The 72,089-nt window shown below is 44.8% G+C and overlaps 2 protein-coding genes across 6 annotated transcripts in view; both read right to left on the reverse strand.

Moving 5' to 3' along the window:
• The window catches only part of LOC123764265 (uncharacterized), a 32,314-nt gene extending 23,888 nt beyond the window's left edge, over positions 1-8,426 (reverse strand). For 2 of the 5 annotated variants that reach the window (XM_045751824.2, XM_045751823.2), the window contains exons 1-2: positions 8,235-8,419; positions 2,387-4,617 (exon numbers count right to left, since the gene is read on the reverse strand). In XM_045751824.2, the coding sequence (XP_045607780.2) occupies positions 2,387-3,533 (1,147 nt within the window). In that variant the 5' untranslated portion in view covers positions 3,534-4,617; positions 8,235-8,419. Of the gene's footprint in view, positions 1-2,386; positions 4,618-8,234 lie in introns of all 5 variants that reach the window. The other 3 variants (XM_069315726.1, XM_069315723.1, XM_069315724.1) reach the window with 3 other exon arrangements.
• Positions 8,427-17,055: 8,629 nt separating this feature from the next.
• On the reverse strand, positions 17,056-49,637 carry Glys (glycogen [starch] synthase). Its single transcript, XM_045751822.2, has 12 exons — positions 49,440-49,637; positions 38,247-38,431; positions 37,233-37,424; positions 36,721-36,918; positions 34,473-34,735; positions 33,437-33,557; positions 32,518-32,684; positions 29,298-29,490; positions 27,151-27,325; positions 24,797-25,008; positions 23,124-23,333; positions 17,056-19,885 (listed from the first exon to the last, which is right to left on the reverse strand). Exons 1-12 carry the CDS (start codon positions 49,567-49,569, stop codon positions 19,829-19,831), a joined length of 2,103 nt encoding a protein of 700 aa, XP_045607778.1. The 5' UTR covers positions 49,570-49,637; the 3' UTR covers positions 17,056-19,828.
• Positions 49,638-72,089: the final 22,452 nt, after the last annotated feature.

Consider the following 72,089-nt stretch of genomic DNA (forward strand, 5'->3'; position numbering starts at 1 on the left):
CCCCCCCTGCCCTGTCAGGCACAGACGGGATGGCCCCCTTCCCTGTCCTGTCAGGCACAGACGGGATGGCCCCCCCTGCCCTGTTAGGCACAGACGGGATGGCCCCCCCTGCCCTGTCAGGCACAGACGGGATGGCCCCCCCCTGCCCTGTCAGGCACAGACGGGATGGCCCCCCCTGCCCTGTCAGGCACAGACGGGATGGCCCCCCTACCCTGTCAGGCACAGACGGGATGGCCCCCCCTACCCTGTCAGGCACAGACGGGATGGCCCCCCCTGCCCTGTCAGGCACAGACGGGATGGCCCCCCCTGCCCTGTCAGGCACAGACGGGATGGCCCCCCCCCCTGCCCTGTCAGGCACAGACGGGATGGCCCCCCCCCCTGCCCTGTCAGGCACAGACGGGATGGCCCCCCCCCCTGCCCTGTCAGGCACAGACGGGATGGCCCCCCCCCCTGTCCTGTCAGGCACAGACGGGATGGCCCCCCCCTGCCCTGTCAGGCACAGACGGGATGGCCCCCCCCCCCTGCCCTGTCAGGCACAGACGGGATGGCCCCCCCCTGTCCTGTCAGGCACAGACGGGATGGCCCCCCCTGCCCTGTCAGGCACAGACGGGATGGCCCCCCCCCTGCCCGGCACAGATGGGATGGCCCCCCCCCTGCCCTGTCAGGCACAGATGGGATGGCCCCCCCCTGCCCTGTCAGGCACAGACGGGATGCCCCCCCCCCCTGCCCAGTCAGGCACAGACGGGATGGCCCCCCCTGCCCTGTCAGGCACAGACGGGATGGCCCCCCCCCTGCAATGTCAGGTACAGATGGGATGCCCCCTCCCCCTGCCCTGTCAGGCACAGATGGGATGCCCCCTCCCCCTGCCCTGTCAGGCACAGATGGGATGCCCCCTCCCCCTGCCCTGTCAGGCACAGATGGGATGCCCCCTCCCCCTGCCCTGTCAGGCACAGATGGGATGCCCCCCCCCCCTGCCCTGTCAGGCACAGATGGGATGCCCCCCCCCCTGCCCTGTCAGGCACAGACGGGATGCCCCCTCCCCCTGCCCTGTCAGGCACAGATGGGATGCCCCCCCCCTGCCCTGTCAGGCACAGATGGGATGGCCCCCCCCCCTGCCCTGTCAGGCACAGATGGGATGCCCCCCCCCCCTGCCCTGTCAGGCACAGATGGGATGCCCCCCGCCCCTGTCAGGCACAGACAGGATCCCCCCCCACCCCCCTCAGGCACAGACAAGATGGGAGGCCACCCATGCCAGGCACAGATGGGAATGGGCAGGGGACCCCTGTCAGCCACATGCACAGACAGAAGGAGGAGAGGGGGGGGGCCTGTCAGCCACATGCACAGACAGAAGGAGGAGAGGGGGGGGGGCCTGTCAGCCACATGCAGAGACAGGAGGAGGAGAGGAGGGGGACCCTGTCAGCTACATGCAGACAGGAGGAGGAGAGGGGGGGCCCCTGTTAGCTACATGCAGACAGGAGGAGGAGAGGGGGAGCCTGTCAGCCACATGCAGAGACAGGAGGGGGGGCCCTGTCAGCCACATGCAGAGACAGGAGGAGGGGGGGGCCCTGTCAGCCACATGCAGAGACAGGAGGAGGGGGGGGCCCTGTCAGCCACATGCAGAGACAGGAGGAGGGGGGGGGGCCCTGTCAGCCACATGCAGAGACAGGAGGAGGGGGGGGGCCCTGTCAGCCACATGCAGAGACAGGAGGAGGGGGGGCCCTGTCAGCCACATGCAGAGACAGAAGGAGGAGGGGGTGCCTGTCAGCTACATGCAGAGACAGAAGGAGGAGGGGGGGCCCTGTCAGCTACATGCAGACAGAAGGAGGAGGGGGGGCCCTGTCAGCCTCATGCAGAAACAGGAGGAGGGGGTCCTGTCAGCCACATGCAGAGGACAGGAGGAGGAGGGGGGGGGGGCCTGTCAGCCACATGGAGAGAGAGGAGGGGGGGCCCCTGTCAGCTACATGCAGACAGAGGAGGGGGGGCCCCCTGTCAGCCACATGCAGAGACAAGAGAAGGGGGGGGGGGCCCTGTCAGCCACATGCAGAGACAGGAGGAGGAGGGGGGGCCCCTGTCAGCCACATGCAGAGACAGGAGGAGGAGGGGGGGCCCTGTCAATCACATGCAGAGACAGGAGGAGGAAGGGGGGGGGGCCCTGTCAATCACATGCAGAGACAGGAGGAGGAGGGGGGGGCCCTGTCAATCACATGCAGAGACAGGAGGAGGAGGGGGGGCACTGTCAATCACATGCAGAGACATGAGGGCCAGCCACATGCAGGGGAGTGCATGCTCGATTCCATTGTATGGGAGAAACAAATACCTTATTCCACATATTTCACAAAATGGATTCATAGTATTTAATATTCAAATAAATAACTTTTGGACTTACTTTGCCCTTGTGGTTCACAAGAACTATCAGAAGATCTGTGATTTGAGTTGGCTAGCGGCACTTCTTTCAAGTCTTTATCTTTATGGTCACCTTCATTCTCTAGGCCAGTAGTTATCTCTGGTGATGCTGAACTCTCTTGATCCTCGGAAATATTTTCAGACTTCAGTAATGTATCTTTGCTGCTTTTTCTTGAACTTTCTAGACAATCAAAGTTTAGCTCCTGCTCACAATGCTGTCCGACACGGCTGCCCACGTTTTCCGTTAGATTTGATAATCTCTCTCCCAGCTCAATTGAGGAATTTTCTTCTGAATGACTAGAAGCATTACTTGACCTCCTCGATTCATATTTATCCCATTTTTTCTTTTTTTTTCCACTAGCCTTCTTGGAAGGCATACTGACATTTGCTTCTGGCTGTGCATTTGTCTGTTTTGATGCAGAATTACAATGTTCCATACCATCTTCACCCACATCTAGACTTTCAGAGTCTTCAAATAGATCATCAAAGGTTTTTTGTGAAGGAAATGCATTTCTTTTCCATACATAAACAGTTTGAGGACCAACTATGTTATCCCAAACAGACAAAACAAAGCAAAATATAATGTTATTTTCAAATGGAAGGCATGAAATGTAGGGAAACACTTGACGAAGCGATTGCTTTTGCAAGAGCCTTTTGCCAATGGCTGTTGGAGATCCTTGAGATCCAGAGTCAAGAGATGGCTGTCCCCAAGATTCTGCACCACCTTCTAGCTCTTCAAAGCTATTTTGTGATGAACTACCCAAGCTTTCTCCACATTCTCTCATCTTGTTCAGTTTACGAGCAATGTTAGCACTCATATTTATGCTACATGCCGTCTCTAACTGTGATGCAATCGATCCTGTTTTAAACGACTTCCTATGTGCCTCTGGTGTCGATAGATTGCTACGTGATTTGTACTCTGTTCTTGAAGTCGGTGTGGATGACCTCGATCCAGGAGCAGAATGAATTAAATTATCACCAACTAAATCCAAATGTACATTAGGTGTGTCAGCAACATAAACCTTAAAACTATCCATGTCCTCCGTGTTCGAAACTGGCTGCTGCATTTCTAGCACATCAGTTGATCTGTTTACATCCGATGCCTTATTCACAGTATCAGAGTTTTCCATTATGGGCGTCTAATATAAATGAATCAAATATGATTTGAAGCAAAAATCAAACCTTAAGAGCCAATTTTTTTACCCCAAAAATATATAAATATTTCAAAATTTAATTAACTTCTGATGCATTATTTATAGTTTTGAATTTAAACAAATTCTCAATGCCTCTTATATCCAACTGTTCCTCAATTCAGAAACAAATCCACCACCAGTCCCTTTAATTTCTACATCATTAAGGAAACTACAGAAGGCAGTTATTTCCCATACAAGAGCCCAGTGAGCCAACAGATCCAAAGCAGTAATGAGCCAGGCATCAGGTGGAAGAAGATGAGGTGCAGACACATACACAATCCAAACATGACCTGCCACCACTGCCAGTGCTACCAGCACACCTGCCATAGAAACCACCATGCTAAGTACAGCCTCGTCTCGTATTTGCCAAACTGTATAGATGAGGCATTCATAAAATTTCACATTAAACCATACTGTGAACTTTATAATTTTAACAGGTTTAAAAATAATACATGAATATTACACGTTCAGAAATTTTCCACTTCATTAGCACGAGAACACATTCAGATACACTATATAATATTTGTATTATGAAGTAATCTTCAGGTGAACCAGCTGCCAACAATGCCACTGGCAGGATGAGGAAGCACAGTTCGGTAGAGGTGAGCAGCAGAGATTATGAAAAGCAGCATGAATGAGTACTGGAGGGTCATAAGTACGGTGATGGTGAGAAGATCATCAGGCAGAGATGTGGTAACCTCTACCGAGAGTAACCACCACAGTACACACACCACCAACCACGCATACCATCCAAGGCCCACCATATCATCATCTCACTCCAGAGATCATCAAAAAGTACAAGTTACTACATGGCACTCCACTGGTGAAAGGAAGAATCCTTCATCCTAATTGCTGCTATAAATTCTACAGATTTTTTGTACTATTCCTTGCTGTATTATATTAGTATTGAATCTGCATCACTCAAGTTATGTAAAAATGCTATTGAAAATCTTATCCGAGCATTAATCCACATCATTTCTTTAGCTTGTGACATGGAAAGCAATGGCCTCGCATTCAGTTCCTGAAACAAATGAAATAAAATGTTAATACTGTATTGTTAAACATTGTAAAGCCTAGTAACTAACAATTTGGTAAAATGGATACCGAGAGGTAAAGCCATCATATCACATTTGACAATATCAAGTACTGTACAATATTTCTCAAATTACCACAAATGGTATACAGTACTTAGAATTGGAAAGAATTCCTAGGTTAACACAGCATTTGGTTAGACAATAAGAACTACAGTACTTACAGTATTCTATTCGTACAATGAAACACTAACAAAGATAGAGAGAAAAGAAAGTGATGTGAGGGGAATTGTCAAGTTACAGACTTCCTAAAGTCCAAACCTGCCACTCCATCTCTTTTCCAGCCCAAAATTCAACACTATGAAATCCAGAATGCTTGGGATGTACAATTCGCAAATACTGTATAACAGTTCATAAAACAAGAATGAAGCACCAATGGAAACCTATTTTACTGTCAAAAATGCAGTGAACAATGATTAGAGCAGATTATCTGCGTTAATCTATCCTCTACCCACTTAAAAGTGTACATGTGAATGTCATGTTAAGTGGTATAAAGTGCTCACACACTTAAGACTACACAATATTCCAATACACTATGAACCAATGGGCCACCTATATAATTTTTAAGTTAAAATATATTTATGAATTTAAGATAATTTTACTACAAAAACCAAATTAAGAGTACAAAATTGTGGGGAAAGGGGATAAGGACACCATTACTACCACTATTAACTATACAAAATCTTTCTTGATTTTCTAACTACTGTACTTCAGAAACTTGGCAATCACATATGCGAGGTTTCCAAGGGAAGTCTGATGACAGATACCTATATAATGACAGAAAACTCTGGCTAAAGAATGTTCGAAGAAATGGAGATATTAATCAAATTCTTTTGCCTCTGTAATTGGCAAAAAAAAAAAAAAAAACATAAAACACTTAAATGTGGATAAATTCCAGGGGTAGCAAGAGATTAAATCAAAATCGGGTGTAAGAAAACTAGACAAAGTGCAAGATTCAGATAGTGGCACGGAAAATAGCCAATTTGGGAGGAAATGCAAAGTAACATCATTAGCATAATAAATGGCATTCGATATGTTTAACCATTAAGACAGCGGCTATGGAGAAATGGTCATACCCGCATAGGCACAATAAATTAAAATAATTTTTCCATTACATAATTATCAATTTGTATGCAGAATACAGTATAAGAAAAACAAAAGTAAATATTTATTGTTTCACTGGGTGGAGGCACAAAGTCTGTGTCTAGCACTTAATGCCTGGTGCTCCACCTTGCCGACGCTTCCAGATTTATTATCTAATATTTCACCAATTGTTTTATCTATTGTTTTACTTTACTTACATCCACAGAGACCTTTTATATCCACATTTGCATCATACTTTTAAAACCCAGACAATTTTTTAATTATATGATGACTGCATTCCTCTAGTAAGATTCATGATAACTGCATTTGTACCATGAAATGGTAGCATGATTTTGTTCATGGGTCAAGGTAAACTCCATTACTGTACATCCACACAGACCTATTACAGTATATCCATATTTACATCATACCTGTAAAACCCAGACAATTTTTTAAATCTTCATAGGATAAACCTCAATACCTTCCGAATCAATAATTGACGATAACTGCTGCCTATGGGACAAGATCACACAATAATAAACAGCTAGCAACATAAAACCTAGGACGAGTCATTAGTAATTGACCCACTTATGCAAGGCATGTTAAAATTAAATTACACAATTCTAAACCAATATTGCATAAAGGTAAACACCACAGGCAGTTTTAACAAGATAACACAATCTACATAAATGACACTACAAAAGTCTAAATTATTTATCAATACCTTAATTAACCAAAATATACAAGTGACTAGATGTATGACAGTATATACATCTACATTCTCAGTAGATGTTTGTACATCATACCAATTATATGCAGACGAGGAGTCACAATAACGTGGCTGAAATATGTTGATCAAACCACATACTAGAAAGTGAAGGGATGAGGACGTTTCGGTCCGTCCTGGACCATTCTCAAGTCGATTGTGGATCACAATCTACTTTAGAACAGTCCGGGACAGACCGAAACGTCGTCGGCCCTTCACTTTCTAGTGTGTAGTTTGGTCAACATACCAATTACACCTATAATTGTCATCCTTCACACTGTGCACAGTTGCTATAACATTTATGTGCAAGTCCAACATGTACACGGGTCAACACTAGCACAGCATATCTGCTGACCTCCATTAGCACCCACCAAGAACCATCAAGTGTCAAGATGAATAAAGCCAGAAGGGCTGTGATGACGGTTCGTCCGCAAATTGTGGATTTCTTCCGCAAATTGTGGATTTCTTCCGCAAATTGTGGATTTCTTCCGCAAATTGTGGATTTCTTCCGCAAATTGTGGATTTCTTCCGCAAATTGTGGATTTCTTCCGCAAATTGTGGATTTCTTCCGCAAATTGTGGATTTCTTCCGCAAATTGTGGATTTCTTCCGCAAATTGTGGATTTCTGTGTGCATCAAGTGTCAAGATGAAAACTTAATGTACAAGGGAACACTGTATATTACCATGCATTAGTAACATCTTGTAGCTTGTATACCATGTAATTATTTTCAACACCTACGACGGTCCATATGCTTCACGCACAATGTACTTCATAAATTACTGTAGTTAAAAATGTACACTACTTACTGGGTTTGAAAATGTGTATCTCTTAATAGCATAACATATTTGACAAGTTGTGGAATCTTTCTTTTTTCCAAGATATAAAATATCAAAACTTTTGTTACTTGCACATCATCGTACACTAACTCGAGGGTTCCACAAGCTGTGTTAAAACTTTAACATTCAGGTTAGTTAAAGGGTTCCCTCAATGCTCACACATGTGCTTGGTGTCATCAGGTAGAGAAAAAATGGGTCATTAAAAAGTTGCTGAAAAACAGTAATACACACACACACACTTGTAGGCACAGTTACTTGTAGGCACACACTTGTAGGCACTGTCCACTCTGCTGGGCGAGTGGACAGCACGCTGGACACGTGATCCTGTGGTCCCGGATTCGATCCCAGGTGCCGGCAAGAAACAACAAGCAGAGTTTCTTTCACCCTATGCCCCTGTTACCTAGCAGTAAATAGGTACCTGGGAGTTAGTCGGCTGTCACGGGCTGCTTCCTGGGGTGTGTGTGAGTGTGTGTAGTGTGAGAAAAAAAATTGTAGTAGAAACAGTTGATCGACGGTCGAGAGGCGGGCCGAAAGAGCACAGCTCAACCCCTGCAAGCACAACTAGGTGAATACAACTAGGTGAGTACACACATGCTTCAATATCTTTTCAAAATGTTGAAAGTTGTACAGATCCCATCAGGTTAGACTCGATTTAAAAAAAATACGAAACGCGTCATGTTTGTTAACCTAGTTTACGGAAAAAAAAAGACTTAACCTGAACACACTCCAGCTATACACTGTCCTGATTAATGATAACACTTATGCGCACATTATTTAGACGCAGAACATTATTATTATACCAGCTCTAAAACCACTTACAATCAGGAATCATAACCAAAACAATTTCACGTATTTCCTAACCGTTACAAAACAAGAAGTGAAGAGGTATAGAGGTGAGAGGACGGTACTTGCAGGTAACTGGGTCAGGTGGGATGAGTTGTGGCGGACGTGCGCCTCCTCTCAGCCGCCACGGGAGCACTGTAGTCCTCCAGGAACACTCTCCACCACCACAACCTCCTCCTCCTCACCTCTCACTTGTTTACCATACCTCCCCCCCCCCTACCCCGCCCCCCACGTCCTCCCAGACGGGACACTCCCGGCCTGCGACGCCTCGACGCCCACAACACCCGCCCTGCACGCCCGCACCACCAACAGATGGCGCTCACCAGCCCATCACCACTCGTGTTCATCTAACAATAAATGGGTACCATGGGTATAACTTGTAAACTGAAAACGGAATAGCTAGCCTGGGGTGGACCTCGATAAACTTATAATTCACAGTTAGTTAGTTATAGGTTTATCGGTTAGGTTAGGTCTAATTCGCAGCAATGGTATTAAGCCAATACAGAAAGCAAATTGGCAGAATTGATATAGATCTGAAGCTGTTAACATCAGTGGGATCACCACATTTGTGGACAGGGGTTACTCTCGCTTTTTTTTTATAATATTTGGAAAGGTTTGGAGTTCAAGTGACTTGTTGAAAAGCAATGCAATAGCAGGAGCTAAAAATCTGGAGGCTTTTTTGTTAATAAGAGTTGGTATCTCCTCAAATTGTTACTTGCAAATTGTTACTTACAGTGTACCTGTGAGTACTCGTAAGCAATCTACCTCATTTTTGCTCAATTTGTTTTTTTGTTCTTTTTTTTGTATTGCTTAGTCTTGCTTATATTTTTTGTTTTGTATTTCCATATCTTGTGTTTTGTATAGTCCATGTTTACATGTTTTTTCTTTAATCTCATTAATTGCCTAGGTTGCCTAGCCTAGCCATACTCCCTTACTCCATTGTACCCCTGTAAGCCCCTTTTGTGTTTGTTTTGTACAGTATTGTGTATATATTTTTTTTTCCCTATTTTATAGCTTTTTTCTACTTATTTCTGATTCTACAATCAGCTTCTTTTATGCAGTCAAGTATAGACCCAGAACTTAACCTCTTATCCACTATCTATGACAATAATCACTTTAATGATCTAAATTGCAGATATTTTGCAGCACATGATGTAAACAATGTATTAACTCATAATCACAATATCTCTGTAATCAATTTGAACGTTAGATCCCTAGGTAAACACTTCGATGATGTTAGTGCCTTGATTGAAACTATTGGCAACAAATTCTCTTTTATTATACTTACTGAAACATGGTTGAAAGAGGATACTACTCAACTCTTTAACATGCCTAACTACTCAGCAATTCACAACTGTCGTCAACTTCAGAGAGGTGGTGGCACTGCTCTTTACTACCACCAAGAACTAACATGCTTAAAAGAAATTAGAACTAGAGACTGCTATGGGGAGTATATCTTCGCCAGCTTCAGAGTCAAGGGTGCTGAGTCTGTCCTGTCTGTGGGTGCAGTCTATAGAATTCCCAACACTGATGTGTCTGTATTCAACTCAAACCTTAGAAATCTAATACTTGATAACAGACTGAACAAAAACCACCTAATTATCGCAGGGGACTTTAATATTGACCTCTGCGAGCCAGAACACCCTACTGCTGTTAGCTTCCTCAACTGTATGAATTCCTGCCTCCTCATACCCTTAATCACTAGACCTACTAGAATCACTGATAGCACTGCCACGACTCTAGATCACATCTGGACCAACATATCCTCTCCGCTTACTTCAGGTATAATCACCGATAGCACTACAGACCACTACCCCACATTTCTCTTAACTAACATTAGCAAACCACCTCTAGAGACAAGGGAGTTAAGCTTTAGGCTGCACAATGAAACTGCTATAAACAATTTTATAACTGCTGCTGATAATGTCAACTGGGAGTCCGAGTTAGGTAACATAGGGGACATCAACCTAGCAGTGCAATCTTTTCTACAAACAACTCTTAGCCTTTATAACACCCACTGTCCAAGGCTTACAAAACAAGTCACAAGCAAAAGGCTTAACAATCCTTGGCTTACAAAGGGAATACTGAAATCCATTAACAAAAAACACGACCTTGAGAAGAAGTATAGGTTAGGAATTGTCTCCAAAGAATTCTCAAAGAATTACTCATTATTGCTAACTAAGATAATTAGACGAGCCAAAACTAATTACTACGAAGATAAATTTACTCAAATAAAGAGCAACATTAAACAAACTTGGAGCACAATTTCACAAATATTGGGATCAAAGAAATCTTTAAATAACAAACCGACTCTCCTGTCTAATAACGATGGTCAGCTTTCAGCCTCTGATTCTGCTATTGAGTTCAATAGGTTCTTCTCTTCCATTGGTTCATCCCTTGCAAATGATATTCCATCTTCCAGTACTGACATTAAGGACTATCTTACAGGTAACTATCCACAGTCTCTGTACCTAAAGCCTATTAATTCCACTGACGTCAATGAGATAATCCTTTCCCTTAAAACCAAGTCTGGTGCCCCTTGAGGAGATACCAACTTTAATATACAAAAAAGCCTCCAGATCTTTAGCCCCTGCTATTGCTTTGCTCTTCAACAAGTCACTTGAACTCCAAACCTTTCCAGATATTCTAAAAAAAGCGAGAGTAACGCCTGTCCACAAATGTGGTGATCCCACAGATGTTAACAACTACAGACCTATATCAATCCTGCCAAACTTGTCAAAAATTTTTGAAAAACTTATATACAAGCAGCTTTACTCATATCTAGCCAAACTCAATATACTTAGCCCTTGCCAATATGGCTTCAGACCCAAAAAAAGCACTAACGATGCACTCATTAGTATGCTTAACTCGATTCATACAGCCCTTGATAAAAAGGAGCTCCCTGTTGGGTTATTTGTGGACCTGCGTAAAGCTTTTGATACTGTCAACCACCATAACCTTCTTCTTAAATTACATCATTATGGAGTCAGAGGGCACTCCCTACAATACCTCGAGTCCTACCTTACTGACAGGCTCCAATATGTTTCTGTGAATAATACAATTTCTCCCACCCTACCCATCAACATTGGTGTTCCTCAGGGCAGCATACTTGGCCCTCTCCTCTTTCTCATCTACATTAATGACCTTCCAAATGCCTCCCAACACCTCAAACCAATTCTATTTGCTGACGACACAACCTTCATTTACTCCAGTCCTGACCCTCTTGCTCTAAATGCCACAGTAAATACTGAGCTAAATAAAGTCCATCATTGGCTAACTGCCAACAAACTCACCCTTAACATTGACAAAACCTTCTATATTCTGTTTGGCAATAAATCCTCTAGTCTTATAAATCTCAAAATAAACAATACCCAAATTTGTAACAAATTAGATGGCAAATTCCTTGGCATTCTCATTGACAACAAGCTGAATTTCCAGGGACACATTCTAAATATATCAAAAAAAGTTTCAAAAACTGTGGGCATTCTTTCTAAGATCAGATATTATGTACCACGCCCTGCTCTGGTGACTCTCTATTACTCCCTTATCTATCCTTATCTCAACTATGGTATTTGTGCTTGGGGTTCTACTACCCAAAATCACTTACGTCCTCTAATTACCCAACACAAAGCCGCTATTAGAACAATATCCAACTCTGGCCCCAGACATCACTCGGTACCCCTACTCAAATCTCTTAATATGTTAGATATTAAGTCACTGCACATTCTCTCATGTGTATTATACATATATAAAACGCTAAACTATAATGCCAATCCTGATCTTAAAAGCTTCATAGAAGGTTGTAACAGAACCCATGAGCACCACACCAGAAATAAATACAGTTTTGATATTCCTAGAGTACGTCTTAATCAAACTAGAAATGCTCTGCAAATCAAGGGGCCCAGAATGTGGAATGACCTTCCCAACCATGTTAAAGACTGTACCTCTCTCAACCAGTTTAAGATAAAAACTAAACACTACCTAATAAATTCCCTGTAATCTACCTCACTCCTCTATTGTCAACCCATGTCTGTTATTTTCTTTTTTTTTTCTTTTTTGTAATCAACACTGTCAACCTATTGTATTTGTGCTGCTTTTTCAGTCATGTTCCCCCTTTTTTTTTATCTTTATTTGTATTTGTTCTCAACATCTTTTATTCTTTATGCTCAATTAGTATTAAGTTCTAGATATTAATGTTTTTCTTGCCCGAAACGCATTGCGTAATAGTGGCTTTAGGCATTGTATGTACTAGCTCTATCTATATATCAATCCATTAATGTAACATCACTTGTATGTATATACCTTACCTGAATAAACATCTGAATCTGAATCTGAATCAAGGGCACTAGACTTGGTTTTTAGGGAAAGGATTATGTCAGTAACATCAGTGGAATTAGTAGGCATAAGGTACAGAGACTGTGGATAGTTTCCTGTAAGATAGTCCTGAATATTAGTACTGGAAGATGGAATATCATTTGCAAGGGATGACCCAATGGAAGAGAAGAACCTATTGAACTCAAAAGCAGTGTCAGAGGCTGAAAGCAGACCATCACTATTTGACATGAGTATTGGTTTGTTATTTAAAATTTTCTTTGATCCCAATATTTATGAAATTGTGCTCCATGTTTTCTTAAAGTTGCCCTTTGTGTGGGTAAATTTATCTTCGTAGTATTTAATTTTGGCTCTCCTAATTATTTTAGATAGCAATGACGAGTGATGATGAGCATGAGCTCATCAATGATGAGCAATGATAGCAATGACCAATGGGCTGTGGTGGGTATGTGGGCCTGCGGGCCGCTCCAAGCAACAGCCTAGTGGACCAAACTCTCACAAGTCAAGCCTGCCCTCGGGCCGGGCTTGGGGAGTAGAAGAACTCCCAGAACCCCATCAACCAGGTATCAGGTAACCAGGAGTAATTCTTTGAAAATTCTTGGAGACGATTCCTAACCTATACTTCTTCTCAAGGTCATGTTTTTTATTAATGGATTTAAGTATTCCCTTTGTAAGCCAAGGATTGTTTAGCCTTTTAGTTGTGACTTGTTTCGTTAGCATAGGAGAGTGGGTGTTATAAAGGCTGAGAGTTTTTTGAAGAAAAGATTGCACTGCTAGGTTGATGTCCCCTATGTTACCTAATTCGGACTCCCAGTTGACATTAGCAGCAGCAGCAGCTATAAAATTGCCTTTGGCAGTTTCATTGTGCAGCCTAAAGCTTATCTCCCTTGTCTCTAGCTGAGGTGGTTTGTTAATGTTAGTTAGGAGAAATGTGGGGTAATGGTCTGTAGTGCTATCGATGATTATCCCTGAAGTAAGCGGAGAGGTTATGTTGGTCCAGATGTGATTAAGAGCCATGGCAGTACTGTCAGTGATTCTAGTAGGTCTAGTAAGGGTATGAGGAAGCAAGAATTCATACAGTTGAGGAAGCTGGCAGTAGTGAGTGAACGGGACCACGAGTGAGGTCCTCACTCAAGGAGTGAGGGACCTCGTGCTCATAAAGTGAGCACGAGATCCCCGTGGTGTAGTGGTAAGACACTCGCCTGGCGTTTCACGAGCGCTTTGGCCTGGGTTTGTATCCCGGCCGGGGATCTTGGGCGCCAATCCTTAACAGTAGCCTCTGATTACCCAACAGTAAAATGGGTACCTGGTTGTTAAACGATTTGGCGGGTCATATTTCGGAAAACATAGGATTGATGATCTGTCGGAAACGCTACGCGTGCTAATAAATATACAACAATGTAAGAAGTGTTGTATATATAACTAAAGTGAATAATGTGCCATCTACCCAAACTACGAAAGGCCAGCCAATGTATATAATGTATATGCCAATGTATATGTTGCATATAAAAAGGAGGTAAAGACAGCTGGAGGCACTAAACAAATGCCAGTACTCTTCCTTACATACCATGCTACGTAATATGAATTTACTTGGAGGCCACCGTCTATATAGTGGCCTCGACTGGAAGAAGAAGCCGGCGTCAAAGGTCCCCCGTTTTTGTTTGTTTTTTGTTTTTAGTTCAATTGGATTTTCAATCGAAGTAATGAACGGTGGCATTCAGCGGGTAGGCGGTTCCATATTCCTTCATGCGAGGCCGAAGCTCTATCGACCGATCTATTGAGTAGTCTTATAGGAATGTGTATTTCCACCAAAGTGTGGATGACAATTTATATGCGGTTCCATATGTTTATGATCATATGGGTGAAAAAACATCTTTGCTCTCCTATACTGTGGCTTGTTGAGCTTGAAACTGTTGCTCTTGTGCTACTTCTGACCTTTAGAAGACGTGGTCTGGATCAACATCCTCCAAATTGTTCACTACTTCAAGTTTCGACGAACTCAGCAGTCATCTGCTATAGTGCTGTTAGTTCTATGGCCCTCTTGGACTAGCTGAGTTTCGACGAACTCAGCAGTCATCTGCTATAGTGCTGTTAGTTCTATGGCCCTCTTGGACTAGCTTTTTTTATATAGATTACATTATATGCCATCTTGGAATATTATGGTCACAAAGGAGGTGAGTTTCTCCATGATTCCATCCATCATGTTCTCTTCTGTTGGTAGCACAAGATCTGTTAAATGCCGTTACCTCAGATGGGCTGTCACATGCTGCATAATAAATGAGTCGTGTACCAGTTCAATAAATTGTTCTCCTTCCATTTGTAATGTTGGATTCACCCAGTCTATTCTCTCATGGTTAAAGTGCACCATTACGTAAGAGCATGAGGCTTGAGCTGCCTCACCTACAGTATTACACTATGCACGTCTGTAACTCCCTCTGTTACTGCTGTGTCTGCCCAATAACATACACTGCTAGCGTTTTGCACCATGCACATTGAGGATCCAAAGGTGGTTAGTTCCTCATAGCTGATTGCGTTCAAGTAATTCAATGGGCAATTTTAATACATCTTTATTAACTTGTAGAACTAATATATTTATATTTATTTTATTTTATTATGTAAGTAAACTATTGTTTACATTTTGCTGAGCTAGGAAGTCGCTGCCGGCGCAGTGGTAACACTTGCCATATATGGCTCGTTAAAGCAGCGGCCATCCCCAACCCCCCAACATCGCTTATATCGAGATCCCTACCTGGGGGGGGGGGGACTTCGGGTGTGTAATTATCCAAGTGGAATTTACATGATGGTAAATCTAACTCTAAATTATCTAAGTGTAGTTACATGATGGGAAATACGCATGTGGGGTCCCGTCTTCCCAGTACTGTCGCATAACGCCTTGAAACTACCGACTGTTTTGGCCTCCACCTCACTTAGTTTGTTCCAACCGTCTACCACTGTTTGCAAAAAAAAAAAAAAAAAAAAGAAAAAAAAAAACTTTCAAATATTTATTTTGCCACCTTGGTGTCCTTAGCCTAAAGGAAGCTAAGGAAACACACACACACTTGAAGGAAGAGTGAGTGTGAGTGCATGAGGTACAGAGTGTAAGCGTGTGTAAAAACACAATATTTTAATGGAAGCCCCAAAGCCGCCGACGCACCCAAAGGGCAAAGACCACAAGCAAGTTAGTCCTCTAGCACCAGCCCGTCCTTCAAAGACCCAAAAGTAATTCCATGCACTCACCAAACCCCGTTTATGAATGACAGTTTATACACGACTCAACTGATTTCGTTCGAACATTTTTTGGAACAAGTGCTTCACTGACGAATTTTGTTCAAACCACAACGCTGTAAATGCTTCACCCACATACTACAAATAATCGTAAACAGAACCTAAATACCTAGCCTAAGTACTTTATATAATAGCACAATATTCTAATATATTGATTTACATTTGAGAAAACTCCTGTTTTGAATGAACAGCATGTAAAAATTTATGAATATGTCTGGGGGTCGACCCCATAGATGTAATGGACTAGAATCGAGGAGAGGTTGCTATCAGGGAGTGATTCCCAAATGCCCCAGGGAAGAAAACCCTGGCCACACAGGGATAGTACTTACGGAGCAGCTAGGGAAGGTGTCCCAAGGTTCATGCAGCTTTAGTACTCTACAATATTGGCCAATGCACACCATCGTGTAGCAGCCGATACAAGACAAAACACAAAAAAACAAAACTGACCAGAGCAATGCAATGATCAGGCATGCATCAGTCAAGAACTAGCTGGTGGCAGCCCATCTCACCCAGGCCTACTTTCCCCTTCCCCCCAACGGAGTGGGGGGGGGGCTAACGAGCTGGGGTTAGTTGGACGAAGTTTTGGTTGCTTGTTTCTGTATGGGGGAGTTCTTTTTTATATTTTGAGGATGCCGGTCGGATTTTTCAACAAGGCAGCATAGAGTTGTCAATAACTCACAATAGATAATTTTCTTATTACACTTTACAACAATTATTTGAGAAAATAGTGTACAACAAATTCACAGGATTTGATTCACCCACCTTTCTGGGTGCTTCCCTTGTCGATGGCAAGATGATAAACTTTAAATGTAGTGTTCATGAGCCATTGTTCCCTGCACCTCTGATGGGGACAAGTTCACTCGCAGGATACAAGAACAAGATACAGGCATACAAGAACTTCAACTGATGACTCGAAGTACTGTAGTGTGGCACTTTATCAATGGGGTACCTTCAGGGAGCCAACGTGGCTCCTCACACAGAAAAGTATTGTTTTTTCAATGAGCTACTTTTGAGTATAGTGATATCAGTGCCAGATGATAATACTGGTACTGATTATTTTACATATTGGTTGTTTAATTTAATGTTTATTTTGATACAGAAATAAATTACCAGTCTTGTGAAGCACCAATAGTGTTCAAAGTCTGGCACAAAAATATGGTAAGCAAGTGTGCAGTTAACAAGTACACATTTTATGAAAAAAGGGGAATTGCAGCACGAAACATTATAACAAATTCTCATTTTAATTGTGTAAGCTCGTACAATAAAACCACAATGATCAATTACAAAATTTAGTTAAGGTATGTTTCCTGCCCTCTAAAATTGACCCAAGTTGTTACATTGTTGTTAACGGGAGTAGATCCAAACTGACTGACCATTATATAAGGATTTATGTACATTTACACAGCACAGAGTGAGGACACTAGAGAAGAAAAGTACACAGATGATGGTAGGTATAGTTGGCACAAACATTTTATTTACTAGTGTATTAACACTTATTCACATTAAGAGGCTTACTCACAATAGATCATTTTTCCTATTGCACTTTATAACAATTATTTAAGAAAATAGTATAACAAATTCACTGGTATCATTAACAGTAATGGACCTTCCAGTTAGAAATGCAGAGAGAAATAAGGACCAACTGCAGAGTTGAGAGGATGGACTTTGATAAATGATCATGAGAAGAGCATCCTCAATGGACTAGCTTCAGTCTTCCAACATTACCCACTTGTCTTAAATTACATTTACAATAACTGTTTATACAACAAAAATAAAAATTTCAACCCCATTATTTATCTTCATGGAAATCCACATGTCATTACAGAGTAATTAAAAAAGTTGACATTAAAATAGTCCTCGACACCCTCAGTAATAATTAGTACATCCAAGATATTCACTATCGAGTACAAACTATAACCAGTTTTATACTGTAGATCACACCTTCAGTTTATGGCAACAGTATTTTATGGCACAAATTAGCCGAGTCAAGCTTAACACAAGCTTCAGGAAAAAAATTAGGTAAATATTAACAATGCAGTACTGTAGCAGTTTAGCAATAAACTTACTTTTTCAAAATATATTACCACAATCAGTTTGATAATTCAATGCAATTGTTTTTATGTAAGCAGAAATCAAAGTTTTAAGTGAACACTATGGTACAATATAATCCTTTTGACCATTTTTCCCACGGCATTTTAAAATTACTCATCGACTTATACTATAATTCATGAACAAGACTTTTATAAATTAAATATTTATATTTACAAAATTTGCATTAGACAGTCATTACAGAACACTGAATTCATCCAAACTAAGCCACTGCTGTACTAGTAATATATTTGAAAATGACTGTAGTTCACCATAAAATATATTTAATGCTTATGTCAAACTTAATTATTTTTCCAAAAGGTACAAATTGTACTAACAATTTGAATTCAAAATAAGTGGATTCAACTATACATAATATATGCATATTATTATATATACATATATATAAATGTCTTGAACAAGAGTAAAGCCGTATGCTCGATACAAAGAGAAACAAATAAAAACCTGAAAGGCTCATTTCACTATTAAACACTATACCCCCAAATCATTTCGTACCAATTTTTTTTGCTTATACAATAGTTCAGAATTGTTAAGGTCTAAAATCACTTTCAACAGTAACAAATGCAAAAATTTCTGAGTTTGGTTGTGTTCACTTTCACATATAAATACATGCCACTGCAAAATTTGTTGCAAAGCTCCTATAGTTTTGTTGTACATACAACTTGTTACTCTAAATTCATGCCCTCTGACTTTAAATGTGTGCCTCTTAAGCCCTTTGGATGAATGGCATAGAACAATTCCAACCAAATGGTTTAACAGTAAGAATAGTACTGTACCATTGTAGCATTGTTAACTTCTAAGTAGTGCCATAATTTATGAGTCAGGAGGCATCAGTTTAACCTACTAGTACCAAAAGCAACTTTTCTCCTCAACTGCTGAAATAACAAGACTAGAGTTTTCTGCAGCTACATCTAAACAGTGCGAGTGCTTGCGATTTTTTGTCCGGCCGTACTAGCAACAAACAGTAACCAGGGCTCTGACAAATACGAGACAAGTTGGGCATTATCTCCAAGTCTGTAGGAGTGATAGAATGTTCTGCTTAATCCGGCCATAAGGAGCACCTCATAATACAAAGCCTTAGACCCTGCATGACATAAATGATGCTAGACTGAATATAGGTTTAAATATTCTTGCACTAAGTCATTCTCTAAAGGAGTTGCCAGAGAAAAAAAAAGCATCAAAGTTATACAGATAGATAAAATATATTCAGTGTTTTTACATTAAGGATAAAATTAACACATAAAATTGTCTTGCTGTATTTTGATTACCTTTGATGCCTGATGTGTTAAAACAAAAATATAATTCCATTTTATAATTTATCAACTTCGCATAAATGTACAAAACCTTCATTTGTATCATGGAAAATGTTCAACGCCCATCAGAGGCTCACAACACACAAACACACACACATCAGAGGCTCACAACACACAAACACACACACATCAGAGGCTCACAACACACACACACACACACACATCAGAGGCTCACAACACACAAACACACACACATCAGAGGCTCACAACACACAAACACACACACATCAGAGGCTCACAACACACAAACACACACACATCAGAGGCTCACAACACACACACACACACCCATCAGAGGTTCACAACACATACACCCATCAGAGGCTCACAACATACACAACACTACACCACAAGCTCAACACAAACATCACAAGTTATCAACTAACACAACCAAAGATCTTTTAAAATAAGGAAGACAAATATTTAAATTAATATTGAAATTAAGCTTACTTTAAGTTACTTTGACTTGGTACATATGCCATCAAACCACATTTTTACGAATGTCCTGTGCGTGACAAATTACTGTGCACTAGAGACCACATGCTCCTCTGCTTTGTCAGCTCAAAGGCACCTCTACCTGCTACTGCTGATACTACCATTTGCACTGCCTCCTACGCCCAGTTCCTCCAACTGAAAAGTAAATTTTAACCATTTACAACTTATGAAAAGGATGAAGCATTCAATATAATACAGGATGTGTTGCAGTGCAATCATTATAAAACCAAGAAAATACAAGACATACTGTGCATAAATCTGTAAAAAAAAAAAATTGTTTGAATATTTTAGTTTTCAGAATTTCAAAACAATAAAATTACAGTAAAGCAATAATTACATTAGTATAAATTGCAACCAACACGTAAACATCCCCACCCCCAATATTTGTAGAGATTTAGGGACCATAGGAGAATGAACTAACAGGAATATGCAAGATAAAGGAGTTAAACTCTATAAACAGTGGTTCTACTGTACACTATATTTCACACCAGCCTATCTTAGACTAGCAACATGTTCAAGCACAACAAGTTTGTGGGTGTAACAGGAAAAACATTATCATTACAAAAGGACACCATTCAGAAATGACAACCTGCAAGCATAGACTCAAACCACAAAATAATACATGGTTAATTCATTACAGTTAAAGTGAATACTGCAATGCACCCATGACAAGAAAATGCTAATGCTCGCAAATTTGACAGACAAATAAATGTAACATTATGTATTCGACTATTAATTTAGCTAATAATAATCGCCCATATAATTATCAGTATGATGGACATTAGGGCTGGTCAAAACCACCATAGGTGTTTAGAGAATACCATTTATTGTGTGGGGTGTAAATTAGAATCTGTGGCTATGTACCCAAGGGCTAAGTGGTGAGGGTGTAAATTATAAGTGAAGTTCTTAATATGATACTATAGCTAATGAACATAATATTCTCCCAGATGGGAGGACTAAGTATACTTTAATGTAAGACTAGATTAGAATAAAGCAAAATGTCTTCCATCCATCAGGATTTTGATACAATACACTGTACTGTGGGGAGCCGGTCGGCCGAGCGGACAGCACGCTGGACTTGTGATCCTGTGGTCCTGGGTTCGATCCCAGGCGCCGGCGAGAAACAATGGGCAGAGTTTCTTTCACCCTATGCCCCTGTTACCTAGCAGTAAAATAGGTACCTGGGTGTTAGTCAGCTGTCACGGGCTGCTTCCTGGGGGGGGAGGCCTGGTCGAGGACCGGGCCGCGGGGACACTAAAGCCCCGAAATCATCTCAAGATAACCTCAAGAAGATAAAGTGGAGATGTTTCAACTCTTATTGGCAAGGACAACTTAGAAAAGTACTAGAAAGACTATGATCAATATTCAGTATTTCCATGGGAATATTTAAAATATTTCTAACGGGATTAAAAAAAAAAAAAAAAAAATTGTAGCAAGTCCTGTAAGTAGCTCAGTGAGGATGTTGTACAAGAACATGCTTACTATATCAAGGCACTGTAATATGTGGCTAACTGAAATTCCCAATGTTGGCAGTCATTGATATTTGGACTAGATGTATGAATACAGTACTGTAGCTGTATCAGCATTGATACAGCTACATCAGCATTGTGCTGGATGAGTAAAATTTCTGCTCATCCCAGATAACATTCCTGCCAAAGCAGGATAGCCGAGTTCGTGGTTTTACGTCCCTTTAAATTGCAGCCGGTTTACAGATTTGTGCCTTAGCTTTAGCACTAATGTTTTTGACCTTAAAATAGTTTAATCTAAATACAGTATTTCTTCTCCATCCAGGAGAGAGTATCATTTCAAAGAACCAACTGTGGCAAGAATATTTTATGTTGTAGATTGTCACATGCATATTTGCAAGATATTTGAAAGTAGCATCAGTTGCCATTTTTATACTGCAGGAGTTATTGTTCCTGGATCATACCTGGAGAGGGTTCTGCGAGTTCTTCTACTCCACGAGTACGGCCCAAGGCCAGGCTCGACACAAGTTCCATTGTTTCTTTTTATTTTAATTGATTTTTTCATCTTCATTTGATTTGCCTATGCAGGACACCAAGTGTAGCTGGGAAGACATCTTTATTGACAGGTCATGAATGACCCTTTTTTTACCTCTGATTGGGAGGGGTAAGTAATTACCACTATCTTAGTGACAGACACCATTATGTAGCCATCTATGATGGCTAAATCTCTTCCTGATTGACAATCTCTTCCAGTGAGGGACCTTACAAAGCGATCTTTTCAAGACTACCTTTCAAATTAATCTTTTCCTATAATCATGATTATATATGCACAGTATATATAATCATACACAAACGTTATTACAAGTGTAAACAATAGTAGGGAAGAGCCGATGTTTTTTGCCTCCCAAACATATCTGACAATGAGATATTAACAGTGACAAATTATGTTTGGACAAACAATTTTATAGCTCTTGGCTGCAACTAACAAATATATCAGGCTGCTATGTCATGGATATCAGGTGTGTGTTGCCACCTGAGCAATTATTTGCCTATTTCAGAATATTACATGCTTAAGTTTATTCTCCCCTGTTCACCATAAATAATGTCAATTATTTACATTTGATATAAAACCTTATGGATAGTGAATACTACTAAGCCTTCAGGTTGTACCAGGCCCTGAGACTCCTGCAGGCATACCAGGAACCAGGACCAGAATTTGGTTTGAGGCCAGAATAGGGATCATGATCAACCCAAAAGTCTAGGAGAAACTGGCCAAAAAGTATAGACGAAAAAATTAACTCCCGCTTGAAAGAAAACAAGGAAGGAAACCAATGTAAATGATGATAATGGATGAACAAGCTCGGCTCCAACTTGCCTACCCTCCATTAGATGGTAGCCCAAACCTCCTGTGGTCCCAAACCACACACAACAAATTTACATTAATCCTAACATTCAACCTCCAGCTCTGTCATTCATTGTTAAGAATTACAATCTCCTAAGAGCATTAATTGTTCAGGTAAAATATCTAAAGAGAGTTTTAAACCAAAGAGGGAAATTGATAACCTATGAGGTTAGTTAAGAAGAAATGTTATACCATTTATGGATGAATAAATAAAAGCCTGTACTGTATTCCTAATTATCTAGTTTACAGTTTCCCTCGTTACTTCACAAGCCTATAAATGTCTCCAAACTTAAGTCACACTTGTTCACATTATCTGTAATATTTACAAATTTATCAGCCATTTCTTTTCACTTACCTGTTTTTTCTGTATGGTTTTATTTACAAACTAATAAAAACCTTATTTTTGTTTTAACGAGAGGATCTTAATTAAACCTTTTGAAAAATAAGAATTATCAGCAATAAAACCAGAAAAGCATTTTCCCTTGCGTCTTGCCCTTGCATTTACCTCGGCTTCACTGTCAACGCTGTCTTCCTCCTCATCTTCCACAGAGCCATGTTCCGAGGGCGCAGGAGTAGTGGCTCTCGAAGATGAGGGCGATGGAGGCTCGGAGAGCGGGCGGGGGTAGTTAAGTCGGCCAGCACCCGATGCATCTGATTCCACAGATAATTCAGGATAAACACCATGCAGGGCATGCTGTCTGGCTTGACGATAATACTGAAAAATATTAAATTTGTGTTTCAATTAAGGAGATGTTGTTCTAACAGAAAATTATAAGACTCTTAACTGGTAGGAAGCATTAATGATGTATGCACAATAAGATGGCTAAAAGTTTGTTAAGTAAATAATATGGTGACAAGAAGAAAAATTCTAAAATATGGGTACATGAAGAAATCCCAGAAGAGATCAATCTGTTTAAATACTTGGGTTCTGTAAATAATAAAAAAGGCACGCGTGTTCAAGAAATTGAGCGAAGTGAGAGAACGTAAGTGGCTTGTACAATAAAAGCCCAATTTTGGAAAATTAAGACAGGCAGAGGGAAAGCTAGATGTGTGCACAAGTGTGGCAGCACCTGTCCTCACAACATGTGCAAGATGCAACATGTAACAAGCATAAAATAGCAGCTGTAAAAATGGATAAATCTATTTTCATGTTAGGCAACATCATTTTTAAAAATACTAAAAGAAAATTGTTGAATATAAAAACCTGTACACTATACTGCACCCTTGTTCCTTTCACTTGTCCTCTTAAAAATACAATTTTCATGCCCGAAACGCTTTGCGTAATAGTGGCTTTAGGCATTGTATGTACTAGCTCTACCTATAAGTCAACCAATCTTTGTAAAAATTTCTTGTATGTATGTACCTTACCTAAATAAACATTTTATTTATTTTTTATTTTTATGTTCTGTTTGGTTCACCCCTATTTTTATGTCCAGTCTTGTGGTTAATCAGCTACTGTACTGTGATACCAAAATGTGCCTGAAAAGGCTTTTGAATTACCACGTATGTCAATGCAATTTTGTCTGCATCTTGAGTTGGACCCTTATCTCCATGGCACTAGTAGACCCCAAACTGTCAGCAAGTTATGTCTCCTGTCCTGAAGGCACAAGATGCTAACCAGAGATTAGTAGCACCTTGCTTTTAGAAACAACAGAATAACAGTAATTGTCCACCATTAATTAACATGAAATACAATTAAACAAAAATTTGTTTTGGTTAAAAATAATCCAAATGAAGATAAAAACCAAGTCAACTTTAATCTTGCCTCATCTAACATTTCACCAAGACTGCAGCTGTCTTTCAAATCTTTCAAATATTACAAACTTGTAATAGGCCTATACAGAACTGTACTTTAATCTTCTCTCTTAAACCATATGTTGACAAAGACATTATCAACTGAACACAATAACTGTCATCATCACTTATGTTTGCACCAGTCAATCTTTATATGTCAGGTTTCTTGGCCAATGTAATAATTTTTGTCTTTATGTCTTCAGGTACTTATGACTGGCATTTAAAGTACTTTTATAAAGTAAAATATATCTTCTTTTAAGTTCTTAGCCTTGGAAACTGAGCAACAATAATTATTCATACAAAAATGCTTTCTTTTAACAATTTCCTAACCTACAATACGATTATCTTTGTTTACCAACTGCTAAACACACAAATGGCAGTTACCGATCCGAGTATCCTCCAGTCGAGCAACTCCGACAAACGTTCAGTACGATTCCTCTGGATAATCCGCTGTCGACGATTCAACTGCACAAATTCAAACAAGTTTTGGGCCAACTGTCTTACAGACTCTTCTAGGCCAATGTAGCGGCGATCTATGATGTAAATACCGTAGCTCATGGGGTCTGCAATGTGCTCAGCCATGAAACAACCAAACCCTGTCAAAATTAAGCAATGATTACAGAGATCATTATTATTGCTCATTACATCATTAAATTTCATACAAGCTATCAATCAATCAATTTATATCAAATAATTATTCAGTATCCTCAGATCTGTGATGATGGCTGGTGATCTATTTCCATTAACCCATGGGTGGTGCAGCTATTAATAGCTGACAACACCGCTGTGCGCAAGAAAAAAATACTGTATAAAATTGTTTTTCTTCCAAGAGTGTTAAAATGTGTTCCCCAATCACTGAAAAAAAAAATTATAGGCAACATAATTTGGGTGTGATAGGGCGAGGAAGTTTGGTAAAATACAGGCGTTGAAAAATTACACGTCCGGGGCCGGTCTCTTCCAGTCGAGCCGTCAGGTGGGAGTTGCCATAAAGATATTATTACCTAGTTATTTCAATGTGTATTTTTTTTGGCAGTAATATTATTCAATAGTGTGTAGTGATATATAATAAAATGTGTGAACCATCGCCATACTCAAAAGTATGGTGTGCATATTAGAGATTCCCGGTCAGGGACCAGAAGGCCTGGTTGTGGAACAGGCCGAAGGGATGTTGAGCCCCGAAATCATCATGAGGATTCAATTATGTTCATAAACCAATAAAAGAATATTTTTGCTGTTATTATACTATATACACACACACACATGTTATATGTAAAGTATCTACATGTTTTGTTCACCATAATTATACCACTAAGCTGGTGGTGTGTCCAAACAGCATGCAGCCACCATATACTCTAAGACAAGTTACACACCAGACAACTGACGACGCCACCTCACTCGCCAAGATTCCTCCCACCAATCTACTGTTTCTGCTGTTATTACACTATATACACACACACATTATATTTAAGTATCTACAATTTTGTTCACCATAATGAACCACTAAGATGGTATGGCGAGTCCCAACAATAATAGCGGCAACAATGGCAGTGTGCTGTTGCTACCTGCCTAGTGTTGTGAACATCTTGAACAGCATTGTGTTCACTGATAACTGAACATTGTACACAGTCCATCACAGTCAGGCTCTTCTGTAATACTATCATTGCTAAATAATAGCAGTTACATAAACATTTAGATTTTTTAGGCGATGCTGTAGTCACAAGCTGAACAGCTGTGCTGTTAGCTCATGCTGCATGTGCCAGCTTCAGTTGCTCACTCAGTACAATACCGAGACCTTCACACTCAGGAATGGGGCCAACGATATTTTTTTAAATGGAGTCTATTTTACTTTTTTACAGGAAGCCAATGTGAACTCCGTGTAGCCGCGAAACTTTAAATAGTATAGAGTGTATATGATGTGCACCATGTAGACACAGACCAAAATCATAAACAGTATACACAATTTGTGTCGTTCAAGAGTTAATATTAATCATGAAAGTCAGAAAGGTAGATAGAGCCTCAACCCTTCACATAATTCACCACGCTTTATTCTAGAGTATTAAAAAAAATCCTCATTCATTAATTTCTTTATTGTTGTAATTTCTATATGAAGAAAATTACCTGCTTATAGTAGAACCATTAACAAAAAATTATTTATTTTTAATTATAATAATAAATAAATAATAATAACCATATAATAATAATCTCTGCATTAATTTTCTGATTTTTACACAAGTTAAGATATGCGTTGGATAACATTTTCCCGTATCCTCTATGATGCCACAAAACAGCTGCAGCGACCAAGTCCAAATTCCTGGTCTGAAGGCCAGATGTCTGGATGATCATCAATATTAAAACATTTTTTTTTTTAAATATGGCAACACTCATCTATTACAGTCAATGGCATGAAGCAGATGTAGCCACTTACAGCAGTGAGACGGCTAGTGTGCATAATCTATATTTTGGGTCATTATACAGACATACCAAGATCATAATTCCTATGGTGCTCATTTAAAAAAAAAAAAAGGAGAGACGCTACAATGTACTTATCCTGCTTCTCTCATTTGTCACTCCACAACTGTTTAATTATTTAAATATTTAAGGTAATGTACTTTTACAGATACTGTACCTATATGCAATATAAAAATATTTTCTACAAGCAAATTTTATTACAATTTCTAAAGAATTTTGACATACCGTATTTTCAACTTTGTTCAAGATATTACAATACTAAAACTTACCGGATAAGTTGGTGGTGACCGAAGGAATGCCCATAACGGTACATTCAGCTGGCGTGTAGCCCCACGGCTCATAGTACGAAGGAAAGACGCCCATGTGACAGCCTCGGACAAACTCTTCGTAGTCCATACCAAATAGGGGATTTGTTACAGAAAGGAATTCAGGATGAAAGATGACCTGGTAAGTGGGATGAATACATTATGTTTCATTTTGGTACAGTAAAAAAAAAAAAAAAAAAATTGTACATCTAATTAATCAAACTAAGAAAAATAAATTTTGTACTCAACCGACTGTCCACAATACGGGACAAAAACCGGGCGGGCGGGACCAAAGAGCCAGAGCTCAACCCTCAAGCACAAATAGGCGAGTATAATAGAACTTGCATTATAAACCTCGGGTTTTTTCTGCAACAATTACATTATCTACTACTTTTCACTACAGTATTTTGGGACACCATTATGTATCTGTCATTCAATGATACAACCCATTTCATGCACATTTTGATAGCATTTACTTTCAAGTAATTTGGTAAGAAGGTTGGTTGTCATTTTAAAATTCACAGGATAATTTAATGTTCGACACCATTCGGCTATATGGAGTCCTGTTTACTTTCATTTTCTGCTGCTATACAGACGTTCCTGACCAGATCAGCTCCATCCTGATCAACCCCAAGTTCCATAAAATCTCAATCCATTCAAGCAAATTCCTTCTGTACTGGAGATCATTCATGCCTTATACAAAACTTTATTTTAAGACCAAATAAAATAAGACACTGAAGAGATAAATTTGTTTAAAAGATTTCCTGTCGGTGGCCAGCAATTATGGCCCAATAGCTGTATGCAGTTCTTTCACTTTTCAAAACGTTCAAGAGACCGTTCGTTACACAATCTACTCTGCTCAGTTTAATAAAGGTGGCCAGACATTTCACTAACTTCTCAAAATACCTTGACCCTTCCTAAATATTTTAAAGAAGCAAGCTAATATATACTAGTATCACCATCATCTGGATGTCATTTTCTTTAAACCTTGCTTTCCACTCCTAAAATTAACCAGACATTTACACATTAGGCAAATAGTAAACAGAGTAAATAAAAGGATTAAAAGATTTAATAACATTTCACTAATTTAAATTAAAATGCACCAGCCCAACACCTGCCTCATTTCTGAAAGGTTATGGTATTACCATCATATTACTGCATTAACACCATTACTAACACTTATATTATGATACTAGGTAAGGCAAAGTGGAATATCAGATTTTGTATTACTAACATTAACATAGCTTGTTTAACACACAAATCACAATAACGTGATGCATCAAATGAACAAATCCACAAGGGCCGAAATTTGTTCATTTGATGCATCACGTTATTGTGATTTCTGTGTGTAATAATGTAAGGGCGAAGAGGGAGAACGGCCTATTGACATAGCTCGAGTGCATGGGGGAGTTGTGTAAAACCCTGGTTTGTGTCTCAGAGAGACTGCGGGATCCAGCAAATTCAGTAGAACTTCGGTTTCAACTCTTTTAACCATGTCGTAGCTCAGTCGATTAAGGCAGCGCCTGGGATGCTCCCGGACGCAGGTTCGAATCCTTGTCACGGCCCTTGTGGATTTGTTATGGCTTGTTTTGCATGGTCACAGACATGTCTTGGTTTTAGATTGTCATTGATCTTGGCACCAAGATCGTGATCCCTTGGGGCAGTGGTCATCCCTTCTATAAATGACTAGTGCTTCACCTACATTAGTAATCTAACAACAATACACCGCACATAATCCAAAAATTGCCCAAAACAATTTTGGGGAGTCACATCAGAATGGAACAGTACTGTATTTGGTAGCCATACACCAAAATAATGTCTGTTGTGCTCATCTCAGACCAATTTGCACACAAGTGAACTTAACACACACACAATTTTGGAATTCAAAACAATTTCATATACTGTTATGTTACCTGAACCTGCACAAAACCTAGATTCTACTGTATAACAAAATAAACTACACTTTTTCTAGACGCTCATACTTATGAGCGTATTTGATGTATTAGAGCATATCACATATTTGACTATTGTATCACAAAGGAAAGGGTTAAATCTCTTATTATAAGATAAAGTACTATAAAAGATATTGCAGCCAATTATGTCTCATTTACCTTAACTCTATCAGGGGAGTCATTAAAGAGATGACACCTGCGAAGAGCATTAAGCACAGGATCGTTATGATCATCACAAATATTGTGCGTGGTGATTGGCGGAAGAGATTTTCTTTGTGCTGCGTAGATACAGCGCTTTAATCGCACAGTTTCCTCCTTCAAGAGCAATTCATTGGTTTCTGGAAGACGTCCTCTGTTTGGGAAAAATGTGTACTATATATAGGTATTTCAAGTGCCAAAGAATACCCTGTAATTATGCATAAGCCAATGTATTCAATATAATTACATCTAAAAAAATTACCAAAGAATAAAATAGCATAAACTTGTCAGAAATCGACCAATTGCAAAAGTTAATGGAATTACAAGCTTCCTAAAAATACCAGTACAGTGCAACCTCAATTCAGCGAACTATACAAGAACACATTCATTGGAATGAGGGAGTTGTTGCAAACTGAGATGCTTTCAGAAGACATTTGTGTGATGCAGTTTTTTTACTAGAAAAAACACATTGCTATGCATTTCTCAAGGTTTCCTTAATCTACAAAAATGCTGGTTAAAAATGGTTAAAAATGTGAATTGGAGCTATATTAAGAGTATTACTCTTCATACCCTAAATTTTCCACACTCAATTGGCAAATTTCACCGAGCAAAATTTCAATTTCAACCTATCCCAAGATAAACAACTATCTTGGGATAGGTTCACAGGTCTGAACCCTAGCCCTGCTTCCTAAGCAAAACCCCACATCTGCTTCTCCTAACACTTGTTAGGGAAAGTCTTGCGATAGACTGGAAGTCTTTGCCAGTCTTGCGATAATCACCGGGGTATTTCACTCCTGTCCAATGCCTGGAAGATCCTGGCTCCTATCCTGCTCAATCGTCACGTTCACCATCTTGAGGAGGGTCTTCTCCCAGAAAGTCAATGCGACTTCCGTGCAGAACATAAAACTGTCGATGCGATATTTGCCGCATGTCAACTCCTAGAAAAATGCCCAGAGCAACATAGTGACCTCTTCATGACCTTCGTTGATCTGACCAAGGCCTTCAATATAGTCAGTAGAGATGGCTTATGGAAGATAATGGAGAAGTTTGACTGCCCCAGCAAGTTCACTATGATTGTCCGGCAGTTCCATGATGCCAAAGGTACTGGATGACCAAGACGAGTCTGAAGCCATTTGCGTGACGAACTGCGTAAAGCTGGGCTGCGTTCTCGCCCCAACACACTTCAGACCGGTATTCTCAGCTATGCTTACTGATATCTTCCATGACTGGCAGGATGGAATACCCATCAGCTACAGGACTGGCTCTTCATCTTCGGGCACCTGTAGGGTGTTACAAAGGTCAAAGAAACTGTCACAATAGACTTCCTGTTTGCTGATAACTGCCCTCAATGCCAGGACAGCATGTGATGCAGCATGAAATAGACTGCTTCTCACAAGCATGCGACAACTTTGGTTTCATCATCAGCACCAAAAAGACCGAAGTCCTGTACCACAGCACCCACTATACCCTACCAGAAACTACACATTATGGTCACGTTAAGAACCTACAGGCAGGCAACAACTTCACCTATCTTGGCACCATACTCTCAAAGAGTGGTGAACATAGACAAGTCCAGAACAGGATCACCAAGGCCAGTGCTGCCTTTGGAAGATTCTACGAGTGTGTCTGGGAGCAGAAGTGCCTCAGCCTTACCACCAAACTAAAGGTCTACCATGCAGTGGTATTCTCCACCTTCCTCTATGCCAGCACGACCTGGACTGTCTTCAGCACACACGTCAAACAGCTTAATCACTTCCACTAAAGCTGTTTCCACAGACTCCTCCGGATCAGCTGGCAGGACAAACTCCCAGACATGGAGGTCCTGGAAAGGGCCATAATTTCCAGTGTCTACGCCCTCCTATAGAATCTCAGGCCGGATGGGTATGCCATTTTGTCAGAATGCCTGGCATTCGATTGCCAAAACATCTGCTATATGGAGAATTAAGTCGGGGAATGTGTTCAGTTGGGGGGAGGGGTGCAGAAAATTTGAATCAAGGACTGATTCAAGGTGACCCTTAAAGACCTGGACATCAACTACAGCACTTGGGATTCACTTGCTCAGGACCACACAATTTGGCTAAGCAAAGTCATCACAGGGACCCATGCGGCAGAGAATAGATGGACTGCAAAGTCCCAGAGGAAATACGCTGTGTGCAAAGCTAGACCAACCTGCCCCAGCAAAGTTAAAGGGGTCTGACAGTCGAGTAGATAGTGCTTCGGATTTGTAATCCTGAGGTTCCGGCTTTAATTCCCGGTGGAGGCGGAAACAAATGGGCCGAGTTTCTTTCACCCTGATGCCCCTGTTACCTATCAGTAAACAGGTACCTGGGAGTTAGACAGCTGCTATGGGTTGCTTCCTGGGGGTAACAAAAAGGAGGCCTGATCGAGGACTGGGCCACGGGGATGCTAGGCCTCAAAATCATCTCAAGATGACCAAGATCTCAAGATAACACCCGCTACTACAGCAGCGCGCACACGTCCCAAGTGTAGGCTAGACTTCTGGACCCAGACTGGTCTCATTATCCATCTTCTGACACAGCCACCGATTTTCGCCCCGATACCGAAATCATGGTCATTTTCGACTTCAAAGAACGAACATCATTACAGTTTATTTACAGAATGGCTCAAATTATAGGCATTGAGAAATTCAAGGTTAGTACTATGTAACTGCAGACGTTTATCAGACAACATGATGACAACATAAAAATCAAGTGGCAGCAAAATATACCATATTTTGTTGCCACTTTATTATGTACTAATACCAATCTGTTCTACAATAGAAAAAATTCTTTTGTTTTTTCATATTTATTATTTATATGCACACAAGTCATCATTTATATGCACGGGTGTGTGTTCCTGTGTAATTCTGCAGAAATATCTATTGCATCACTCACTACAGACCACCACATACCATCAATCAGGATGCTCCCAATAGGTGGCACTATTCTTTAGCAGAAAATGCACATGAAATTTATTGAGATAAATATACTGTATATAAAAATAGAGCACTGTAAATATACAACACACAAAAGCATGAACATGCGTTACCATCTCAAGGAGAGGGTGTTATAATCTGTTTTGTCCTTTCAATCTCACCCATGGTAGTATATATACCATACAAATGGAAACTAAGCCTACTGTACCCACATGAATAATGGCATACACACCCTTCAACACTTACGTTAGGCAAATGTCGTACATACGTTTCCCAACTTTCGACTGAATGTCATGGATTGCATCACGCAGAGACTTTGTAATAGCTTGGCCTCTCAATGATTCTATATTAAAGTTGTTTGTCTTTGTTGGGAAAATTATAAATGCTATCACAGTCTTGTCTGTTCCACTTGCCTGTGTAAATAAATAAGATTAACATATGTAATTACACTTTTTAGATACATAGAACAAAACTTGTTGGAGCAAATTATTATTTAGTCTAAACAATTTGTGGTCCAGTAAAAATAAGTTATTCCTCGCACAACTGTTTTTTGCACAGGTACTGTGGTCACTAACTATGGATGCTCTCAAACCTCAGATCTATCAAATATTTAAAACAAACAAATTAAATCTCTTAGCAATCTCCTTAAATACAGTAAATGATAAGTTAATTTGATGTGATTACTTGACAAATATGGCAACAATTTGTATTGCACTGAGAAGGCTAGCAAACACATTATTGTCTACACATCACCTAGCTTTCCCCCCATTATTTTTAGGAATTAAGTCTGCTGAAGACTACATGACACTGCCACCTTAACAACGGAACATTCTAAAAGTGCTGTATGACCTCAGTTTTCACACTAGGCCCACGGCATAAACCCAACCCATTAACCATCCACGAGGGATCACGGCACAATAGATATACTCTACAACTATAGACAATTTTATTAAAATAAAATTTGTCATTTTAATAATATAATAAATATATAGACTATAATACATATATAGAACGTTTTAAATATAATAAATGAATTTAATAAATATATAGTCATCTTGATCAAATGGATTTGTCAACCTTTCAAAATAACTACATTTATTTCATATTAACTGAACACACATTACAATAAGTTGATACTTTTGTTAAAGCATTTGTCCTCTCTCACCTTCATATAATGGTTTAACCTGGCCAGTGCTTCAATATAAAGGTCAGCACCCTTGTTGCCAAACTCGTAGCGCCCAGCGATGAAGAAATATATAGTCTTGTCTAGATCAAAGTCCATAAACCTATAGACAGAAAATATTCATTAATCTTCATTCTTGGTTACCATTTGCAGCACAGAAGCTAGTACACTTATTCTGGAAACTTATATAATGACATTCTGTAGCCAACTGTCGGAGATACATTAAAATTTCATCAAGGATAGACAGTGGTGTCTTACAGAGATATCAAAAGAAGAAACAAAACTAACACATAGAGCAATAGTGAAAATGAAGCTGAAAACTAAAGCAATGGTAGATAATGAGTTTTACAAATACAGCAGTGCCTCAGTTAACGAATATAATCCGTTTTGGCACTGAGCTCATGTGAAACGCTCGTCTTGCAAAACTAATTTCTGTCAGACATCAGAGACGTTGGAGGTGTCCGAGAATTTGCGAGAACCAGCGGGAACGCTAGGAAGCACCACATGGTTCTCGTTAACCGAGCAGAAACTTGTCAATTGAGAAATTTACTGCGAGTGGCTCACTCATTACCTGAAATGCTTGTAGATGGAGCTGCTCATCACCCGAGGTTCCTCTGTATTGATCACGAAGGGGTTAATGGCCTTTAACACCTTCGTGCACCTGGCACAAGCACCCCAACCAACCCCAAGGTGGGCTTTGTGTTTTCCTGGGAGCAGTCACCCACACTAAACATGTGTACTCTTTCCAGTGTTCTGACCTCAATTGTTGTGCTACGTCATTCATTTTGGTATCAAATTGTTTGCAATCTAAAGGCATGCATTTTAAAATTAGTCCCATAATGATTGGATAAAAATATATAATTTAAAATATTTTAAAATTTGAAGCAACATGCATCACCAGTGGACATCCATCAATTTATTTATTGACGCGGACTGCGTCACCGCCAGATGAAAGTGTTAAAATGAATAGTGAAAGCTTAAATCACAAGGTCTAATACTAATCTACCTTGTTACTTACCCATAAAAATGTCCTCTAATAAAGTCATTAATCTTCTCTTTGGATAATGCATGAAGGTTCTGGAATTCGTGGAGAGCAGCAAATTTTTTGACATTCAATCCATTAGGCGTAATTATATCTGGTTTGCGCTTCAGCAAGTGTTCAGCTTCTACTCCGGTGATCTCTGACACCGTGGTAAAGGTGTGCGCGAGATGGGCCGAGCATCTCTCCATGCAATATCGATGATAGATTCCTCGCATTCCAGCCTCCTGATCTATGTCAAACTGCAATATTGTAACAAGGTTAGTTTTAATTAAAGAAATGCCCAACACTTACAATTGTTGTGGCGGACGAACAGGCCAAACACGCCACATCAAAAACAAGTTGACATTGAATGTGTTTTAACCATGACACAAATAAGAAGCAAATTAAGAAATATTCAAGCACAAGCAGAAGTGGCAAAGAGGTATACTGTACGAGAGAAGTAAAACTATGGAACTACATGTATGCGAGTCAAAATACCCATTTCACTTATGCGAAAGGAGAAATGCTTGGAGTGACTCTGTACACATGCAACTCAGGCTTGAGTATAAATATTATTATACCTCATCCCTTTGTGTTTATTTATACTTAAATAAACTTATTTCAATTTCAACATAATGTATACACAGAATAAAGTATAATAGAAAACTTGAAAATTTAGCATTTGGGGCGTTTTAAATAGTTTATACTGGACAGTGCAACCTCAAAATATATTCATCTCTATACAGCACAATGTAGCCAAAACATTAAAATCTAGCAAGATTTTGCAAAATGGAAAGCTGTTGAAAGTTGGGAGCAGCGACTCGCTGCATTTTGCTGCCTCTGGGTAAAAATTTGCTTGGCACATTTATATATTCTAATAAACATTACCACCTTCAAAATCATGTCATATATGTTTATATCTAAATACAGCATGCAGAAACTTTTATTGTATCATTTGCTGTAAGAAAATTATGGAAAATTTTGGTGGCAAGCAGACTAAAAAGTGTACTGTACTATAATTATTTAGGAATCCAGATTACTTGCAAATCCAGAACTAGTCTACATGTTCCACATGAACTATGACATGTTCCAGATTCTGGAGGTTCTACTGTAATATTGATAATTTATTGGGCTACATAATAGAAGAAATGACAACAATGGGGAACAAATAGATCATCATAGCAGATCTGTACAACACTCCTCCAAACAGCAGAAGGCCAAAAAACTTAAAACAAATACGATGAAATTTGCCTGAAGGTCAAGGATAAGGTAACAACAGTGGCAAGGGCTTATTCTCATAATCTAAGTCCTCAGGACTTAGCAGGATTATTAAAAGAATTTAAGGGTGAGCTTAGCAAGACCTTGTCTTGCATCTTTGAATAGTTACCCGAGCCAAGCAGAGCACACAAACTATGGACAGTTGGAAATTTGATGATTAAATTTGATGGATCACATATCAATACATACATATATACATATGCATACATACACATATATACACGAAAAACATAATTTAAACAGGATTTGGCAGAGTTAGAAGAGAATCAATGATTAAATTTTATAACCCATTGTATCCCTACACAGTGGAGACAAAAGAACTTCATATGCAGACCTAGGGCTTTGTTCGGGGCATGATGGCATTGAAGATTCTTCTCTATATATTTCATAAGTTACACCTATAATTTATCCCTTGGTAAGGCCAGTAATCTCTGTCTAATTTAATACAAGAGTTCAAATAGCCTCCAGAAATTATGCCTGTCAGTAGTACAGTGGCAATCATGGCTATCATTGAGGAAGAGTAAGCTGATCTAGTTGAGCGGCCTTAATGACCATATGGAGGCAAGATGAGCTTCCATCACAATGCAACATAATCAAGCAACCATTCTGAACCATTTCTTTAAATTCCTCCGACATGTTTTCCAAGCTCAAAGTCAGTGTGCGTTTAGACAGTCTACAAAACAATACATTTCCTTTGCCTACTGAAGTTGTTGAACCGATTCATCTCTGAATTAGTTCAACAGTTAGAACTAGATGCTAGTTCATTCCATGGATGTGTGGTACTTTTCTTTTGAGACTTTACAGAATGCGTTGGTGTGGTTTAGTGAAGAGCTTCCGACTCGTCCTTCTGCCCCCCAATTCTCACATTAACTTGTTTGCACTAGAACCATTAAAATTAAAATTTCATCATTCCTATGAGATATAATATTCAATATTTTGTTACACAAATAGGGGCAAGAATATTCACCTTATCCAAATTATTATAGAAATCAACAGCTCCAGCACAGAGGAACCTGCCGAGCAAAGTAGCATGTGTAGTGAACACGGTGGCCACGTCAACATTCCTCATTCTCAACATTACCAAGCCCACACCAGCCAGCCATTCGTGGAAATGGACACATATCTTCGGCTTGATATCACTGTGGTTGATCACCTCTGCACGGAACTTTGCAAATAAACAATATTATGCCAGGTACCCAGTGTACAGTAAAAAGGAACACACACATTTACTTGTTTATGCTTCATAACATGCTAATACAGTAATAGTAACAGTATTTTGTAGCTGTCACTATACTGGCAAACTACCAAGTATGTTTTTTACTAAAAACTATTAAAATGTACCAAGTCTATTTTATTATGCATATAATCAATATTTTAATTTGGCGATTTAATCTTATTTACCAGTAATCTCGTTTTCGTATACTGTACTTATTTATATTGTACTGTACTAGATTCTTGACAAAGTTTTAAAAAACTTACCTCTTCAATAAATTTGGCAACCATGAAGCCAAAAAGTACTGCATCATTGCATTCTACATCTTGGTGTGGAATGCCAATTTTGGTATTTTCATAAAAATCCTGCTTATAGTCATTCAGTTTGGCAGATGCTGATCCTATATCAAAAAGAATAATCTGCGGGCTTCCATCCACAAGCCATCGGCCAGGGTGCACCTACAATTAGAACGAAACAAAACGTGTAAATGACTGAATATTGTGCAAGCAATGCCAAACTGCATATTAACATCCGGTATATCCGAGGCATGAATCTGTGATGACCCCCATTGCCCACAACTAGGTGTAATATGCCTTATGTAAGAGTGGGCTGGGAATCCATCACAAGCTTCCCACAAAGGGGGAAAAATCAGCATTGCATCTGTATTTCACTACAGACCCTAAAGAAACAAAGGCAGACTGGTATGGTTAAGTGGAATGCGAGGAGAACAAACAAAAAAACAAAAAGAGGCTGAATTTAATTAAAGTTTTGGAGTGAGTGTTTCATGTGCTAAGTCAATGACAAAATGAAGCTAACAGGAAGTGAAAATGAGGAGTGGAATTATAAATCATGTACAGTACATACAACCAAGTTTCAAAATCTATTCTGTATGGTATACCCAAGAGGAATGGATAATAAACAAGAATTGAATACAACTGATAACATTGCCCACAAAATATTTACAACTCGTGTGGCCAGAATTTATTTGCAAAGAACATTAATATTAGTTACAATGAGGTCTCCTTGTACAGCTAAATATAACTCTCTCTAAGTAGGTTGTGTCAACACATTAAGCAGCACATTGGGATGGTCGGGCCATGGGGAAAATGCAAAAAGAGGAGTAAAAAATTAACCTACCCAGAAGCATCATACTGTATATTATTGCATGTATCATTTTGCAAGAGACAAAATATTCCACATCTACACACTTACCCACCTGGATATTGTACATAGCCTACAAAGAGTATTATACATCAGCAATTTACATTACCGCTACTCACCCTCCAACCAAGTGTTCGTAAATGGTTAATAGTAATTGTGAGTGGAGAGTCCGCAGCAAACTCTCCCAACTCAACTTCTGTTCTCACACTTGTTTCTTTATATGGCCCCAACAGAATATACTGTTCTCCAAGCTCTTCTACCGATGCAGAACATTTGCTCCTTATTACTTGATATATTCCACCAACTGAAAAATAAAAAAATTCAAACTGTAAATTCATTTACAGGATTAGCATTTCTTTAATGGGAATGGGTTGACCTTTATGTACTTAGTACAGTACTATAATAATAAAGGTCGACAAATAAAAAATACAAAGTTTTGAACATGTATTTAATTTCTCTAAAATTAAATACTATACTGTATACAATATCTAAAATAAAAATCTGCAAGTTATAATTATTGCACATGTTTAAACCCAAAATTCAAGGCATATGGTACAGTAGGAACTTGCTCGAACAGATAGCAGGGTACCGGAACAGTCAGCAGGGAACTTGAACCCTTGATGGCAGAAAAGAATTGGCTGCCAGACAAATTCTTTGTTAATCTGAATACGATGTCTGCTTCAACAACCTGTCTCGGTAGACCTTTCCAACTTGGCAACAAAACATTTATTTTAATATTGTTTTAAAGGTTTATCCGTTCTGCATCCAGTAAAATAAAATTAATTTGTATTCAAGGTTTCTTTACTTAAATCAAGTTTTATTCATTTATTCATTATTTCTTTATTTGTTCATTTAAATAAAAAAAAAAAAAAAATTTAAATTAATTAAAAATTAATAAAAAATTTTATTTAAAATTAAATAATATTTAAATAAAATTTATTTATTATTTATTCTGAAAATTTAGTAACTAAAATTTGTTTGGGAATGTAGATTTATGGGACAAATTACAGTACCTTGGTAACATAATAGACATGTGAATGCTAGATTGTTGCAAGTGTTGATTATAGATATACAGTACCTGTATATAAAAATTTGTTTGGGAGGATTTATATCCAAGCAAAATTTTATGACCAATAAGCCTTCTTCAGGAGCTTTAATTCTTACATTGTATTCATAAAGACAAGATATATTTCATTAAAGAGTTCTACATTTTAGGTCCCTTTATTTGCTTGGCATGTTTGTACAGATTTAGACTAGGAATGTTAGGAGTAATTTCTTTAGTGACGTTCATGAGTTCTAATTACATCCATCAAGGAGAGTTTTAAGACAGGGTTGATATTGGACCAAATAAACAAGTTATCTTGAGTTATCAAGTACTGTATTATACACCAAAAAATGATCCACACTCATTTTGCTACATGAATGTACATAAAGAAAAAATAAACATTGCCATATATTATTAGTTATTTCCTCTAGTCACGCACTCTTGCTCGTTTCAGATTAAACCATGTACAATGCCATTGTGGGGTCTATCAGCAATACAGTCAACAACTGCATATTACAAGTAGTATCCAATATGGCCAAGGTGAGCAAAGGTGCAGGCAGATCTAATGCCACTCTTTCCTACTGAGGTCATTAATGGAATGCATTTTTATTGTACTGTATTTTAAAGATCCTCTATTTCTTAATCAACAACCCTAGAGAACAATACTGCTATCACAGCGTCCTACCTGTCTACTTAAATATGTAGTACATTATGCCTTGGATGCATCCAAACAAGCACAGTGCTCCCACACCCCCCCCTCACCCCCCATGGGCTTGTATCCAAGCACCAGTGTCAGCGAGGGCCGGGCGGTGGGAGGGCAGCGAGGGCCGGGCGGTGGGAGGGCAGCGAGGGCCGGGCGGTGGGAGGGCAGCGAGGGCCGGGCGGTGGGAGGGCAGCGAGGGCCGGGCGGTGGGAGGGCAGCGAGGGCCGGGCGGTGGGAGGGCAGCGAGGGCCGGGCGGTGGGAGGGCAGCGAGGGCCGGGCGGTGGGAGGGCAGCGAGGGCCGGGCGGTGGGAGGGCAGCGAGGGCCGGGCGGTGGGAGGGCAGCGAGGGCCGGGCGGTGGGAGGGCAGCGAGGGCCGGGCGGTGGGAGGGCAGCGAGGGCCGGGCGGTGGGAGGGCAGCGAGGGCCGGGCGGTGGGAGGGCAGCGAGGGCCGGGCGGTGGGAGGGCAGCGAGGGCCGGGCGGTGGGAGGGCAGCGAGGGCCGGGCGGTGGGAGGGCAGCGAGGGCCGGGCGGTGGGAGGGCAGCGAGGGCCGGGCGGTGGGAGGGCAGCGAGGGCCGGGCGGTGGGAGGGCAGCGAGGGCCGGGCGGAGGGAGGGCAGCGAGGGCCGGGCGGAGGGAGGGCAGCGAGGGCCGGGCGGTGGGAGGGCAGCGAGGGCCGGGCGGTGGGAGGGCAGCGAGGGCCGGGCGGTGGGAGGGCAGCGAGGGCCGGGCGGTGGGAGGGCAGCGAGGGCCGGGCGGTGGGAGGGCAGCGAGGGCCGGGCGGTGGGAAGGCAGCGAGGGCCGGGCGGTGGGAAGGCAGCGAGGGCCGGGCGGTGGGAAGGCAGCGAGGGCCGGGCGGTGGGAAGGCAGCGAGGGCCGGGCGGTGGGAAGGCAGCGAGGGCCGGGCGGTGGGAAGGCAGCGAGGGCCGGGCGGTGGGAAGGCAGCGAGGGCCGGGCGGTGGGAAGGCAGCGAGGGCCGGGCGGTGGGAAGGCAGCGAGGGCCGGGCGGTGGGAAGGCAGCGAGGGCCGGGCGGTGGGAAGGCAGCGAGGGCCGGGCGGTGGGAAGGCAGCGAGGGCCGGGCGGTGGGAAGGCAGCGAGGGCCGGGCGGTGGGAAGGCAGCGAGGGCCGGGCGGTGGGAAGGCAGCGAGGGCCGGGCGGTGGGAAGGCAGCGAGGGCCGGGCGGTGGGAAGGCAGCGAGGGCCGGGCGGTGGGAAGGCAGCGAGGGCCGGGCGGTGGGAAGGCAGCGAGGGCCGGGCGGTGGGAAGGCAGCGAGGGCCGGGCGGTGGGAAGGCAGCGAGGGCCGGGCGGTGGGAAGGCAGCGAGGGCCGGGCGGTGGGAAGGCAGCGAGGGCCGGGCGGTGGGAAGGCAGCGAGGGCCGGGCGGTGGGAAGGCAGCGAGGGCCGGGCGGTGGGAAGGCAGCGAGGGCCGGGCGGTGGGAAGGCAGCGAGGGCCGGGCGGTGGGAAGGCAGCGAGGGCCGGGCGGTGGGAAGGCAGCGAGGGCCGGGCGGTGGGAAGGCAGCGAGGGCCGGGCGGTGGGAAGGCAGCGAGGGCCGGGCGGTGGGAAGGCAGCGAGGGCCGGGCGGTGGGAAGGCAGCGAGGGCCGGGCGGTGGGAAGGCAGCGAGGGCCGGGCGGTGGGAAGGCAGCGAGGGCCGGGCGGTGGGAAGGCAGCGAGGGCCGGGCGGTGGGAAGGCAGCGAGGGCCGGGCGGTGGGAAGGCAGCGAGGGCCGGGCGGTGGGAAGGCAGCGAGGGCCGGGCGGTGGGAAGGCAGCGAGGGCCGGGCGGTGGGAAGGCAGCGAGGGCCGGGCGGTGGGAAGGCAGCGAGGGCCGGGCGGTGGGAAGGCAGCGAGGGCCGGGCGGTGGGAAGGCAGCGAGGGCCGGGCGGTGGGAAGGCAGCGAGGGCCGGGCGGTGGGAAGGCAGCGAGGGCCGGGCGGTGGGAAGGCAGCGAGGGCCGGGCGGTGGGAAGGCAGCGAGGGCCGGGCGGTGGGAAGGCAGCGAGGGCCGGGCGGTGGGAAGGCAGCGAGGGCCGGGCGGTGGGAAGGCAGCGAGGGCCGGGCGGTGGGAAGGCAGCGAGGGCCGGGCGGTGGGAAGGCAGCGAGGGCCGGGCGGTGGGAAGGCAGCGAGGGCCGGGCGGTGGGAAGGCAGCGAGGGCCGGGCGGTGGGAAGGCAGCGAGGGCCGGGCGGTGGGAAGGCAGCGAGGGCCGGGCGGTGGGAAGGCAGCGAGGGCCGGGCGGTGGGAAGGCAGCGAGGGCCGGGCGGTGGGAAGGCAGCGAGGGCCGGGCGGTGGGAAGGCAGCGAGGGCCGGGCGGTGGGAAGGCAGCGAGGGCCGGGCGGTGGGAAGGCAGCGAGGGCCCGGCGGTGGGAAGGCAGCGAGGTCCCGGCGGTGGGAAGGCAGCGAGGGCCCGGCGGTGGGAAGGCAGCGAGGGCCCGGCGGTGGGAAGGCAGCGAGGGCCCGGCGGTGGGAAGGCAGCGAGGGCCCGGCGGTGGGAAGGCAGCGAGGGCCGGGCGGTGGGAAGAGTCTGTGTAGCGGGGTCGCGTCGTGACCTTGAGATCAGCTGGAGGTTGGGAAGGTCACGCGACCACACTTACGCACACGACTGCCAGAATCGCTACATAGCACAACTCCATAACACGATTTTGTTAAGAGCGCTTTTACGAAGATCGTAATACATATATATATAATCTGTGATATAGTTTGGATGCTTAAATAGTTTGAAGTTGCTTTAAATGCGTTGTAAGTCAGTGTTTATACCAACAGGATCACGACGATCAATAAATCAATTTTTGAATGAGATTACCGAGCCGTCACTACCAGTAATTAACTTAATTTCTCTTTATCTCACTCATGCTCGCTTTCTTTCGAGAATAAAACTTAAAAAATTGTTATAATAATTATGTACGATTTGATTGAAATTGAAATAAGTTTATCGAGGTAAAACACACACAAAGGGATGAGGTAGCTCAAGCTATTCTCACCCCGTTCAGTACATCGTGTTAATACATATATAGACACACATCACAAGCAATAAACGTATTACCGAACATTCTGAGAGATAAACATATACATTTCCTGGACGATTTGATTGTAGCCCAACAGCAGTTCACGCCAGACACCAAACCCGGTATAATGAAAACAGATGGATGGCCTAATTGTACCACGCGTCTCAGGCGATTTGGGCCGGGTTCCAGCATTCACCTAGTTGTGCTTGCGGGGGTTGAGCTCCGCTCTTTCGGCCCGCCTCTCAACTGTCAATCAACTGTTTCTACATCTATTTTTTCTCCACACCACACACACACACACACCAGGAAGCAGCCTGTGACGCCTGACTAACTCCCAGGTACCTATTTACTGCTAGGTAACAGGGGCATAGGATGAAAGAAACTCAGTCCATCGTTTCTCACCGGCGCCCGGGATTGAACCCGGGATTACAGGATCACGTGCCCAGCGTGCTGTCCGCTCGGACAATCCTCCCCCTCCCGGTCCTGACCAGGAAGGGTTGCAGCCCGTTCTCACATACAAGATGAGAACAAGCTCGTTTATCCAGCCGCCAAACCTCTTGTTTATGAATGAAAATCTGTTTACATGCGACTCGACTGATGACGTTTGAACACTTCCGGAACAGGTGCTTCACCGAAAGTTAAGGAAGACATGAATACCACATACAAAATGCTCAGGGGAATTGATAGGGAATGCACTAGGAAGTGATGTGGTTGAAAGACTCCATATACTGTATAGTTTCAAATGTAGATACAATGAAGCCTAATATACTCTGGAACCTATCCACCAGTTGATTAGACAGTTTAGATGCGGGGCCAAAGAGCCAAAGCTCAACCCCCACAGCATAATTAGGCAAGTACAAGTATGTAATTAGCCGAGCTGATGTCTGAGGAAAGTTCTCCAAGTGACATTGACTGGCCAAGATCACGTGGCGTACACATGGAGAGTGAACACGTTAGCGTGCGATCAGTAAGTAGCCGCGTGATATGTTCCGCGTCTCTCTTACAAGTACCACGGAGGACCAACTGCTCAAATCTTTAGGTCAGTCACTACTCCAATTACACTACCGTTGTAACTTCATTCCAAAATTGAGGTAACTATTCAAAACCAAATAGCTATAGCTATTCAAAACTAAGTAACTATACAAAACTAACTATTCACCACTTTTAAACTGAAAAGCCTATAGAACATCGAGGTTCAGTTCTTTAAAGTATTGTTACAACCTTTCTGTCACTGCTCGCAGGATGATCACGAGGTCCACAATAATCTAAACCAACTACCATATCTATGTACAAAACGGGTTCTAGATTAAAACTTAACTAGTAGTAGCAGTAGTAGTACTAATAACCAGATCAAGTTAAGTAACTGTCTAAAGGAGCCAGAGTGGAGACTACAGTAGCAGCAACAGCGCCAGTCACCATAAGAGATCGATGCTCCCACACACGGTGACGGGTTGCAAGGACAACTTGGCTCAAGTAGGATGATCCACTGGGGTCAACCTCCCAGCAACCGGCCGCTCTCCTTCCTAGAAGACGTTACCCAGGCGACCCCCCCCCCTCCCACATGCTATATTGAGGCTCAGACAAGATAACATCTCGTCTGAAGCGTATCTGATTTAGACCGGTCCTAGAGTAGGACACAGACGTGATAGTGTGTGTAGTCATAGGCACAAAACGGGAACAGCTTTTAGACAGGCAGTGAATAAGAGTTAATTAATATTGATATTACAAACGTATGTATTCTGAACCGTTACGTAAAAAGTGGTAAATATAGCTTAATGTTAAAAAATAATATATGGTATGTTTCACAACGAGAGAAATTTCCAAATTCCTAATTGTATATATTACAATTCAAATACGTGTTATAAATACTACTGTATAAATAAAATGACACCCTTTCCCCCTCGATACATGTGCTGTACTTTTGAAATAAAATCTACACAGAGAATATGTGGGTGTTTGATTAAGATACATATTTCAACCCCATTAATAACAGTCCCCCTAGCATCCACAAGAGCCCCCCCCCTATCATCTTGAATCCAAAACCATTGCCGTCCCCCCATCCCACATCTGATCCTGGGTCCATACCCCCTCCCCATCTAATCATGGGTCCATACCCCCTCCCCATCTAATCATGGGTCCATTCCCCCTCCCCATCTAATCATGGGTCCATACCCCCTCCCCATCTAATCATGGGTCCATACCCCCTCCCCATCTAATCATGGGTCCATACCCCCTCCCCATCTAATCATGGGTCCATACCCCCTCCCCATCTAATCATGGGTCCATACCCCCTCCCCATCTAATCATGGGTCCATACCCCCTCCCCATCTAATCATGGGTCCATACCCCCTCCCCATCTAATCATGGGTCCATACCCCCTCCCCATCTAATCATGGGTCCATACCCCCTCCCCATCTAATCATGGGTCCATACCCCCTCCCCATCTAATCATGGGTCCATACTCCCTCCCCATCTAATCATGGGTCCATACCCCCTCCCCATCTAATCATGGGTCCATACCCCCTCCCCATCTAATCATGGGTCCATACCCCCTCCCCATCTAATCATGGGTCCATACCCCCTCCCCATCTAATCATGGGTCCATATCCCCCATCTAATCATGGGTCCATATCCCCCATCTAATCATGGGTCCATATCCCCCATCTAATCATGGGTCCATACCATCTAATCATGGGTCCATATCCCCCATCTAATCATGGGTCCATATCCCCCCATCTAATCATGGGTCCATACCCCCCATCTAATCATGGGTCCATACCCCCCCATCTAATCATGGGTCCATACCCCCCATCTAATCATGGGTCCATAGCCCCCATCTAATCATGGGTCCATACCCCCCATCTAATCATGGGTCCATGCCCCCCATCTAATCATGGGTCCATACCCCCCCATCTAATCATGGGTCCATACCCCCCATCTAATCATGGGTCCATACCCCCCCCATCTAATCATGGGTCCATACCCCCCATCTAATCATGGGTCCATACCCCCCCCCCATCTAATCATAGGTCCATACCCCCCATCTAATCATGGGTCCATACCCCCCATCTAATCATGGGTCCATACCCCCCCATCTAATCATGGGTCCATACCCCCCCATCTAATCATGGGTCCATACCCCCTCCCCATCTAATCATGGGTCCATACCCCCTCCCCATCTAATCATGGGTCCATACCCCCCATCTAATCATGGGTCCATACCCCCTCCCCATCTAATCATGGGTCCATACCCCCCCCCCATCTAATCATGGGTCCATACCCCCCCCCCCCATCTGCGATGAGCCAAGAGCTGCCACTTGGCAACAACATGGGGTCCCATGACTGCCAGACACCACCCATGGCCAAGTTACGTCACCCTGCACGTGTTCAACCCCAACACGCTCACTCAACCTGAATTTGTGTTTTTTTTTGTTTTATAAGTTTGCCCCGAGGGGCGAGTTTATTGGTCAGCGCCACTCATCCTGTGAGTGGACACACCGCCATAGTGGCAGTATTGGTCAGGGCCACTCATCCTGTGAGTGGACACACCGCCATAGTGGCAGTATTGGGCAGCGCCACTCATCCTGTGAGTGGACACGCCGCCATAGTGGCAGTATTGGTCAGCGCCACTCATCCTGTGAGTGGACACACCGCCATAGTGGCAGTATTGGTCAGCGCCACTCATCCTGTGAGTGGACACACCGCCATAGTGGCAGTATTGGTCAGCGCCACTCATCCTGTGAGTGGACACACCGCCATAGTGACAGTATTGGTCAGCGCCACTCATCCTGTGAGTGGACACACCGCCATAGTGGCAGTATTGGTCAGGGCCACTCATCCTGTGAGTGGACACACCGCCATAGTGGCAGTATTGGTCAGCGCCACTCATCCTGTGAGTGGACACGCCGCCATAGTGGCAGTATTGGTCAGCGCCACTCATCCTGTGAGTGGACACACCGCCATAGTGGCAGTATTGGTCAGCGCCACTCATCCTGTGAGTGGACACACCGCCATAGTGGCAGTATTGGTCAGGGCCACTCATCCTGTGAGTGGACACACCGCCATAGTGGCAGTATTGGGCAGCGCCACTCATCCTGTGAGTGGACACACCGCCATAGTGGCAGTATTGGTCAGCGCCACTCATCCTGTGAGTGGACACACCGCCATAGTGGCAGTATTGGTCAGCGCCACTCATCCTGTGAGTGGACACACCGCCATAGTGACAGTATTGGTCAGCGCCACTCATCCTGTGAGTGGACATGCCGCCATAGTGGCAGTATTGGTCAGCGCCACTCATCCTGTGAGTGGACACACCGCCATAGTGGCAGTATTGGTCAGCGCCACTCATCCTGTGAGTGGACACACCGCCATAGTGACAGTATTGGTCAGTGCCACTCATCCTGTGAGTGGACACGCCGCCATAGTGACAGTATTGGTCAGCGCCACTCATCCTGTGAGTGGACACACCGCCATAGTGGCAGTATTGGTCAGCGCCACTCATCCTGTGAGTGGACACGCCGCCATAGTGGCAGTATTGGTCAGCGCCACTCATCCTGTGAGTGGACACACCGTCATAGTGACAGTATTGGGCAGCGTCACTCATCCTGTGAGTGGACATACCGCCATAGTGACAGTATTGGTCAGCGCCACTCATCCTGTGAGTGGACACGCCGCCATAGTGACAGTATTGGTCAGCGCCACTCATCCTGTGAGTGGACACACCGCCATAGTGACAGTATTGGTCAGCGCCACTCATCCTGTGAGTGGACACACCGCCATAGTGACAGTATTGGGCAGCGTCACTCATCCTGTGAGTGGACACACCGCCATAGTGACAGTATTGGGCAGCGCCACTCATCCTGTGAGTGGACACACCGCCATAGTGACAGTATTGGGCAGCGCCACTCATCCTGTGAGTGGACATACCGCCATAGTAACAGTATTGGGCAGCGCCACTCATCCTGTGAGTGGACACACCGCCATAGTGGCAGTATTGGTCAGGGCCACTCATCCTGTGAGTGGACACACCGCCATAGTAACAGTATTGGTCAGCGTCACTCATCCTGTGAGTGGACACACCGCCATAGTGGCAGTATTGGTCAGGGCCACTCATCCTGTGAGTGGACACACCGCCATAGTAACAGTATTGGTCAGCGTCACTCATCCTGTGAGTGGACACACCGCCATAGTGACAGTATTGGTCAGGGCCACTCATCTTGTGAGTGGACACACCGTCATAGTGACAGTATTGGTCAGGGCCACTCATCCTGTGAGTGGACACACCGCCATAGTGACAGTACTGGGCAGCGCCACTCATCCTGTGAGTGGACACACCGCCATAGCAGCATGTACAACACTCCCCAAAAGGAAGAAAACCCGCTGGGTTGTTCATCCTGTCACTTGTACCCAGACACAGCTGGGACTGGCTTAACTGTCTCAAGTGAACAGCTCCTCAAACGAGAAGATTCGTCAACCCTTAAAATCTTACGTTATCTTGCGGGTGCAAAAATGGAGGAATCTTTTAAGAACAGCTTCTATATTTGACCAGTAGTGAAGTAGTGTCCCCCCCCCCCAGGTAGAGGATAGTTAAGAGGCCGGGGGGGGGGGGGGGGGGAGGGGTGAGCCCCGGACCTAAACCGTGGGGCTTGCAGTGGCCTCACTATAGGCCTACAGGAAACGCTAGAGGTCCTTATCGGCCTTATCAGCCAGACACTTCCTCTGAGATAAGAGTGCCAGGGTCAAGATGGTGACCTTGACCAGTTACATGCCAACTGGCCCAACGAGGTGACAATGACCGTGGGTGGTGTTGACGGTGGTGTAGACAGGACTACACCACCCCAGGGACGACACCCACCAGTCCTGTCAAGTGTACACAGGACCACGCCACCCTGGGGCCTCTTATTCACCCGCCAATCACATCCCAGAGTTGTGTGACGTCACACAGGACCAGACTTGTGATTGGTAGAGCACGGGTGTGTGTCCTGCCCCCCCCCTGCGGAGGACCCCCAGACCCTGCCCCCCAGGACCACACCCCCGTCACCCCCCCCCCCCAGCCCACACTGGTGCCGAGATAAGGCGGGATAACGGGGATAACGTCAATTACCATATAATTATTGACAGTGATCCCGGTGGTGATGCACAAGTGCCTCATCTCCCCGTGGCACCACCACCACCACGGTGGCACCACCACCGTGGCACCACCACCACCACGGTGGCACCACCACCGTGGCACCACCACCACCACGGTGGCACCACCACCACCACCGTGGGCTGGGCACCACTAGGGCAGCAGCAGCAGCATGACCTGGGCACCACCACCACCACCATGGCACCACCACCACCACGGTGGCACCACCACCACCACCGTGGCACCACCACCACCACGGTGGCACCACCACCGTGGCACCACCACCGTGGCACCACCACCACCACCGTGGGCTGGGCACCACTAGGGCAGCAGCAGCAGCATGACCTGGGCACCACCACCACCAGCCCCGTTACTGGGGTAAGAGTGGCCGGCATCACCACTCTCTCTCTCCCTCCCTGCACGTTCACCACCACCTTACCTTTATTGGCCGCCTCGTGACTCACTTCAAACACCCATCTGTTCTCCTGCGACGCGCACTCGCCCCTGTCCAAGTTATCCAGGCCATGGAGGCTGTCAACGCGATAGAATCGCTTGGAAACTCTGGACATGATGGCTGGAGCTGGAGCTAAGAGCACCTCCGTCCCTGGCCGTGGTCGCCGGCACACTGAGGGACCTCTGGCGGGGGTGTCCGTAACTGAGGTAACACGCCGCCATCTTCCCCTCCTCCCTCCCTCCATCCCACCACCACTCACTAAATTAGATCACACATACGTACCCTTATTTATTTATAATGAACATTTGAAATATTTAACTAATATCATCTACGGCTTATATGCACCGCCTCTCTCCCCCATATATCTTCCTTCCCCCTCCCCCATCTTCTCTCCCTGAGACTTCTCCAGTATGACGTCTCCTCCTCCTCCTGTGCCTCTTCTTCCTCAGAGTGAGGTTAGGTCCGGCCTCCTCACCCTGTCTCACACTAGTCTGGTCGTATACCGTTAGTCATTCTCCGCCTTCTTTGTCTTTGATAAAATAACGATTGTAGACTGGTGCTTCATATTCCAGAATTGGTCTAACATGTAATATTAGTTTTTATTATTGATGGGGACATGTAGCCTGTGTATATAAGAACAAGAATGATGGTAACTGCAGAAGGCCTATTGGCTCATACCAGGCAGCCGCTATTTATATCCACCCATTCTCATTCATATATATGTCTAACCTACGCTTGAAACAGTCAAAAGATGCTTCTTCTATTATGTTACACGGTAATTGGTTCCACAACTAATTTTCTAAACAGCATGAACTCCTGTATGCTAATCCCCACAATCACCAAGCCCACCCAAATCATTGAAACCTCCACTGCTTCCTTGGATCACTTATCAAATCAAATCAAATCAAATCAAATCAAATCAAATGTTTATTCAGGTAAAAGTACATAGTTTAGTTTAGTTCATTTATTATGCACCCCATACCCATCTTGTGGGGGGTAGGGGAAAGGGTTACAGAGGCACATAATGGGCTCACGGACTGAACCCCACAATTTATTTAGCTAAGCAAATTACAATCTTGATGAGCTAGTTACAAAATTCAATATAAGTCGTCACATCAACAATGGGTTCGAGATCGACCTCAAGTACAGGTTCTAAATTAAGCAACTGACATATGTGGAGAGCTAGTGTCAAAATTGATATGTTTGTCCTGCACACCGCCCCCCATCCAGTGGGCAGCGGTGGATAGGTTACAATTACTTAGTTACTACCTACTACCTTTCAGAGTAGTTAATAAATGGAATGCACTAGGAAGTGATGTGGTGGAGGCTGACTCCATACACAGTTTCAAATATAGATATGATAGAGCCCAGTAGGCTCAGGAATCTGTACACCAGTTGATTGACAGTTAAGAGGCGGGACCAAAGAGCCAGAGCTCAACCCCCGCAAGCACAATTAGGTGAGTACAATTAGGTGAGTACAGTTAGCAAACTGGAGATATTTGGCTAAAATTTCTGGTAGCAGATCAAAAGTACATACATAGAGGATTAGTTACAAACATAATGTTGGATTTATATATAGAGGCAGTACATACAATACCTAAAGTGACTAGTACGCATAGTGTTTCGGGCAAGGTGCCGCGGGGGAAAAACACTTAGACTAAAACTTAATAGTAATTGAGCTTAAAGTATAAATTGAAAAAAGGCATTACCATGTTATGGAGTAACCTAGCAGCTCCCCCTTGCATCTGGTATAATCACTGACACAACAACTGACCACTATCCTACCTTCCTCGTAGTAAACACGGACTTACATACCACCACACACCAAGACACTTACCTTCAGACTACACAGTGAAGCAGCAATAGACAACCTCACACATGCACTTCACAATATAAACACCACCAGACATTAAGACACTTACCTTCAGACTACACAGTGAAGCAGCAATAGACAACCTCACACATGCACTTCACAATATAAACACCACCACACACCAAGACACTTACCTTCAGACTACACAGTGAAGCAGCAATAGACAACCTCACACATGCACTTCACAATATAAACACCACCAGACATTAAGACACTTACCTTCAGACTACACAGTGAAGCAGCAATAGACAACCTCACAAATGCACTTCACAATATAAACACCACCAGACATTAAGACACTTACCTTCAGACTACACAGTGAAGCAGCAATAGACAACCTCACACATGCACTTCACAATATAAACACCACCAGACATTAAGACACTTACCTTCAGACTACACAGTGAAGCAGCAATAGACAACCTCACACATGCACTTCACAATATAAACACCACCACACACCAAGACACTTACCTTCAGACTACACAGTGAAGCAGCAATAGACAACCTCACAAATGCACTTCACAATATAAACTGGAAATCTGAATTCAATAATACACAAGATATAAATTAATTAGTCAACATCTTCCTTTCCAAAACTCTAAGCCTCTACAACACTCACTGTCCTCTCCTCACCAAGCAAGTAACTGGCAAAAGATTAAACAATCTCTGGCTCACAAGAGGCATACTCGAAACAATCAACAAGAAACATGAATATGGAAAAACTTAGGATTGGTCTACTTACAAAAGAAGTAGTTAAGAGATACTCATCAATGTATCACAGTATAATACGAGCGAAACTTTCATATTATGAGAGTAATAGGAAAGAATAGATTCAAAGAAGCAAAAGGCAACATGAAAAGCACATGGAGAGCCATCCCTAACAACCTAGTATTTTAAACAACTCTCACATAACCAGATAAAACTCTCCCAGGATGGTTATACACCTCTAACAGATTTAGAAACGGCCACTAAATTTAATAGCTTCTTCTTCTCATACAATACAATACAATACAATTTTATTTAGGTAAGGTACATACATACAATAAATATTTACAAGGATTGTTTGACTTATAGGTAGAGCTAGTACATACAATGCCTAAAGCCACTATTACGCAAAGCGTTTCGGGCATTGGTGCTAACCTTGCCAGAAAAATCTCACAGACTCAGACACATGTTACCACACATCTTTCAGGCAGCTATCCTCTCTTCTCCTCTCACCGGTCAGCCCTACAGATGTTGTGTCCATCATACACTCACTAACACCCAAAGCTGGGAACATTAGTAAAATACCATCCATGGTATGGATGGTATTTTACCATACCATATCATGGTATGGTAAACCATACCTCTGGACGCTCTGCTGTTCAACAAATCTCTAGTGTCATACCTTCCCTGATATCCTTAAAAAATAAGAGCAACGCCAGTTCATAAACGAGGCAATCCGGCTGACATAAACAATTACAGACCAATATAAAACCTACCCATATTATCAAAAATATTCGAAAAAAATATTTACAAACAGCTCTACTCCTTTCTTGTAAACTTCAAAATACTAAGTCCCTGTTAGTTTGGCTTTCGCTCCCAAAAGAGTACCAGTGATGCAGTTGTTAGTCTGCTTGACTTAATCTACTCAGCCCTTGACAAAAATGAGTTTCCGATTGGGCTCTTCATTGACCTGAGAAAGGCCTTTGATACTGTTAACCATAACTACCTCTTACTTAAACTCCACCACTATGGAATCCGAGGCCTTGCCCCTAACTATATCAGATCCCATGTTAGTGACAGACACCAATGTGTAGCCATCAATGATATAACCTCTCCCACTCTACCATTAACCGTAGGGGTACCACAGGGCAGCATCTTGGGACCTCTCCTGTTTCTTATATACATCAATGATCTGCCTAATATGTCTAACATGCTTAAACCTATATTGCTTGCTGATGATACTACCCTCATCTACTCAGACCCCCAACCCACACACACAAATAATACTGTTAACGATGAATGAAAAAAAATTCCACTCGTAGATGTCAACCAACAAACTCACACTAAACATAGAAAATACCTATATTGTATTTGGAAGCATATCAACAAATGCAATTCAGCTTCAGATAGACAATATTAACATCAGCAATAAAAATGATGGAAAGTTCATTAGCCTATACTTAGACAAGAGACTCAACTTCAGCACCCACATACAACACTGATGTATTTGATATCATCAGATATTATTGGATTACATCAGATATTATCTGATATCATGGTTGTTAATTTGAGTGTATATTCTACTGCATTATTCCTTGAAATGATCCTCAAATTGTGCTACAATGAACCAATTGATAACCCTCAAATTTCACCCTAATGTACCTCGTAATCCTTGTCATTATAGAGTACTGTTATTATTGTGTATTAATCTAATCTTTGTTTATTGTGTCAACATTTATTACAATGTACTTGTAAAAAAAATTTGTCAATTTTACTGGAAATTATCTACTTAAAATGATCTGTTAGATTAAGAACTTGCCCGAAACGCTGTGTGCCAGTGGCTTTACAAGAGTGTAGAATCATCATCATTACTATGTACTCTCTTAACCCCCAATGTACCTTCTTTTATATCAATAAATAAATAAATAAATAATTAGTGAACTGTTTTTAAATTGTATGAATATTTTGTTTCCTTTTTTCTATTGGGTGATCGGGTAGCCTGGGTACCTACCTACCTACCTTGAGGTGCTTCCGGGGCTTAGTGTCCCCGCGGCCCGGTCGTCGACCAGGCCTCCTGGTTGCTGGGTAGCTGTGCTTAATGGTTTGTTGTGGCTGGTAATGTACTCACCTTGTTGTACTCAGTTGTGCTTGCGGGGGTTGAGCTCGGGCTCTAAGATCCCGCCTCTCAACCGTCAGTCAACTGGTGTACAGATTCCTGAGCCTACTAGGCTCCTTCATATCTACATTTGAAACTGTGTATGGAGTCAGCCTCCACCATATCACTGCCTAATGCATTTCACCTGTTAACTACTCTGACACTGAAAACATTCTTTCTATTGTATCTGTGGCTCGTTTGGGTACTAAGTTTCCACCTGTGTCCCCATGTTCGTGTCCCACCCGTGCTGAAGAGTTTGTCTTTGTACACCCTGTCAATTCCCCTGAGAATTTTGTAGGTGGTTATCATGTCTCCCCTTATTCTTCTGTTTTCCAGAGATGTGAGATTCAGCTCCCTTAGCTTTTCCTCGCAGGTCATACCTCTCAGATCCGGGACTAGTCTGGTGGCATACCTCTGAATCTTCTCTAACTTGGTCTTGTGTTTAACTAGGTATGGTCTCCAGGCTGGAGCTGCATACTCCAGGATTGGTCTTACATAAGTGGTATACAAGGTCCTGAACGATTCCTTTCACAAGTTTCTAAAGGCAGTTCTTATGTTGGCCAGTCTAGCATGTCGCTGATGATATCCTTTTGATGTGGGCCTCTGGGGACAGGTTCGGTGTGATATCGACCCCCAGATCTTTCTCTCTATTGGACTCTTGCAGGATATCACCTCCCACATGATACCTTGTGTTCAGGCCTTCTGCTCTCTTCACCTAATTTCATTAGGTTACACTTTCCTGAGTTGAACTTTAGTAGCCATTTTCTAGACCATTCCACCAGTTTGTCCAGGTCGTCCTATAGTCTCTATCTTCATCTATCTTGATTCTTCTCATAATTTTTGCATCATCATCAAACATTGAGAGGAATGAGTCTATACCCTGTGGAAGGTCGTTTACATATACAGTATTTTAGAAACAGGATGGGTCCAAGTACAGAGCCCTGTGGGGACTCTGCTGGTGACATCTCGCCACTCTGATGTCTCATCCCTCACAGTTTACTCGCCGTTTCCTGTTGCTTAGATACTCCGTTATCCACTGGAGCATCTTACCTTTTACTCCTGCCTGTTGCTCCAACTTTTGTAACAGCCTTTTGTGAGGTACTGTGTCAAAGGTTTTCTGACAGTCCAAGAAAATGCAGTCTGTCCACTCTTCTCTTTCTTGCCCAATTTGTGTTGCTTGGTCATAGAATTCTATTAACCCTGTGAGGCACGATTTACCATCTCTGAACCCATGCTGGTGGTGTGTTACAAAGTTATTTCCCTCCAGATGCTCTACGAGCCTTTTCCTCACAATCTTCTCCATCAACTTGCATGGTATACAAGTTAGGGAAATTAGCCTGTAGTTCAGTGCCTCTTGCCCGTCACCCTTTTTGAATATTGGGACTACATTAGATGTTTTCCAAATTTCCGGTAGGTCTTCTGTTTCCAGTGATCTGTTATACACCATAGAGAGTGGCACACTCAGGGCCTTTGCACCTTCTTTTAGTATCCATGGTGAGATTCTGTCAGGCCCAACAGCCTTTGTCATATTCAGCTCCAACAGATTCCTTTTGACCTCATCACTGGTGAGGTCAAATTCCTCCAAGGTTACTTGGTTTGCCTCATTTAGTGCAGGGACTTCTCCTTGTTCCATTGTGAAAACCTCCTGGAATCTCTTTTTGAGTTATTCACACACCTCCTTGTCATTCTCTGTGTATCTGTTCTCCCCTTTTCTTAGTTGCATCACTTGTTTCTTCACTGCTGTTTTCCTCCTGATGTGGCTGTGGAGCAGTTTTGGTTGGGTCTTGGCTTTACTCGCAATGTCATTTTCATACTGCCTCTCTGCTTCCCTCCTCACTCTGAGGTACTCATTTCTGGCCCTCTGGTATCTCTCCCTGCTCTCTGATGTTCTGTTGTTCCTGCAGTTTCTCCGTGTTCTTTAACTAAATTGCTTCGCTACCGTACATTCCTGATTGAACCACGGATTCTTCTGTTGCTTTTAATTTTTATCTTTTTGTGCCGGGATAAACCTGTCTGCAATTTCCTGGCACTTCTGGGTGACATAATCCATCATATCCTGTACAGTCATTTCTCTGAACTCTGTTTCCCACGGTATTCCTATTTGGAAGTTCCTCATCTCATCATATTTTCCTTTTCAGGTAATTTAGTATCTTCCCTTCCGATCCCATCCTTGGATAGGTTATCCCTGCCTCCACCAAGTACTCAAAAGTCAGTACACTGTGGTCACTCATTCTTATGGGGGCCTCAAATTTGACTTCCCTTATTTCTGACCTTCCCTTATTTCATACAGGGTGAATATCAAGTCGAGTCTAGCTGGTTCATCATTGCCTCTCACTCTTGTGGGTTCCTTGACATGCTGGCTCAGAAAGTTCCTTGTTGCCACTTCCAAGAGTTTAGCTCTCCACGTATCTGCACCTCCATGTGGGTCCCCATTCTCCCAGTCCATCTTTCTACTGTTGAAATTGCCATGGCGATTGACTCGATTGAATGCGATTGAATGTGTGTGGTGTATTGATACTTCTATCAAGGGCTCAACTTAGTTGTTAGATAATGGGGGGTAGAAATAGCCTAAGCTACTCTATCCCTTTGAGATGTATTTATTGCTTATCTCAATAAACATACTTGAACTTGAACTTGTTAGAGCTCTTGTTAGCTATTTTGTCATTACCTGCTTGCTTTATCTCCTATTAGAGTGTGGGACGCTGTAAGCAACAGTCTTACCGATCAAACTGGCGTCAGTCTAGCCTGGCCTCCAACCGTACTTGGCGAGAAGAATAACTCTCGAAATTGATTGCAGGTAAGTTCCAGGTAGATGTAGGTGCAAGTATTCTTCTTGTGAGGAATGGTTAGTTGTTTGAGAAGTGGGGCGAGAGTTGGTGTGGACCCCTGGTCCGCTGGCCCCTGTTAGTGCTCCTCTTTAAGGTGTGGCTGCCTCCCTTCCCAGCCCTGCCTCACCTGCCTCACCTCCTGCCCCACCTCTTGCCTCACCTCCTGCCTCACCTCCTGCCCCACCTGCCTCACCTCTTGCCCCACCTGCCTCACCTCCTGCCCCGCTTGCTGCCCCACCTGCTGCACCACCTGCCTCACCTCCTACACCACCTGCTGCCCCACCTGCCTCACCTCCTGCCCCACCTCCTGCCCCACCTGTTGCCCCACCTGCTGCCCCACTTGCCTCACCTTCTGCCCCACCTGCCTCACCTCTTGCCCCACCTCCTGCCCCACCTGTTGCCCCACCTGCCTCACCTCCTGCCCCACCTGCCTCACCTCCTGCCCCGCCTCTTGCCTCACCTCTTGTGCCATCTGACCTTAACATTTCCTTTTATATATACAGAACGGGTACCCGGCATCACTCGAGTCTCATCTCCCCTCTTCACCCCCTCGTCCCTCTCCCCTCCCCTCCCCCTCCCTTCGTTTCTCCCCCTTCTGAGAAATTTATTAAAAAACATTGACAAACTCTATGGGAAACACACCAAACATTTCATACATGACTATGATAACATGCCGGCCTCTACAACCCGTCCTCTCGAGGAATATATCACATTTTGACGTCAAAATCCTCCAACGGACAAAATATGGTGTAATAATAATCATGACGACTCACAAAGAGCCCCTTTTTATCCGGGGTCCGCTAGGTTTGGTCAGACCAGGGGCCAGATTCACGAAAGCACTTACGACAGCACTTACGAACGTGTACATCTTTCCTCAATCTTTGACGGCTTTGGTTACATGTATTAAACAGTTTACAAGCATGAAAACTTGCCAATCAACTGTTGTTATTGTTATAAACAGCCTCCTGGTGCTTCGGAGCTCATTAACTGTTTAATAATTGGAAACAAAGCCGCCAAAGATTGAGAAAAGATGTACAGGTTCATAAGTGCTTGCGTAAGTGCTTTCGTGAATCTGGCCCCTGGACGGTGTAGTACACCATTTTCTGCCCGTTGTGGCACTCTAAGAGGACGGGCCGCTGGCTACATGTCCCAATAACAACTGAACGTTATTTTGAAAATTCGTATTGAGTGTTAACAAATAATACATGTTTTATTTTTACCTTAAACAGAAGGAGAAAAATGGCTGATAAACAATTGTGTATAAATTCTTTTGCTTTCATTTTAATTATTATCACGTGAAGGTTCCTGTTAAGCCTAACACCAAACCATGACATAGGTCTCATCTTCCCTCCATATAACTTTGGAAAATATTAAAAAATTGTATTTTTAAACAAGCACTAGTAGCTTGTTCAGTACTTTACACGTTATCTTGAGATGATTTCGTTTTTTTTTTTTAGTGTCCCCGCGGCCCGGTCCTCGACCAGGCCTCCACCCCCAGGAAGCAGCCCGTGACAGCTGACTAACACCCATGTACCTATTTTACTGCTAGGTAACAGGGGCATAGGGTGAAAGAAACTCTGCCCATTGTTTCTCGCCGGCGCCTGGGATCGAACCCAGGACCACAGGATCACAAGTCCAGCGTGCTGTCCGCTCGGCCGACCGGCTCCCTTGATGAAGTACTCTTAACTACTTCTCCACAGCCGTATCTACCAGCGTGTTCTCACACTTTATCTACCACAAAACTGACGCAATACTCCACAACATCAAAATTCGACTGTTGTCTGGGTGAGTGTAGCTCTGAGTGTCTGAATAGTGTTATTAAGGCCGCCACCATAACTTATACTTGCACAACCAGCCAGTGTACCCCTGGGGTCAGATTCACTAAGCACTTACGCAAACACTTACGAATCCGTCCATCTTTTCTCCATCTTTGGCGGCTTTGTTTCCAATTATTAAACAGTTAATGAGCTCCGAAGCACCAGGAGGCTGTTTATAACAATAACAACAGTTGAATGGGAAGTTTTCATGCTAGTAAACTGTTTAATAAATGAAACCAAAGAAGTCAAAGATTGAGGAAAGATGTACACGTTCGTAAGTGCTTGCGTAAGTGCTTTCGTGAATCTGGCCCCTAGCAGGCCCTGAACATTGCCCAGGGTTAAAGTGAACTCTGTGTATATACACCGAGAAGTGGGGTTCACCTCTTGTGTATATACATCGAGAAGTGGGGGTTCACCTCTTGTGTATATACATCGAGAAGTGGGGGTTCACCTCTTGTGTATATACATCGAGAAGTGGGGGTTCACCTCTTGTGTATATACACCGAGAAGTGGGGGTTCACCTCTTGTGTATATACACCGAGAAGTGGGGGTTCACCTCTTGTGTATATACACCGAGAAGTGGGGGTTCACCTCTTGTGTATATACACCGAGAAGTGGGGGTTCACCTCTTGTGTATATACACTGAGAAGTGGGGGTTCACCTCTTGTGTATATACACCGAGAAGTGGGGGTTCACCTCTTGTGTATATACACCGAGAAGTGGGGGTTCACCTCTTGTGTATATACACCGAGAAGTGGGGGTTCACCTCTTGTGTATATACACCGAGAAGTGGGGGTTCACCTCTTGTGTATATACACCGAGAAGTGGGGGTTCACCTCTTGTGTATATACACCGAGAAGTGGGGGTTCACCTCTTGTGTATATACATCGAGAAGTGGGGGTTCACCTCTTGTGTATATACACCGAGAAGTGGGGGTTCACCTCTTGTGTATATACATCGAGAAGTGGGGGTTCACCTCTTGTGGTATATACATCGAGAAGTGGGGGTTCACCTCTTGTGTATATACATCGAGAAGTGGGGGTTCACCTCTTGTGTATATACACCGAGAAGTGGGGGTTCACCTCTTGTGTATATACACCGAGAAGTGGGGGTTCACCTCTTGTGTATATACACCGAGAAGTGGGGTTCACCTCTTGTGTATATACATCGAGAAGTGGGGGTTCACCTCTTGTGTATATACACCGAGAAGTGGGGTTCACCTCTTGTGTATATACACCGAGAAGTGGGGTTCACCTCTTGTGTATATACACAGAGAAGTGGGGGTTTACCTCTTGTGTGTATCTATTTCCTTGTGAGCGTACAAACAGGAAGACTTTAGGGGATACCAAGGTAAACGGAATTGTCAAAACACTTGTGGCCGCAGAACACCCTATAGTTTGTGGTGCGGGAATTATATCACTTGACTGAGAAGCCGGAGGCCAGGAGCTGCAGCTCATTTCCCGGAGACTAGGATAACTTCATCGAAGTGGGTAACAACTTTATTTATTTAAAAACTTGCAAGAAAGCAACGATGTGTCATATAACAATGTTGGTATGGAAATTCCATTCTCGCTCGTGGCACTCATTAAAATAAAACGTTAAAATGATGCTTCACTTGATTATTATGTTTACAAATAGGAGTGAAATGGACAAAAATGTGTCTCCCATCTTGCAAGAATATGTTATATGTATGCAGTTATATTAGGTAAATAAGCTACTAATTTATCATTATATGGAGCATGAACGCTTTCCTGTAGAAATATTAAAATTAACAACCATATTTTGGTTACTGTATGAACCAGTGTTTAATTAAATATAAAGTAATATTGACGTTCACTAGGATTTTCTTGTTATTTCCCACTGTGTTTCTGTAGCGATTATGAGAGAAAACGGCACTCGAGGGGTGACACGCGTAATCGATGCCACTAGACGGGCACAACTGCAGCTGCTAGAGAAATGCACACCAATGAATCCCAAGACAATTAATGTACTCAATAATTTAAGATACATCTTGCCTGAATGGTGCAGTCACTTTAAAACGAGGCGAGTCAAGTTTAAATATTTTGTTTATAGATCAGATATCCTCAGCTAGACCTGACCAAACACTCCTAGGCTTCCAGGCACCCAAAATTTCAGATTTTGTGTTCTTATTTTGGTGTATAATTGTTGGATGGGTTATGTAAGGGATAATATGAGTTGAGTGATTTCAAATGCAAGTCAGTGAAGTCGTTTCTCTGTCTGGCTCGCACAAAATCAATAGCAGCTCTCTGGGTCTCGTCGCTGCTCCAAACACTTATGCGTGTTTTCTTTGGTATTCGCAATGTTGATCAAAATTTAGTACGTTTCAGTGAGGGGAAACTTGGGCACATTCTTTTCCCCTTCTCATATTTATTAGCGAAGAATCATGTCAATATTCTTTCTCGTCAGAAAATGGTCTTCGTCAGTTCAATTTTATGCTCAAATGTTGTATTATATTAAATTGTATTGATTATTGCCGCCAAGAAGTTGTAGATTGGCGAGCTAAGAATTAAGAGTGAGCATCGGTCGAGGGGAGCGCAGACGACGCGCGCACCGGGAAAGCGAACACAGTACAAGAGCTGTTCGCGCGCCAGCACATAGAGGATTCTCTAGTGGAAATATTATATATATTTCTAGTAAATTATATGTCTGAAATTTTCTAATTAAATTTATATTTCATCAATGCAATTTATGATTACGGAAATGTAATTCATTTTGAGGATGTTGTTGGAGTTGTTGATATATGGATGAACTGGTCCATGTGTGAGTGAGTATTGGCGGGCTGGCCGGGGTCAGAAGAGGAGGTGGCAACTGTGGGTGCGAGAGTAGTGCGAGGGTGCGAGAGTAGTCTGGGTCCCCTGCACGTCTCCTACCCAGTCAACATACACTTGTTGGTGGTAATACCAGTCCTAATGGTGGTGTGGTGGAAGTAGCGGGGTGTAAAGTAGACTGAGAGTAGCTCCAGCTCCAGGGTTGACGGGAGTGTTTAGTGTTACTGTCTGAGGAAGGTAAACTCTGCCGCTTGAGCGACATGGCTACTCAACCTTCAACGCGATTCAGCGAGAATTATGAGCTGAAGGAGGAACTAGGAAAGTAAGTACCCCCCTGCTTTGTGTTGTGTATTATAATATTAGTGTGGTGTGGGGAGGGTGGCGCCGCCAGGGGTCGGCGGGGAATGCTTTCAGAGGCTTCAGTCTCCAGCAGTAGCAGACGACATAACCCTCCAGCGGCAGAAGTTGTGTGGTTTCATCTTGGTGACATTCCTGAGACGAGTCGCACTTGGCGGAGGCTTCGGCGACCACGTCAGTGTACAAGAAGCGACAGGTTGACGCGATAATTAAATAGGCGGTGGGCGTGAGGGAGGGAGGGAGGGAGGCGGGGTGCCAGGGGCGGCGCTGTGGGCATGCCCGCCCAGGTGGGCACGGGGGGGCCGACGCCCCCCCACATTGATCCCTACACCTGTGAAGGGCTTCGTCAGCTGATCCTGCTCTGCCTGTCAATATTTAGGCGACGGGAAGATTCTCCTCAGCTGTTTCCGCTCTGCCTGTCAATATTCAGGCTACGGGAAGATTCTTATCAGCTGTTCCCAGCCTGCCTGTCAATATTGTAGAGACGGGTTGGCGGCTCGTCAGCTGATCTTAGCATTTCTGTCAACAATCAGAGGACGAGAAAGATTCTCATCAGCTGTTCATGGTCCACCTGTCAATATTCAGGTGACGAGAAAGATTCTCATCAGCTGCTCCCGGTGTGCTGTCAATATTCAGGTGAGGAATGGCGGGTGCTGCACCACCAGCAGCCCACCAGTCAACCATATTTACCTAAGATAGTAATTATTGTAGAGCGGATGACTGCAGCGAGTACAGGAAGTGCAGGGGACGATTCCTGTAAGTATGGCGCCAGGGTTTCCCTGGCTTGTGTGAGGGAGCCTCCCATGGTCGCTGTGTGAGATAGCCTCCCATGGTCGCTGTGTGAGGGAGCCTCCCATGGTCGCTGTGTGAGGTAGCCTCCCATGGTCGCTGTGTGAGGGAGCCTCCCATGGTCGCTGTGTGAGGTAGCCTCCCATGGTCGCTGTGTGAGGGAGCCTTCCATGATCGCTGTGTGAGGTAGCCTCCCATGGTCGCTGTGTGAGGTAGCCTCCCATGGTCGCTGTGTGAGGTAGTCTTCCATGGTCGCTGTGTGAGGTAGCCTCCCATGGTCGCTGTGTGAGGTAGCCTCCCATGGTCGCTGTGTGAGGTAGCCTCCCATGGTCGCTGTGTGAGGTAGCCTCCCATGGTATCTGTGAAGTAGCCTCCCATGGTCGCTGTGTGAGGGAGCCTCCCATGGTCGCTGTGTGAGGTAGCCTCCCATGGTCGCTGTGTGAGGTAGCTTCCCATGGTCGCTGTGTGAGGTAGCCTCCCATGGTCGCTGTGTGAGGTAGCCTCCCATGGTATCTGTGTGAAGTAGCCACCCATGGTCGCTGTGTGAGGTAGCCTCCCATGGTCGCTGAGTGAGGTAGCCTCCCATGGTCGCTGTGTGAGGGAGCCTCCCATGGTCGCTGTGTGAGGTAGCCTCCCATGGTCGCTGTGTGAGGTAGCCTCCCATGGATGCTGTGTGAGGTAGCCTCCCATGGTTGCTGTGTGAGGTAGCCTCCCATGGTCGCTGTGTGAGGTAGCCTCCCATGGTCGCTGTGTGAGGTAGCCTCCCATGATCGCTGTGTGAGGTAGCCTCTCATGGTCGCTGTGTGAGGTAGCCTCCCATGGTCGCTGTGTGAGGTAGCCTCCCATGGTCGCTGTGTGAGGTAGCCTCCCATGGTCGCTGTGAGGTAGCCTCCCATGGTCGCTGTGTGAGGTAGCCTCCCATGGTCGCTGTGTGAGGTAGCCTCCCATGGTCGCTGTGTGAGGTAGCCTCCCATGGTCGCTGTGTGAAATAGCCTCCCATGGTCGCTGTGTGAGGTAGCCTCCCATGGTCGCTGTGTGAGGTAGCCTCCCATGGTCGCTGTGTGAGGTAGCCTCCCATGGTCGCTGTGTGAGGTAGCCTCCCGTGGTCGCTGTGTGAGGTAGCTTCCCATGGTCGCTGTGTGAGGGAGCCTCCCATGGTCGCTGTGTGAGGTAGCCTCCCATGGTCGCTGTGTGAGGTAGCCTCCCATGGTCGCTGTGTGAGGTAGCTTCCCATGGTCGCTGTGTGAGGGAGCCTCCCATGGTCGCTGTGTGAGGGAGCCTCCCATGGTCGCTGTGTGAGGTAGCCTCCCATGGTCGCTGTGTGAGGGAGCCTTCCATGGTCGCTGTGTGAGGTAGCCTCCCATGGTCACTGTGTGAGGTAGCCTCCCATGGTCGCTGTGTGAGGTAGTCTCCCATGGTCGCTGTGTGAGGTAGCCTCCCATGGTCGCTGTGTGAGGGAGCCTTCCATGGTCGCTGTGTGAGGTAGCCTCCCATGGTCGCTGTGTGAGGGAGCCTTCCAGGGTCGCTGTGTGAGGTAGCCTCCCATGGTCGCTGTGTGAGGGAGCCTTCCAGGGTCGCTGTGTGAGGTAGCCTCCCATGGTCGCTGTGTGAGGGAGCCTTCCAGGGTCGCTGTGTGAGGTAGCCTCCCATGGTCGCTGTGTGAGGGAGCCTTCCAGGGTCGCTGTGTGAAGTAGCCTCCCATGGTCGCTGTGTGAGGTAGCCTCCCATGGTCGCTGTGTGAGGTAGCCTCCCATGATCGCTGTGTGAGGTAGCCTCTCATGGTCGCTGTGTGAGGTAGCCTCCCATGGTTGCTGTGTGAGGGAGCCTTCCATGGTTGCTGTGTGAGGTAGCCTCCCATGGTCACTGTGAGGGAGCCTCCCATGGTCGCTGTGTGAGGTAGCCTCCCATGGTCGCTGTGTGAGGTAGCCTCCCATGGTCACTGTGTGAGGTAGCCTCCCATGGTCGCTGTGTGAGGTTGCCTCCCATGGTCGCTGTGTGAGGTAACCTCCCATAGTCGCTGTGTGAGGGAGCCTTCCATGGTCGCTGTGTGAGGTAGCCTCCCATGGTCGCTGTGTGAGGGAGCCTTCCAGGGTCGCTGTGTGAGGTAGCCTCCCATGGTCGCTGTGTGAGGTAGCCTCCCATGGTCGCTGTGTGAGGTAGCCTCCCATGGTCGCTGTGTGAGGTAGCCTCTCATGGTCGCTGTGTGAGGGAGCCTCCCATGGTCGCTGTGTGAGGTAGCCTACCATGGTCGCTGCGTGAGGGAACCTCCCATGATCGCTGTGTGAGGTAGCCTCCCATGGTCGCTGTGTGAGGTAGCCTCCCATGGTCAATGTGTGAGGGAGCCTCCCATGGTCGCTGTGTGAGGTAGCCTCTCATGGTCGCTGTGTGAGGTAGCCTCCCATGGTCGCTGTGTGAGGGAGCCTTCCATGGTTGCTGTGTGAGGTAGCCTCCCATGGTCACTGTGAGGGAGCCTCCCATGGTCGCTGTGTGAGGTAGCCTCCCATGGTCGCTGTGTGAGGTAGCCTCCCATGGTCACTGTGTGAGGTAGCCTCCCATGGTCGCTGTGTGAGGTTGCCTCCCATGGTCGCTGTGTGAGGTAACCTCCCATAGTCGCTGTGTGAGGGAGCCTTCCATGGTCGCTGTGTGAGGTAGCCTCCCATGGTCGCTGTGTGAGGGAGCCTTCCAGGGTCGCTGTGTGAGGTAGCCTCCCATGGTCGCTGTGTGAGGTAGCCTCCCATGGTCGCTGTGTGAGGTAGCCTCCCATGGTCGCTGTGTGAGGTAGCCTCTCATGGTCGCTGTGTGAGGGAGCCTCCCATGGTCGCTGTGTGAGGTAGCCTACCATGGTCGCTGCGTGAGGGAACCTCCCATGATCGCTGTGTGAGGTAGCCTCCCATGGTCGCTGTGTGAGGTAGCCTCCCATGGTCAATGTGTGAGGGAGCCTCCCATGGTCGCTGTGTGAGGGAGCCTCCCATAGTCGCTGTGTGAGGGAGCCTCCCATGGTCGCTGTGTGAGGTAGCCTCCCATGGTCGCTCTGTGAGGTAGCCTCCCATGGTCTCTGTGAGGTACCCTCCCATGGTCTCTGTGAGGTAGCCTCCCATTGCCGCTGTGTGAGGTAGCCTCTTATGGTCGCTGTGTGAGGTAGCCTCCCATGGTCTCTGTGAGGTAGCCTCCCATGGTCGCTGTGTGAGGTAGCCTCCCATGGTCGCTGTGTGAGGGAGCCTCCCATGGTCACTGTGAGGTAGCCTTCCATGGTCACTGTGAGGTAGCCTCCCATGGTCACTGTGAGGGAGCCTCCCATGGTCGCTGTGTGAGGGAGCCTCCCATGGTCGCTGTGTGAGGGAGCCTCCCATGGTCGCTGTGTGAGGTAGCCTCCCATGGTCGCTGTGTGAGGTAGCCTCCCATGGTCGCTGTGTGAGGTAGCCTCCCATGGTCTCTGTGAGGTACCCTCCCATGGTCTCTGTGAGGTAGCCTCCCATGGTCGCTGTGTGAGATAGCCTCCCATGGTCGCTGTGTGAGGTAGCCTCCCATGGTCTCTGTGAGGTAGCCTCCCATGGTCGCTGTGTGAGGTAGCCTCTCATGGTCGCTGTGTGAGGGAGCCTCCCATGGTCGCTGTGTGAGGTAGCCTACCATGGTCGCTGCGTGAGGGAACCTCCCATGATCGCTGTGTGAGGTAGCCTCCCATGGTCGCTGTGTGAGGTAGCCTCCCATGGTCGCTGTGTGAGGGAGCCTTCCAGGGTCGCTGTGTGAAGTAGCCTCCCATGGTCGCTGTGTGAGGTAGCCTCCCATGGTCGCTGTGTGAGGTAGCCTCCCATGATCGCTGTGTGAGGTAGCCTCTCATGGTCGCTGTGTGAGGTAGCCTCCCATGGTCGCTGTGTGAGGGAGCCTTCCATGGTTGCTGTGTGAGGTAGCCTCCCATGGTCACTGTGAGGGAGCCTCCCATGGTCGCTGTGTGAGGTAGCCTCCCATGGTCGCTGTGTGAGGTAGCCTCCCATGGTCACTGTGTGAGGTAGCCTCCCATGGTCGCTGTGTGAGGTTGCCTCCCATGGTCGCTGTGTGAGGTAACCTCCCATAGTCGCTGTGTGAGGGAGCCTTCCATGGTCGCTGTGTGAGGTAGCCTCCCATGGTCGCTGTGTGAGGGAGCCTTCCAGGGTCGCTGTGTGAGGTAGCCTCCCATGGTCGCTGTGTGAGGTAGCCTCCCATGGTCGCTGTGTGAGGTAGCCTCCCATGGTCGCTGTGTGAGGTAGCCTCTCATGGTCGCTGTGTGAGGGAGCCTCCCATGGTCGCTGTGTGAGGTAGCCTACCATGGTCGCTGCGTGAGGGAACCTCCCATGATCGCTGTGTGAGGTAGCCTCCCATGGTCGCTGTGTGAGGTAGCCTCCCATGGTCAATGTGTGAGGGAGCCTCCCATGGTCGCTGTGTGAGGTAGCCTCTCATGGTCGCTGTGTGAGGTAGCCTCCCATGGTCGCTGTGTGAGGGAGCCTTCCATGGTTGCTGTGTGAGGTAGCCTCCCATGGTCACTGTGAGGGAGCCTCCCATGGTCGATGTGTGAGGTAGCCTCCCATGGTCGCTGTGTGAGGTAGCCTCCCATGGTCACTGTGTGAGGTAGCCTCCCATGGTCGCTGTGTGAGGTTGCCTCCCATGGTCGCTGTGTGAGGTAACCTCCCATAGTCGCTGTGTGAGGGAGCCTTCCATGGTCGCTGTGTGAGGTAGCCTCCCATGGTCGCTGTGTGAGGGAGCCTTCCAGGGTCGCTGTGTGAGGTAGCCTCCCATGGTCGCTGTGTGAGGTAGCCTCCCATGGTCGCTGTGTGAGGTAGCCTCCCATGGTCGCTGTGTGAGGTAGCCTCTCATGGTCGCTGTGTGAGGGAGCCTCCCATGGTCGCTGTGTGAGGTAGCCTACCATGGTCGCTGCGTGAGGGAACCTCCCATGATCGCTGTGTGAGGTAGCCTCCCATGGTCGCTGTGTGAGGTAGCCTCCCATGGTCAATGTGTGAGGGAGCCTCCCATGGTCGCTGTGTGAGGGAGCCTCCCATAGTCGCTGTGTGAGGGAGCCTCCCATGGTCGCTGTGTGAGGTAGCCTCCCATGGTCGCTCTGTGAGGTAGCCTCCCATGGTCTCTGTGAGGTACCCTCCCATGGTCTCTGTGAGGTAGCCTCCCATTGCCGCTGTGTGAGGTAGCCTCTTATGGTCGCTGTGTGAGGTAGCCTCCCATGGTCTCTGTGAGGTAGCCTCCCATGGTCGCTGTGTGAGGTAGCCTCCCATGGTCGCTGTGTGAGGGAGCCTCCCATGGTCACTGTGAGGTAGCCTTCCATGGTCACTGTGAGGTAGCCTCCCATGGTCACTGTGAGGGAGCCTCCCATGGTCGCTGTGTGAGGGAGCCTCCCATGGTCGCTGTGTGAGGGAGCCTCCCATGGTCGCTGTGTGAGGTAGCCTCCCATGGTCGCTGTGTGAGGTAGCCTCCCATGGTCGCTGTGTGAGGTAGCCTCCCATGGTCTCTGTGAGGTACCCTCCCATGGTCTCTGTGAGGTAGCCTCCCATGGTCGCTGTGTGAGATAGCCTCCCATGGTCGCTGTGTGAGGTAGCCTCCCATGGTCTCTGTGAGGTAGCCTCCCATGGTCGCTGTGTGAGGTAGCCTCCCATGGTCGCTGTTTGAGGGAGCCTCCCATGGTCACTGTGAGGTAGCCTCCCATGGTCACTGTGAGGTAGCCTCCCATGGTCGCTGTGTGAGGTAGCCTCCCATGGTCACTGTGAGGTAGCCTCCCATGGTCACTGTGAGGTAGCCTCCCATGGTCACTGTGAGGTAGCCTCCCATGGTCACTGTGAGGGAGCCTCACATGGTCACTGTGAGGTAGCCTCCCATGGTCGCTGTGTGAGGGAGCCTCCCATGGTCACTGTGTGAGGTAGCCTCCTATGGTCGCTGTGTGAGGTAGCCTCCCATGGTCGCTGTGTGAGGTAGCCTCCCATGGTCACTGTGAGGTACCCTCCCATGGTCGCTGTGTGAGGTAGCCTCCCATGGTCGCTGTGTGAGGGAGCCTCCCATGGTCGCTGTGTGAGGTAGCCTCCCATGGTCACTGTGAGGGAGCCTCCCATGGTCGCTGTGTGAGGTAGCCTCCCATGGTCGCTGTGTGAGGTTGCCTCCCATGGTTACTGTGAGGGAGCCTCCCATGGTCGCTGTGTGAGGTTGCCTCCCATGGTCACTGTGAGGGAGCCTCCCATGGTCGCTGTGTGAGGTAGCCTCCCATGGTCGCTGTGTGAGGTAGCCTCCCATGGTCACTGTGAGGGAGCCTCCCATGGTCGCTGTGTGAGGTAGCCTCCCATGGTCGCTGTGTGAGGTAGCCTCCCATGGACGCTGTGTGAGGTTGCCTCCCATGGTCGCTGTGTGAGGTAGCCTCCCATGGTCGCTGTGTGAGGTAGCCTACCATGGTCGCTGTGTGAGGTTGCCTCCCATGGTCGCTGTGTGAGGTAGCCTCCCATGGTCACTGTGAGGTTGCCTCCCATGGTCGCTGTGTGAGGTAGCCTCCCATGGTCGCTGTGTGAGGTAGCCTACCATGGTCGCTGTGTGAGGTTGCCTCCCATGGTCGCTGTGTGAGGTAGCCTCCCATGGTCGCTGTGTGAGGTAGCCTCCCATGGACGCTGTGTGAGGTTGCCTCCCATGGTCGCTGTGTGAGGTAGCCTCCCATGGTCGCTGTGTGAGGTAGCCTACCATGGTCGCTGTGTGAGGTTGCCTCCCATGGTCGCTGTGTGAGGTAGCCTCCCATGGTCACTGTGAGGGAGCCTCCCATGGTCGCTGTGTGAGGTTGCCTCCCATGGTCGCTGTGTGAGGTAGCCTCCCATGGTCACTGTGAGGGAGCCTCCCATGGTCGCTGTGTAACACTCACCGCTGTACTAAACAAAGGCAATATAATCACATAAGAACCTCCTACTCCTATCTCTACACAAATAAATATTATGTAGTAAACTATATGTAACGAGGCTGGGGATAACTGAGAGGTAGTCGCACTGCACATTATAAATACACATTTACTTAGACATAATAGTATATTTAATAATAATGAGTAAAATAATATACAAATGTTTTCCCTTGCGAATAAAGCTTAGAGAAAGAGAATTAGGCCATCATCCCTTCCGTGTGTACCTCGGCCAGCGTTATTGTGAACTGTATATATATATATATATATATATATATATATATATATATATATATATATATATATATATATATATATATATATATATATATATATATATATATATATATATATACTAATACTGCCTTATGTTAAAGTCAGTTAAATACAAACTATCATAAATAATATTTACAATAATTTATATAATCAATATATTATTTAATCAGTTAAGATTATTACAATCATATTTATTCACGAACACAGTTATTATCAGATTAGTATTGAAAGTTGAATAAAAATACTCATTAGGCACTTACCTAGAATATCGTAATAAGCGAATGTAACTTGTGTCTAAAAGTCAAGATATTTAGCCTAGCTCACAAAACATATCAAAACAAAACATTCTTATGTATTTCTTGATGTATAAAGAAGTACGTTCTTATATTGACATCAAAACATTTCTCAAGTTGACCTGTCATTAATAGTCCAGTACACACTGAGGCTGATTATATAATCGGTACATCACACTAATCCAGTACACACTGAGGCTGATTATATAATCGGTACATCACACTAATCCAGTACACACTGAGGCTGATTATATAATCGGTACATCACACTAATCCAGTACACACTGAGGCTGATTATATAATCGGTACATCACACTAATCCAGTACACACTGAGGCTGATTATATAATCGGTACATCACACTAATTGACATCCTCTCATGTCCCTTACATGTTTATCGATATTCCTAAGTAGTTACACAAGTCTCTGGCAAGAAGTGTTAGCCACTTGTCTCAGCTCTCACAAGGCGGGGTTCTAGACATGGATGATCGCGGACGCAGGTTCGAATCCTCGTCACGGCCCTTGTGGATTTGTTCATGGAAGGTCCACTACCTCACCAATAATCCTCATTGCTCCTCCAGCCACAGATGACACCGCTGCCGACGTCTACACCGAGTAGCCCGTTCTCGCCAGCGTTCTCACCTCAAGAAAATGTCGTACTAAAGTGCCTTATCCTAACCAACCAGAGGACCCACCAACAGAAAACGGGACATTATGTCAATTTCGCGGTAGCCTCCCATGTCAATTTCGCGGTAGCCTCCCATGTCAATTTCGCGGTAGCCTCCCTATCATTTTCTACTACGACAGACGGGCTCACCATAGCCCGTGCTACTTGGAACTTTGTTCCAGGTAGCAAATCTTTAATTTAAACAACATACTACGACAGTTTTTGGCCTTAGTTAAAGTATACGTCAAAATGCGAGGTGTTATTAGGAGGCCGGGTTGCACTGGGAAGTAACTTACTCTTGTGCGAGACACCACGCTTCAACTGTGTCAAAAAGAAAGAAATTAACCGATGGACAAGTCTGCTTAGGAGTAACCCAATCCTAAGCAGACTTGTCCATCAGTTAATTGTTTTGTTTGACTCCTGCTGGACAAGAGACTGCCGCTGCACAAACTTTGATTCAGTCCACTTTACGGTGATTCAAATAGACGAAACCCCAACTGACTGCAGTGTACCAATTTGGAGCAACCTCCGTCGTGTCACATGAGTCAGTGACGTGCTGCGTCCCTGGGGCCACATTCACGAAAGCACTTACGCAAACACTTACGAACCTGTACATCTTTTCCCAATCTTTGGAGGGCTTTGTATCCAATTATCAAACAGTTAATGACCTCCGAAGCACCAGGAGGCTGTTTATAACAATAACAACAGTTGATTGGCAAGTTTTCATGCTCGTAAACTGTTTAATAAATGTAACCAAAGCCGTCAAAGATTGAGAAAAGGTGTACACGTTCGTAAATGCTTGCGCAAGTGCTTTCGTGAATCTGGCCCCTGTAGTCCTCGCCGGCTCTGTTATTATTATTATAATTATTATTTTCTGCCACAGACGTGACCACACATCTATAATGCTAATCAACACTTATACACTTTCTTCTGTCCTCCAAGGACAGGGTTAGAGATGTGTTAAACATATAATTCAGTGATTTATTGAACAATCAACCACAGGAGGTGATTGTAGTGCTTTTAAAATGCTAACCTACGAACATAATTACACAGACTTGCGTCTGTCCTACATAAACTGTGTTCGAGGTGTCTTTTTACATAGTGTCATTAATGTGCGTTTAAGAAGGTGAAATGCAAGTCTGACCAGCTTTCACATATCCTGTATACAAATACACACTCA

This window comes from Procambarus clarkii, chromosome 82 (genome assembly GCF_040958095.1).
Source record: "Procambarus clarkii isolate CNS0578487 chromosome 82, FALCON_Pclarkii_2.0, whole genome shotgun sequence".
In the NCBI taxonomy this organism is placed as follows: domain Eukaryota; kingdom Metazoa; phylum Arthropoda; class Malacostraca; order Decapoda; family Cambaridae; genus Procambarus; species Procambarus clarkii.

Excerpts from the sequence above, each read along its gene's own strand:
- Glys (XM_045751822.2), bottom strand. The coding sequence starts at position 49,569 with ATGTCCAGAGTTTCCAAGCGATTCTATCGCGTTGACAGCCTCCATGGC. Across the intron at positions 37,425-38,246 it reads TACGAACACTTGGTTGGAGG|GTGCACCCTGGCCGATGGCT; the intron begins GTGAGTAGCGGT and ends TTCTAATTGTAG. Across the intron at positions 34,736-36,720 it reads TCTATAATAATTTGGATAAG|TTTGACATAGATCAGGAGGC; the intron begins GTGAATATTCTT and ends ACAATATTGCAG.